Source organism: Rhipicephalus sanguineus, chromosome 10, assembly GCF_013339695.2.
Source record: "Rhipicephalus sanguineus isolate Rsan-2018 chromosome 10, BIME_Rsan_1.4, whole genome shotgun sequence".
Classification (NCBI taxonomy): Eukaryota; Metazoa; Arthropoda; class Arachnida; order Ixodida; family Ixodidae; genus Rhipicephalus; species Rhipicephalus sanguineus.
In genome coordinates, this window is record NC_051185.1 from 71,841,106 (window position 1) to 71,904,983 (window position 63,878).

Sequence of the window (63,878 nt, forward strand, 5' to 3'; positions counted from 1 at the left end):
AAGACGAGCAGTCGCAGATGCAGTGCGCGAGTGCAGTTAGTAGCTCGAGACTCGTACCGTCGTAGAGAGCTATCACCATGCGCGCAGACTGTGTGAGGCATTGCGGGAACAGTTCGCGGGAAACACGAATTACGGACTCTCGTTTTGAAAGTATTCACCATGTAATAGGCGCACGCTGTACACAGTCGTGAGGGTCGTTGATCACCGAGCTCCTCTCAGAATACGAGCTGCTGGAGCGTACTTTGTTGCGATGCCTCGAGGCGTTGCACAACCGTGCGCTAGAGGTCCTCTTAAGCTGTGGCGGAAGGTGTACCCGCAAACAACTGCGGCGTCCGCGATGTCGGATGGTAACGCGTCGACTATGTGTATGCACCTTGGTGTCTTCGAGGTTGTGCGCCAGAGCTCAAAACGACCTTTGCTTCATAAACCGAACTCGGGGATCCTTAGGCAAACAGTAAGGCAGGTGATGCTCCTCGGCCATGTCAGGAGGCGTGTATACTCGTGGAGTCGTCTCTGGCTGCCGGAGAAGTAGCTGCGTCTGGTATGGCTAGTGTTTGAGAATGCGTAAATGCCCTTGTCATCACTTGTGAGTTCACTTGATCAAAAGGCAGAAATATGCGTATTGACAGCCCGAAGGCAAAGTGTAAACTGACGTTTAACGGCAAGAGATGACCGGTCCGCCGAGTGGAAGTAGGGTCATCTGATTGAAGAGCCGGAGAATTGGTCCGTCGGGAAACGCCGAGAATGCACCTTAAGTTGTTAATTAATAAGGTATGTTGCCTCCTTTATGGAAACCTTTTTAGATTTTGATTCTAAACTGATTGCTTTGTGTTTGCCATAAGAAAGGCTGTTTAAAAAGACCATTCAATTATGTTAGACCAAAAAATTGAAATCTGATCACCATTTAATTACTGAAATTACCCAAAATATGACCATCACGCAAATGGTCATAAGTCATGATCTTGTGATACTAAACAAAAATGGCTTGGCATCAGTATAGCTATATATTCAGGCTGTGCAATGAACTAGAATGTTTGCACTATCTACAAAATTAGGTTTTTTATAGCCGAAAAACCAAAAATTTCATAATTTCAGGCGGTCACATTTCAGTCGAAGTCTTATAACATCAAAACTTGTGCATGGATTTCAATTGTCCTAGTTCGTTGCACAGGATAGTGTTCAAGAAATGAGCATGGCAAATTTCAAAGAAATTTATTGGTTTATTCTTAAGTTAGGACCTTTGGCGCAACAAAAAACAAATGAAAATGGAGTTTTGAGAAAATCAACAATAAAGTTTTCGAAACGTGCTATACACATCATTAGGTATTCGTGGAAGGCTAAAAACCGCCAGGCTCGTAGCTGGGTCCCTCCTTAGCTGCTACAAGTTCCCTGTGAGAACGTTTAGCGGCTAGTTCTTTTTTTTTTTTTTTTTGGGGGGGGTGGCTTGTTTTTGGTCGCCCGTTGACTGGCGTTTGGCGCTCCTCAAGCGTGCTCGGTCCCTGCTGAGGCAAGCTACTGTGGTGTAGTAGCCAGGGTCGATACCAGCCTGCGTTAAGATGCCTAGCGTGCCACTATTTCTATTGTTGAAGTGACACACACAGTCGTATAGGCCAAACAAAACAGCATGTGCAGGCCTACATAGACATCTTTCGGGACGCGCTGCCAGAGCGAACGAGTGCATGTTCGTGTTTTGCGTTTTTCCGTGAAGACATTTCTTCAAAAGTTCTTCTGAACACAGGTCTGCATACACCAACTTCACTTTGTTGAGTATGTCATTCGAAAAGCCTCCCCTGTGCTTGTAATGTCCTGGGCCTAAAGTTTTTACTCGGTTGTAGGCACGCCAGCTTTTCACTCCTAAAGGACACAGGCCGTGTCTAGGAGTTGCGTCATTTGAAATGCAATGAAACAGACTTGCTAGTGTGGCCTGCTTCTTTGCTTGGAGGTTGCCCACATTGGCCGTGATTACAATGCCATAATAGTTTTGCAATCGATCGATCATGACAACTGTCAACTTCCCTTTACCTCCTAGTCCATGAGTAGTCTTTTTCAATTCTCTCAGTCGGCATCCCACGCGCTTTTGAACGTGCACAATGCACTCACGTTTGCGCACAACAAACTAATCTAAACCTATCATTTGCATTTGAGTGTAATAATGAATTACTTTTGGGAATTGAAGTGTTGGTTTCGTTTTCACAGCGGGTCAGTTTCGATTTCAGGGAGGTCTGCCGGCAGTTGTAAAAAACAACGTAACTTTTGAACCAAACAAGATAAAGGCGTAATTTTTGCGGTAGCACAATTCTGAATGTCTCCATATTATTAAAATACTTAAAAATGAAACTCGACTTTTTTGAAAAAATCATCGTTTTTAAAGGAGGCAACATATTAAGGGAACGCCAGTCCACCACTGCAACGTGACATGCATTTGAATCCTGGGGAAAATAGAGGAAATTGCGATGGACGGTCGCTGCAGTTTAATATATAGCTACCGCTGTTTGACTTCTTCATTATATTTGCGGTGTTTTTACGTAATGGACATTTTCGAGCTATCATAAGTGGCATGCACGTATACAGGTGGTGCCTCTTGCTTACGGCCTACCAGTTACACAATCTCTAGCAAGAGACATTACCAGTGATTTAAAATATTGTAATAAATTACTGCATCATATTCACAAGTGGCATGCACGTATACAGGTGGTGCCTCTTGCTTACGGCCTACCAGTTACACAATCTCTAGCAAGAGACATTACCAGTGATTTAAAATATTGTAATAAATTACTGCATCATATTCACAACGTTAACAAAGGCCACCAGGCATCATATCTGTTTCTTTAGACGTTAGAGACCCTATGAGTTACTATATGTGCATTGCTTCATGTACCCATTATCTTGTTCGTTTGTTTGTTACACTATAATCTGTAATGCTGTAGCACTTTGCCGCGTAGAAGCTGCGAAATTAGGCGTGTTCATCTACAAAACATAGTCCTAAATACCTGATGTTTCTACAGCTGTCGTTCCATGGCTTGTTAATGTTTGTGTTTGACAACGGTTATAGGACAATGAGGAACTTGAAAATTATGTCTAAACATTGAAGTGGACACGTATCTGGATCTGCGACGTTTTCCGTATAATTGCAGAATATTTGCTTCCCAAGTAAAAACTTCAATCACTCGTTTACGTTTCTTTCAGCTACAAAATGCTGATTTCTCTTACGAACAAGCTTTTATGTTGCCGGTTCTACAATATGTTGAATGAAGTCGGCGGGAGATCAAGAAATGTTCTGCGACTGCTAGCACATCGCGGCATCTGACTGAGCAGGCCGCAGTGGAGCACTGCAATGCATTGTACTATCACAATGTGCTGCATTGTTTTGTTCCTAGAAACATGTCAAATGGTTTGATGTTAACGAATTTCACAGCGTAACTGTCAGCCTCTTGGAGAGAGAGAGAGAGAAAAAAAAAAGAAACTCGTGTGTTATTGAAGCGAAAAGTGCGTACATTGTCTGGCACCACGCGTACAACATACTGTACAGTATTCGTGTCACTTAAGAACAAACGCAAAACAAGCATTTAAATCACATATATGATAAAATGTGATAAGCAGGCGGCAGCCCCGCATGCGCTTTCCGGTAAAGATGCTGTGGCACATTACTGCTGCGGCGACGGCAGCTTGCGACGTGGGAATGACCTCACTAGTCTTTCATATATGAATGAACGAACCTTGAGCTCGCATTCTAACGACCTTACCCAACCAACATCTCTGTTTGGATTTGGCCTTGGCCACAAATGTAGCCGAAGTTGTCGCGGAACCCACCACGGCGCACCACAGCGGCCACAAAGCGATTGTAACTAGCATTACTCCAAGGCAATAAAGCATTGCACACCACCTTCAGCAGTTTTAGTGGTGATTTTCAACAGTTTGGCCGTACGCCAAATTTCGATGGGCCGGGACGGCGAGTCATTGTTTAAACGCGCTATTGTTAAAGAGCTCGTGTCGCAGAAAATGCGGTGTTGCTGTCGGAGTCGTTGTCCTGTGTTGAAAACAGAAGAAAACGGCCGCCGCATCTGGGGCATACGTATCATCATCATGGGATTAGGGTGTTCCATTAAAGGGGGAAGAGGACGGGCCGCCATGGCGTCGGTCTCATTTCTTTACATTTGGTGCCGTGAAACCCGGGACCACGACTACGGCTGGAACTGAGACCGCTAGGAGCACCCATGGACTGAAGTGACTGCAGGTGTCGTCTAGAGGTTCGCGAGACGGGAGCCCTCACGTCTAATTCGGCTCTGTACTGACACGCCCTTCACGACGACGGCCCGATGTTCGCAAGGCAAGACAGTCCATGGAGGTCAGCAACGTGTATGCAGGCGTCGTCTGGAGGCTCGCGAGACGGGAGCCCTCACGTCTATTTCGGCTCTGTACTGACTCGCCCTTCACGACGACGGCCCGATGTTCGCAAGGGAAGATAGTTCATGGAGGTCAGCAGCGTACATCTTGACAGCCCAGCCACGTGACTCCAGGCGTCGTCTGGAGGCTCGCGAGACGGGAGCCCTCACGTCTACTTCGGCTCCGTACTGACTCGCCCTTTACGACGACGACCTGAAGTTTCCAAGGTCTTGGACGTGCACATAGAGAGGAACATATCGAGAGCCCTGCACCCCGACCAGTCAACGGTATCTCCGCCCATCGCAAGATTTTCTCACCAATGAGAACTTCGAGACGTGCGAGGCCAGGGCGACGAATTTCTGTCCCGACACCCGTCCTATAGCCCAGCCTTCGAAGCAGCAGGAACATGAAGCGCAGGTGCAAACTACCATAACGAAGGCGGCTTCGATACTCAAGACCCTATAGGTGATTATTATTCTGAATCCTGATCACGCAAGATTGGCCCTTGAAACCACCTGCTGTGTACCTGCCTGCGTGATGAAAAGATTCTCGTGGCCAGAATGCCCAGTTCCTTTGGTAGCCCAGGAGGCTTTAAGACGAAAGGGGAAGTGAAAGCTGTACATCGCCAGCAGACGCATCGCAGCAAATGTTCTACCAAATGCAGCAACGTTAGTGACCACCTGAACATCTAACTACTGAACTCGATGCAAGCCAGTTGACGAAGTTTCGAAGTGCTGAGGGACAGTACTCGTCTTTCGATTCAGTGTGTTCATTTGGCGGCGGCGGGAATGTGTTGAAAACAGAAGAAAACGGCCGCCGCATCTGGGGCATACGTATCATCATCATGGGATTAGGGTGTTCCATTAAAGGGGGAAGAGGACGGGCCGCCATGGCGTCGGTCTCATTTCTTTACAGTCCTGGATCGAAAAATCGGAATTGTCCGTGACCGGAAAATTTCTGACGGATGCAAAGAATAAAAATCACTGTTCGAGCCGAAATTACGGCCAGCTATTCTGCGTGGCAGTCAAGTGTTTTTCTACAGAGTCGTGCCGGTGCTTGAAACTGCTTTGAACAAAGACCCTACTGAGGCATCACGTCGAGCGACGAGTCATGTTAACAGGCGTAATACCGCTTACTAGAAGCGTAGAATCGCACAAGACGTCACATGGTGTGAATCGCATTACGAGTGAGTGGTTTAAAGCTGCCCACCCATTACACAGGGTTTAGCAATAATTCATCACCATAAGCAGCAGCAGCCACAACATCAACGAAGTGTGCAGCTACATAGGAGCGCGTATTGCCTCAAAGACGCATAGTCGCTACATCGCTACATCGCAGTATGATATATAATGGCGTAATGGGCACTTCGCTACTGTACTTGCAGTAGGCACCATAGGACAGTTAGAACGGCAAATGTCACGCACACAGACGTTCCTTTCTTCACGGCACGGCTGAGGTATACGCGCAGAAGCGAAGCAAGGCAAGCGAAGGCGATGCAAACGGGGCCTGAAGCGTCATCGCAGTTCCACTTTTAAATGGTAAGCTTCAGCGCTTTCACATTTGTTTTGCTTTCGAACAGTATATATATGTTTCATCTTAATTTTGCGCTGTGTCTTCCATAAAGCAGCTGTGGAGAGGTTATTATTACTATAATACCCAACACCAAAAACTTTGCGAAGTTTCGTAGAAGTGAGAGAGAATGAAACTTTATTGTCTGACCAGGCGCACGTTCTCTTCGCCCAGAGGTGGGTGACTTCCTTATTTCAGGTAGCCATGGCTTGCAGCTGATGCCAGAGCCCTGTCCACCAGTCGGAGCTGGTCCTCAGGGTTTAGTGACGTCATCAACGCCTCCCACTGGTCTTCCGGATTTTCTTGGATGCTCTGTTCGTCTATGGGCGGGATACTTGGGTTGTTTCGGCATCCCCATACCATGTGGTAAAGGTTGTTAGCACTCTCCGGGCAGTAGGAACTGCGTAGAAGTGAAATCCGCAGGTTATCGCATGCGCTGGCCGAAATAGAGCTGTGACGTGCTCAGAGATCACGTAAGAGCGCACCTTTCCTTCCTTCTACAGACTTTATTGCTATAATGGACGCGAATGAGTTAACTTTAACGAATTAAAGCTTTTCAGTTTCTCTGTAATCGGATTAAGTACCTTTGTAATGGGTCGTCAGTTACACACAGCTGACGGCGGTTTTAGTAGGTGCTTGCGAAATAACCGCTGCGCGTGTTGAATGCAAGGGATCGCATAGACTCAGAAGTTTCGTTTCGGTTTTGACTGCAAGTGAGCGTGTAGTTAGCAAATGCATCAACCAGGGCGTTTAGGGATGTAAAATGCGAAAGTCAACTCACTTCCACACGGTCCACACCAATTAGAACTTTTCTTGTATAATTTTCAAGTACGGTGCTTTTCATGAATAAATAGCGCCAACAAATGTTAATCTGGTCGACCTATGGGAATGTAGCTGTGCGCACTGAGCATCGAATGGTGTAGGCGCTGCGTTACTTTCGATAAACTTGAGCCAGAAATGTCGATATTACTACTTTCGGGCCAGTTGATAATCCACAGCTATCCGGTGCGTTTAAATATTTTTTCCTTTTACAGTGTCCAGGCGCTGTGCGCTTACCAATATTACGTTGTCAAGCACCGAACAACGTGAAACCGGCCGTGATCAAGCGCCAGTACTTCATGTTCCGTGGATGAAATTTTGATGACCACCAGTATTTCTTTTCCCGTCACTGCGAAAACGGCTTACTATGTAATTCCAAAGAACACGTGCAGGTATTTAACACTTCTTTTCTACAACCTGTCTAGATTTTAACGCGCAAATGCTTGTCACGTGGGTTCTATAATTGTGTTTAAGTCAATACATCTCGAATCAAGTGTTGATCGAAGTCGCAGGGGGCTACGTATTGAGCATGCTAATGTGCATTTCTCCATAATTTGCGTCGTCCTGGTCATGTCGCCTTAAAATGATCAGTTGCAACTTCTTTCCGTAAACGAAAACCACTTACTCGACATGCTTGTAGAACTATAATCAATTGTATTAACTAGTTAACAAACGGATGAAATAAGCTGGCGCACGCTTTTGGTTCAACTAAAGCATCGTTTAGCGGCATATTTGTTGATGTAAATAGGCTGCATTCAAATGACTGTTCTCCTAGATTGGTATTGCAGCTCAACAGGCATAATTTGGGCATAAAAGAATTACTAAATAAAAAGCCTGAGCTATGTTTTGTTTCGTTATTTAGATATCTAGAGTGGGCATTCAAATGTTATGCATGTTACGCTTTCCACTAATAATCTTTCTAAATGAACTTTAATCATAATGAATAATTACGTGGCGACATATTCTGATGCGTCAAAATTCCTTCAGATGTGTCGTTTAATACAGACCATGTTTTGTCACCTGCGCGGTCTCGTTTGTGCTTTGTACGTTGTATTGCTCGATGTTTAACTACGATGATATATATATATATATATATATATATATATATATATATATATATATATACACACACATTAGCCCTCCCCATTGTGATTGTGGTCCTGGAGTGCCTTCTGAGCGTGGCTTATGAGGACTCCGTCCAACTTCTGTAGGGTAGGTGTCAAAACAGAACCTGTCGTATATATTTAGCATATATCCCAATACCGACAGTAACACACTATATAAATTGCGAAAAATATTTCCATGGCGAGATCTACTATTGCTAACGCATTTCAGCTGCCGCTTCTTTCTCTACATAGTATTATGTAGGAATAAGGGAAAACGAAAAGTTACAGCCATGATCAGTAAGTAACCGGAGCGGAGCATGGTGATGACGCGACGTAGAAGGAAATCCGCGACATCGTTTGCGCAACTGTTCGGCAGTGCTCGAGTGATCGCACAGCGCTTGGCGTACTCAGTAACCACCGCTACCGACTGATCACGAAGAGGTATGTTGGGAAAGGCCGTAGAAGGCCTTGTACAACGCGAAAGAAGTGTTCCGTGGAGATGTCAATCGATTGACGATGACCAGCCGATAATAGTGGCTGCCTTTTGAGTCACTGACATGATTCGCGAGCATCCACATAGCCACGCACGGAACTTGCAAGTTCTCGCCGAATGCAACGCCAACGAACACTTTTTCATTCGAGGGACACACCTGTGGATGCATTACGAAGTTCTTTGAGACTGCTTCGGCATGACTGGCGGCATTCCGAAGGCGAAAGTGGCGGCGGGATGTAGCATTTGGCTGTAGCATTTTGTTCCACGATCGTCCGAAAGGAAGAGTCAGGGGGCTGTTCATCACCGAGGTGCGCCAAGTCAGACACGGAAGAAATAATGTGCATGGTTTTTTCATTATCGTCGTCAAGGTCCTCGACTAAACAGCGGGACAACGAATGTGCATCCTGATGCAACGGACCAAATTTATAGACGAACAAATACAAATACACTTGTTGGAGACGCTCCAGGTTCAGACGCTCCGCGCAGAGTGGAATAAAGCGTTGGGAAAAATTCACCAGGACTAGGAGCTCTGGGTAGCTGGTGTAGAGTTGCTGGGAATTGTCCTTCACTGCCTGGATGTGACAGGGAAACGGACCCAGCACCGAGATGTGGTGGCCCAGGAACTGGAGCTCGAAAGACCCGAAGACGCATTTCTGAGGGTTGACATCAAGACAACGTTGCTGAAGGTGTTGAAAGAGTTCTCAGAGATGACAGTCGTGGTCTTATGTAGAGCGACTCACGACGAGGATGTCATCGATGTAGGCAGATACAGCAGGAAGGTTTGAGCTGTGTTTCGTAGCACAAAAAGGCCTGCGCACCTACTCAAACAGGCCGGAGGGTGTTGTTATCAAGGTCTTCTGGCTATCGGTCGGTTCCATGGGGATTAGGTGATACGCATTGACAAGGTCCACTTTGCTAACAGTTTTTCATCTTTGAAAGTGTTATGTAAAATGTTGGACGCATGGAAGGGGATAACTACCGTGGACCGTGTAAGCATTGAACCATCGGTAGTCGCCGCACGGACGCCAGTCACGCGGTAGTTTTTGGGCACCAGATGAAGTGGGGAGGCCCAAGTGCTGGACGAAGGGCGAATAATACCCAGCTGAAATATGTGGTTCAATTCCCGTTTAGGAACCGTTAGATGCTCACCGAAAAAAAAAACGGTGCGGCCGAGCTGCGACGGGTGGACCACAAATGACAATGTGGTGGATTACGCTGCGCTTGGGTGGCTGATTTAAATTGCAGAGCCTCGTTACCTCAGGGAGGTCTTCGAAGATTCCAGCATACGGGCATGATGGGATCAGTGTGCGGATGCCTGTGGAAGCAGCAGCCGACGGAACTAAGGTGATGGAGAGGCACGTCTTGCTGTCAATTAGGCGATGGGCGTCTAAGTTAGTCGGGAAGTCGGAGCGCTAGAGGTCCCGAGTTACGTCGACTGCGATTAAGACCAATGGGAACGTGCGCCTCATGCCAAGTCCAATAGTGAGAGACCGCAGACCATACGTGGCGATGGAGATAAGAGTTCCCCGCACGGAGCGTAGATTCACGGGACCTAGAAGCGCGGTCACCCTTCGAGAAGGGCAGTAAGCTACGACGAAGCGCAGGCCGGGAGATGTGATCCATGTCTGAGAAAAGGCGCCCTGGGTCTAAGGTGAAGTCACACGCCCCCATCAGTGATGGCGCGGCGCGTTTCCTGACGAGTTGCATGGATTCTCGCACAAGCAGGCCCGGCGCTCGAAACTGCTATGACACCAGCAAATAGGCGAGCTTCGAGCGCTGCACGGACATGAACCGTTTGTGCGAGACAAACCGCGGCAAGGACATGAGGAGGAGCTGCGATAATTATGAGAGAATCTTCGTAGTGCGTCGGTAAAAAGGGCTAGCTAGCCGATTGAGGACTCTAAATGAGACATGACGGAAGACGACTCGATTGTTGAAAAGAGTGCAGCGACCGAAGGAGAATTCGCGCCGTGGAATCGATCAGCTATAGGTGGGCAAAGCGATAAAGGATCAAGTCTATTGCGGCAGCCAAGGCAAGGCGGATTGACTGCGGTCCCGTAGAAGAGAACGTGGCTTGTGCCAAGGAGCCGCCGCATGCTGTTGAGAAGCAAGGAGGGGTGTCGGCCGCTAAGCTCCTCGAAGTTGAGCAGGTATTGGCGACGCGTGCTCTCAGACGCCGTGGTATGGTCTAGAATGTTCTGCTGGTCATAATACTGGTCATCGCTCAAAGGTGCAGCAATGACGTCCACCACCTCTTGAGTAACCTCAGGAGACAGGTCGCAATGTAAGTGGCGAAACCAAAAAAATCTCCGTGGTTATGTGGCGTGGATCGAAGATGGCTTCTATATGGGCGAACCACAGCTGCGGTTCTCGCGCAAGAACTTGGGCAGATGGAGATAGGGAGCTGCGAATTTCCTTGGGCGCGAAGTATAAGGTCTGGCGGAAGGTTGCCTAAAGGCGATAGGTTGCTGGAGTCGGTCATCTCCTAGGCGGGGTCACCACTGTCAGGCACCGCGAAGTCGCGGCGGACCTCCAGACAAGAGCACCGGCGTAGCAGGCTTCTAGAACTGACGTGCACTTGCGGGCTCTCGCCTCCAGCACGCGCCACCCTCTCGTATTTTGCAGCCGGCACCAAGGCACCGGCTGAGAGCGTCAACGTCGGCGCCCGCGCGTTGCGGAGTCGATGAGCTCTGCATTTTCTGCATCGTCCCCTTCTTCATAGCTGTGGCATGGTAGCTTGCTCGCGATAAGTAATAGCTGTTCTATATCAGTGTTCATTATTTATGTTGCTCTGCTCTTGACATGATTATAATATTCGCGTTGTACTTCACCTTTACGCATTACAGTACAAGTTGTAGAGTGACAAAACTTAGTCAGTGCGAGTAGCGAACTTTTTTTTTCTTTTTCAGGTGCGAGATGCTGCTTTCTTGGCAAAAGATATTCTCACATTTCTGATGCTGCAACATATCTGAAGTGGTTGCTAGAATGGTGCCGGGACTGAACGACCCTGCTGTATAGAGTGGTGCTTTGGATGTCGAAAACGGACGTTTTTCGTGCCGTTTTCAAAGCACTTATTGCTGAAACGCCGATGTTATATGGTGCAGCGCCATTTAAGTGTAGTCTATAGCTAGTGTCACACACGATTGTGGACCCTTTGTTCTAGGTCATCATTTGAGACGTGAGTAAGGACTCTATCCTTTGCTTCAAACTCCTGTTTCAATTTTAACGGTGCACTATCGCGCTATAACACTTCCATGAATGAAGGCAATTGCTGCCTAATACTTCATTCGCGTTATTCGCCAAGCTCGCTGATAACGCACTGGTTTCAGCGCGACAGCGCTAGGGACAGGAAGAGCAGAAACCCGTGTATCTTGTCCATTGTGCTCTTGCGATGAAATCACTGCGCAACCTCGAAAGACGCAACTGGCGGAATCGTATTTACTGTCATAGTACGATAAGTTTAATATAATTTAGTCCAGACACGAAGCTCGCATTGTGAAGAGAGAGAGAATAAACTTTATTGAAGAATTAGAGTACGCGGCTAATCCCGGGTGGAGCCCTCTTGTAGAGCCCCACTGGCCACGGCGGCTCGCCGGGCCTGGTCTAGGGTCACCAGTTGGCTCCCCAGTGCCAGCCCGGAAAGCCGTGCCTCCCAAGACCACGTTGTGAGTGTTTGTAGTGAGCGCACCAACCTAGATACTGCATTGGCTGGCCGCTCGGTACATTGGTAAGTGATGTGTGTAAGTGTGGCTGTGTGGTCACTACACCAGGGGCATACCCCTGTTGTGTATACCTGAAAATAAGACTCGCGGTGTTTTTCAAGACATGAGAGGGTACAAATGGCAACATACGTAAACAACGCAGAAAAGAAAACTGAGAATTGAGAATTGGTTATGGTAAACAAAACCTACAATACCGAATAGCTACATTGCTGATTTGCTTACGCGGTGTCATTGCTTCTGATCACCTACATTCTAGCACCACGATTTAGTCCATCCGGAAAGGTCGTGACATTGAGCTTGCATAATAAAGTATTTTGTGTTTGCTGCCTTACACATGTATATGCCATTTTTATTGTGCGATATAAATGCTTTCTGAGCAAGCCGGTGTTAACATAGTTGCGTAACGTTAAAAATATGAATTTGCTATGTAGCAATACTGTTTTATATTATTACGTTTATCGGCATGCATGCCAAACTGTAATTAGGAGCAGAGGCCTTTCGTTAAGCTATGGAGCATAGACTGCTCTCGCTTCTGTAAGCATTCTGAACAAATACATTTCTAGTCGAATAAATTGCTAATGGAAAATATCGTCATTCCAAGGCTTAATGTTTCAGTTGGTGCTAGTAGATTTCGTCTATTCTGTAAGTGTTAAGGACACTTTAGGATAACGTGTTTCTCACCACGTTTGACGGTATTATACCAAGTAACTACTAATCATGGTCTAAAGTCGTAAATTATTTTGGTTCCTGTGTACACTATACATACGCCAAGTGCTTGCGAGCCATGTTTCAGGAAGTACATGACTGTGAGAAGTGTAACTTGCGCCAATTCGCCGTCGATCGCCATTTCTAACAAGATAGACAGCCAGGGATTTGCAACCTTTCTTTTGTTGTTTCTTTAAGAGAAAGTATCTGTCACGTGAACACCAAAGCCGTGATTGAGTATTTGCACATCACGCATAATTGTGCGTGAAGCATGCTTGACCCCAAAGATGCTGCCATTCATTCACAACTATGCTTCTGTCGCGTTTTCGAATATTCAGTGCACATCGATGTAACAGAACGCTCAGGCTACTCGTACATATCGGCAACTGTACAAAGTGATGACGCTTCCGAAACTTGAAATCATCCTTTGTAGGCTCGTTGTGCACGTTTAAAACATCTGTTGAACTATCGGCGCTCTATTGTTCAGAGCTTCCTATTGATACTGGAGAAGACTTAAAAATTGCATAATTTGTGCCTAATGTTTTTAGTCCCATGAGAAAACTGCACTAAACCAAAAACTGTTTCAGTGTATTATTTAGCAGTGTAATGTATCTCATATGTTTTAGCAACTTTTGTTTTACCGAAGTTGAGCAATGTATCGTACCAAGGCGTATTTGTCTAGCGCGTTTTGCCAGGTAATGCCTGCTGCTGAAGCAGGTGAGTTTCTTTACGAATATTTTAGAGATCAATATTTTCGTTTTCTTTTAGATTATGTGCAAGTAATGCTGTTGGGAGATAATTAACGCAAATATAATAAGATAATTTGAAACAGGTTACAAAAGTAGTCATTTATCAGGACATCAATTTATGGACCACTACGCCGTCGCCGGGCATCAAACTTAACGATGTTTAAATCGAGTACCAGTGTGAGCAGGCTAGCTCAATTGTGCAGTCTACGCGGTTTTGTTTGGTTTCATTTGCCTTCACGCTTTTGTGCCGTGTCTACTGTTAAGATTGATCGAGAGCGAAGCTTAGCTTACCGTTTATACTGCGGCCAACATGTAGATACTCCTCGTAAAGCGTGCCAATGTAAGTGCGCGTTATTTATATATGATATGTACGGACTGTGTATTGTAACATACTGGCCAACATCAGTAACACCGGGTGACCACCGAGCTTGGACAGGATGTTCCTCAAAAGCACGGAAGACGGTTGCATGAAAAATCTTTCTTTAATGCGGTTGTCCTAAATGTCTAAATATCTTACGTATACTTATTCGGCAGGAGTCAAAAAGTGCAATAAAATAATTTTCGTTGTACACGTTTTCAGATAAAATGACGCTGACCTTCCCGACAATGTCACCTTTCTTGCACTACCGAAATTTTGTTCAAGCAAGTGAAAAATTTTGGGGTGCAAGGAAAGAAACATCTTATGTGACAGCAAGAGATTTTCTACTTAAAACCATTGCTCAAGTTTAGGTAAGTTTTCACATGGTCAGTTTTTTAATACGCAAGGTTGACAGCCGAGCAGGGCTGACAGAAGCAAATGTTTATTGCATCTGTAAAGATGTCGACACCGCATCTACCATAAGAGCGCACCTTGAGGCATTCCCAGAATGCATTTGATTTCGAAGAGAATTGCGTCTGTGTACGTGATGTGCTCCTAAGTACTGTTGCTTTGTAAATCTTACTTCATACCAAGAAGCTGTGGCGCGAGGGTAAGGCAGAAAGTTAAGGGGGTAGATGAGGTTCAGAAATTTGTGGAGTTAACGTGACCGCAGGAAGCACAGGACCGGGCTGATTGGCGAAACATGGGAGAGGCCTTTGCTCTGCAGTGGGCGTAGTCAGGCTGATGATGATGATGATGACTCTATGTTTAAAAAAATTCAGGGATTGAGGAAGGGGTTAGGGAGGGGAACTTCTCAATAGCCTAGAGGTCCTCGACTGCCTTGAGGAGAGCGGAAGTCTTTTATGCCTTGAGGTGAAACGCGATTGTCCATAAAATCCAGGGCTTCAAAACCGAGAATGTATTTCTAGGGCTTCAAGTCCCGGCCGTTTGCATCGAAGAGAAAGTGAAGCTGTTCTTTGTGCTCTTATTCTGTTCTGGTTTTTACTATAATGTCGTCAAGGTAGGCAAAAACGAACTTCATCCATGAGCCTTCGGAACGCTATCACCACGTTCTTGAATCAGAAATGCACGCAAAAAAAAAAAAACAAATGCCGAATCGGGTAGCAATTGGTGTCTTCCGAACGTCACTGACTTCTACGGGAGTGGCGGTCGTCAGATTGATCTTGCCGTAGATCACGGTTCCCGCGAGACGAGAGCCGAAGCTGCGTATGAGGTCAAGGGGGTGTTGATCCGGAGTAGTGACGGCATTGAAAACTTGGTAATCATCAAAAGACGGCCAGTCGCCATTGTCCTGCTTTTGCATCATATGGAGAGGTCAAGACAAAGTGCTAAAGGAAGGACCAGTAACGCCGAGATGAAGCATGTGTTCGAACTCACGGTGGGCAACTTTCAACCTCTTCATCGGGAGCTCCGTGGGTGGGCGGTGAAAGAAGATCCAGTGGTGGTAATATGATGCGTCACCTTGTTTTTCACGAGCGGGTCATCATATCGGGCCACCGTGTGTTGCAGACACTTGTGTATATTGTCCTACATCGAGTCCGGCCGAAATGTACGGCTGTCGTTTGAGGTGATGTTGCACTGCAGGCCAAGTACAGCGAGGGACGTGACCTTGTCTTGTACCCGTCGATCGCTAACACTCACATTCAGGTTGAAATGAATGATGAGATCTGTCCAAAGTATGACAAAACGGAAGTCGGCAATAGAGAACACACACCTGTTCTGGCGCTTGAGTCTGATAGTTAGTGTCATGGACCAGAGTCCATGAGACGCAATGACAGGGTGAAATGCGCAGAACGCGGGAGCCGGCAACTGACCGAGACATATCGTTGGAGACCGCGATTACCGTGCGTGTCGTCTGTGAGAGGCGTTACAGGAACAGTTCATGCAGAGGAGAAAGCTGGCTCTTCTTTTGAAGAGGGCACACCAAGTATTTGACGCATACGGTGCAGCATTTACAAAGGTAGCTGGTCACGGAGTTCCCCACGAAGTAGGAGCTGCTAGAGCCAACTTTGTTGCGATGCCGCGAGGCGATGTGGGACCATGAGTTCGAGGTCGTCGTATGCTGTGGCACAAAGGCGCACCGGCAAGCAAGTCGTCTACAGCATTGACGATGTCGGCGGGTAGCTGTCTGCGAAGAGGAGCGCAGGAGCTTAAACTGGCCTCTGCTTCCGTATAGGCGAAACTCCGGGACTCTTGGGCAAGAAGTTGGTTGGCTGAAGCTCCGCCGAAATGACATGAAACGTAATTGTGGCATTGCCTTTGTCAGCAGCGGTAGTAGCCGCGTCGGGCATGGCTAGTGTTCAACAAAGCGTAAACCCCTGGGTCACCACTTCCTGGGAGATCGAGCTCTCATAGATCCAAGGCAGAGAGTAGACTTAGGTTTATTGGCGAGCACAAGAGGCCAAGTGCGTGTGAGTAGGAAAAAGGCACTTGTGTCATAAATGCCGCTCAAGCGAATGGAAAGGGGCAGAAGTACAACACCCCGAAAGCGACGGAGAATGAAATAAGTGCAAGAACTCAGGCAGCCGCCTAAACATGCCGCATGGCCGCCGTGGCGACGGGAGCATGGTGGACCGGCTGGCATTCCGATGGGTGATAGCTACAAATTGTATATTGTCTTATCCATGTCGGTTATCACGGCGCTCGATGTGCCACATCTGTGCTCACTTCCTTACATTGCTACCGAAGCACATTGCTAATGCTTGAGATGCCGGGTATTTTATTGAGATAGCAGTTATATGGACATGTGCACTACCGGCGCATTTTGCCGTTGATGTCGGCGCCGCCGTAATGTTCTGTACAAAGCCCAAATTGATAACATCGCCTCGCGCGTCGTATGTTCTACATGCGAATGAAAGCGTGCAAGAACTGCCGACGATCGCGGCTCAAGCTCAGGGGAAGTGCGCCGGCGGTCTCAGTCGCATGAACGGCGCATGGAGGGGTCCCGTAGGGCGCACTGCGAGGCTTCAGAAGGATCTGCGTACTATGAACGGCTGCGCGTTGTCGCCCATTGTCGTGCGCGCAGTATCTTCTCAGGGATAAGCAGACGGCTCATACCTTTGTACGTGTTGCGTTCCTAAGTTTGAGTTTGACTAGCGGTCTTCGTCGCATGAAAGGCGCATGAAGGGGTCCCGGAGGGCGCACTGCGTGGCTTCAGAAGGATCTGCGTACTATGAACGGCTGGGCGTGGTCGCCCGCCGTCGTGCGCGCCGTATCTTCTCAGGGATCAGCAGACGCCTCATACCTTTGTACATCTTGCGTTCCTAAGTTTTCGTTGAAGCCATAGACAGCAAGCACGAAGGTTGCTTCGCCGCGTTCTCTTACGGCAGCGTTTTGTGAAGTTACTCCAGGCCGCATGCTGAAGGAGTGAGCTGCACTCTAACAAAAAAAGTCATTTGACTCCTTTCGGAAAGGCCTGACTTGCCACATATATGACTATTTTTAAAGAGGCAAGTCAACTATCTTTGGCGATCATTGTACTTTCTTCAGGGAGTCGTGTAACCCACAAGAGAGTTAACGTAACTCTTTAAAGAGAGTCATATACGTGGCTAGTCAGGACTTTCCGAAAGGAGTCACACATACTCTTCTTTTTCTTATTATAGTGTGCCACCATCACTTCGTACAACATTCAGATTTCTTGTTATATATTAGTCATTGCTTCGCCCTTGCGGCGAAACTGTGACTTTTTAAATGAATGATTAACATTATATGAATGTTGGAGACTTTGTGCAAAAGCGTGTAATTTCTCATATGTATGTAAATAACGTATGAACGCTAACTACAAAGAGCGAAGTGATGTATTACGGCAAATTTTTACATCTTATATTTGTAGGTCTTCAAAAAGTGGGCAAGGTAAAAGAAGATGGAAGATGCTCAGAAGAAGATAAAAAACTTTACCGATGCGAAAAGGTAGCTTGTATCTGTGACTTCTAGATTCATACTCTGAGGACAGTCTTCATTGCTTATTTTGTGTTATTGGCTAGAAGTGACAGATTGCATGTCTGCATGCTTTTCAAATCAACTGTTATCTGAAGTGTTCTTGGTAACAAAATAAACAATGCCGTTGTGGTGGGTGCACGAAGTACCGTTTATTACAATTTTATGTATAGTAAATTTTACTGGCCGAAACGGACACACGGATTTCAACGGGCTGCGGGGATACGATGAGAAATCGAGGAAAATTGGGAGCAATATGCGTTTGGATAGTGAGCGAACAGTTTCGGACATGACAGACGTCGAGGGCTGCGACACCTGCGGGAGTAATACCGTGAACGAAAGCCTCTCGCAGCGATTTCGTATCTCTTTCCCGGCATTTTTTTAGGAAATCCACATTCCATGCTTTTTCAGTTATAATCAAGTAAAACCTGACAATCTATTCAAATAAGCGATTACTTCACTTAAACCCTCATGGAAGTACTCCGTTGTAATTTTCCTATTAGTTTCTTTGCGATAGCAGTTATATGGACACTGGAGGCACATTGCTGCCGTCGCGTCAGATTTCATATAAAGTCCAAATCGATAACAGCGACAGCACGAAAACCGCTTCGCTAGCTAGAGCGGCCGTGTACCCATACCCCAGCGTTTCTTAGAGTTATGCCAGATCGGATTATAAAGCACTTAGCTGCTAACCTTACCTCGTATAAAATTCCAATTCGTTGCTATCGCACCCATCGTTTCGACCGTGACATTTTTTTGGAAATTCCTAAAGAACAGGCAACCTTGTCCATGTACTAAGAACGCTCAACGGCGTTTTTCTAGACTTTATAGATACTGTACTAATTAAGGAAATTATCAAAATATTTAATAAGAACATCAATAAGTTGCCTTAGTTTTACTTAGTTCACTTTTTCTATTTAAGAATGCCAACGGTCCTTTGTACACCTTTGTACTGTCTGAGATTCTTACAGAGATCAAGAGTGTTTTATGGACACGCTGAAAGACAGCAAGTTACTAAATGTTGCCTTTGCAAAAGTGGAAGTAATGAATTAATCATTTCTACTCTGTAGGAAAGATCGACGCGTACTGGATTATCTTGTTGCACTTATGTGGGCTTTATCAAAGTTTCGAGTGAGTGTTTGGCGATAAGCTTCCTATGTAGTATGGTATACTCTGATTTTTACTGCCTATGAACAAAAAAGAAAGAAAAGAAAGAAAGCAAGCAGCTTGACTTATTCGGCAAAGCAAGCGCTTCCCGAGAGTAAGAGAAGTGATATGGGAAAACTGGGGAGGTTGATGAAGCTTAAGCTGATTGGCTACCCTGCAGTGGGGAAGGTAAAATGGGACTGAAAAGGGAGCAGGAGGAAATGCTAATTAATTAATTAATAATATAATTGATGCATTTATTTACTTATTTATTCATTAAGGAGAAAGCCTTAGATGCCTCATCACACGCGAAAATTCACCGTTGGTGGAGTCGGCGTCCCGCATCGGCGGCATCTGCACGAGCGATGAAAAAAAAATCATCATCACAGAATGCGCCACCATATTACGTCATATGACGTCAAAATTTATGACGTCCCTATGACGTCACAGGACATCGTCGCTTGGTCAAAGTTGGGCCGATCACGGAGGCAGTGCAAAACGAGGTGAGGTGCAGAAAGCTTACAATGCCTCCGATCCTGGAGGCAGTGCAAAACCACGTTAGGTGAAGAATGCTTTCCAAAGGAGGCTGGGGAGGATCTATGCATCGACTGAGATAAAAAAGAAGATGGTTTTCGCCTTAAAGTGAATGCTTAAGGGACCCTCTGAGTTTATTTATTTATTTATTTATTTATTTATTTATTTATTTAATTATTTATTTACACAGTACCACTGTCTCGCATACGGGCATTGGGTTTGTCACTACTTTAGGTTTCCCCACCTATGACGGGCGCGCTGCACTATTCAGGCGAGGCTTGACACGCGATAGCGAGAATATAAGCGAAGAAGCGAAGACAGCAAGATAGAGGACCGTCCTCGTGCGGCGCTTGGGATTTATGGCTACCACTAGTGCATTATAATTTTTTACCCCCAGAGAGCCTAAGATGCGGTGGTTAGGCTAGGTCTAACTGTCCCCAGGTAGGAGCTCCCTCCTGTGTCGACCTAAGGGGTAGTACTTCTCAGGATGCTTTCAATAAAGTTCTTTGTGCCGTACCATACTCCCAGGGTGACGTTTGCAGTCATGATTGGGTCAGACGAGGTGTGTAATATGAAAGTAGAGTTGGCAGCCACACCCACAAGCATAGGCGTGCGCAAAGGAGTGGTGAGGTCTCACACAGCCTGCAAGTGGAGGAGCCCGAGTCCCTGTTAATGTAGTGTGTATAGCGCAGTGTGAGTGATGTGTGTTTGTACTTTCCCTACGATTGAGTACTTTCTAAAATGAGTGTACGATTCTGTGTTGACAAGTCTTGATGCTTCCCTGTGGAACTTCAGTATAGGTAGCCTTTCGTTCCGCTGCGTCTTCAGCTCTTTTCCGGGGTTGTGTCTTCGACAGGAGATGGGAGGTCCCGGATGTTCTGTGCGGGAGGGCTGGTGTGCTCATAAGTTTCCTCGCTTCCTTTGATGGCCTGGAGCTCATTGTATACGTACGTGTAGAAGGGAATAAGTATGCGTATATAGTTACGCTCAATATAAATTGCAACATGTTGTGCGTGCTGAAAGTGGCGCTAACATTGCAAATCGGCACCGACACGAAGTAAAAACTGTTTCAGTTACTGGTATTCTCTAAACCCATTCACCATTTGCCGGTGTCACCGTTCAGGCTTGGGGCCCCTTCAACCACGGTCACCGTGTTGCAACTCATACTGAGCGCGACTGTACTTCTGAAGCTTTGTGGTAAACGCAGGTTACCGTTTTGAATGTCTCTGCAAGTGCCGTGACTGTGTGTTCGAATTATACTTGTGTCAGGTGTGTGTGTAATTTCCGTTATGGCAAGCATCATCGCCAGTGATTCCGTGTCTTGAGGCGTTTGGACCCTCAAGTAATTTTCAGCAAAGGTTGAGTCCTCAACCACGTCCGTTGCTTCACTACTTTCGGCGTTATGACTTGTTTTTGTAGACCTGCATTGTATTTGTGCACATTAAACAGGCTTTTAACCACCGCTTGAAGAAATGAAGCGCATGAAGAAGAGCACGAAGGAAGAGTGAACACCATGGAGCACGAATCATTGGCGAATATTGAGTTTTTTTGGAATGCGTGAAGCACGAATGAACAAAGACATCACGAGCGCTAACTTCCAACTGGCCAGTGGCAATTCACGCTTGTGATGTCCAAACCTGTGTTTCTTGTTTCCATTTGCACTTCACTCAATCTAACAAAATCAACCAGTGCAAGCTCGCCAGCCTATCGCTTCCTGCTCTTCTGTGAGCCAATCGTCCAGTATTTCAGGTACGCGACGACTGCTTAGCAGTGAAGTGTCATGGTGTTGGCCCTTCGCTGGTAGAAATCAAGACGCTTAAAGAATGCAGCTAACAGTACCGTTATCACCTTCACCAGAGTTATCGTCTGGGTACCAGGATAAGCCATGTGCATCTCTGTGGAGTGCGGTCAGTTCTGTTGATAAGCGAATAAGAATTTTTTTTTTTCTGGAGCAGAACCCATCAACCGAGATGGTTGAGTGTACAGGCAGCCGATCGCGATATGGGCTCTGACTATACAGAAACAATCGCCACCTTCGCAAGATCGATGTCATCGACAACTATCCACTTGAACGGAGAGCTTAATGTCAATTTAAAAAAAAGCGCGCTTCTTAGAGGCTGTCGAGGGCACCATAACGTGTGGAAGGAGGTACAGGTCACCTTTTTGTGTTTAAGTGGTTACAGTCGAAGCAGTATTTCCAGATGTGCCTGGAGCAAGTTAGGGCGCAACTGGGGCAGTCCCCATCCCAGGAGATTGCGTCAATGAGAGAAGTAAGCAGACTCCGGGTGTCGTAAAAACAAAATAGTGACTTTTCGTATAGGTATACAAAGGTAGCTTGGGCTTTTTCTTTCTCCTTAGTTAATCTAGAAACAGCGCGAAGGACAAGGAAAAGAGAGACTACAAACACAGCACCGTGTTTGTCGCCTCCCGTCCTTGTCATTCACGCTGTTTCTGGATTCGTGTAGGTTTTTTTTTTTTTTTTTTGATAAAGAAAAGCGGGTAATACAACTGATGTTGCCTTAAGAGCATAGCAGAGTAGTATTGGAGAATCGTACGCTGTGAGGGGTATAAGGGAATAAGGGACTGCCACAGCGTTAAGCCGAGCGGTGTTTTGACGAGGCTCAGGGATGTCAACCGTTTTGTAGAGGCTTGTTGTAGGAAGACTCAGGAATGAACAAGATGATTGTGGTGAAGTGGAGACTGTTGTTAATAGAACCAGGCTAACCAGCGGAAGGGCAGTGCAGCCTAGCAGTGCGGGAATGTTCTTTCCATATAGCGTGTAAAAAGAAAAGAAAAAGCTTTGGATGTATTTCGTGAGAATGACAATGTGAAGTGCGAGGTGGCAAGCGTATACTGTTGAAAATGAGCCATGTAACAAACGAGCAAAGTGTTCTGGACAGTGAACTCGTAAACCATGTGAGCAGCGAGTGCGGTGACTTGGGAAGTGTGCGGCGTAATGTGAGGTGGTGTGTAGTGATAAGTGAATGCTTAAGTGATCAGTGAGCGCACAAGGCACGCAAGTCACTGGAGGAAACGGGCCAAGTTCTTCACAAGCAGGGCTGACGAAATGCAGAAGCAGTGTTTTGTTCAAAAACTCTTGAAAATGGCGTCGATGAACAAGCGTGTGGAGGGAAGGAAGTGCCGAGTGTGCTCGAAGCAGGAGCGCGCGCACGGCTCGAGGAGCGTTACCCGAGCTGTCAGGGAAGACGACGAAGGGACGAGCTGGTGTCGGCGTGGGCCCGGCCGTGAAAGGTTTCCTAGTGACAGGGATGCAAGACATCCGGGTTTGAGAGCTGTGACGCCGGTGTCCAAAGCTGTGGCTGTCGACCTCGCCAACGTTCGAGGAGGCAGCAACGCAGCCCCTTACAGCGAGTCCTGGAGCAGTTGACGAGGTCTTCCTGCTGGAACGAGCAGCCGTCAAAACTTTGACAGCCCCCGCAGAGCCACGTCAGCGCTGGGGCACTACGCCGGTCCAGGCAATCGATCGACACGTCGGTCCTGACTGGCCTGCACGCCACGTCGACACACAAGGACCTGAGCACGGGCGGCAAATGGCTCATCGGGCTGCGACGAGTACCATGACATTTTCCAGATCATCGGGGACAGAAACTACGGACAGGACGGGACGGATGCCGAGTCAAGGCAGTATTGCGAAGTAAGTCTTCAAAAGCAAAAAGAACCTTACGTAATACTCCAAACGGGCTCTTTAATGACACCTTCATCAAATCGCACCGGTGAGCACCAGCGCGCCCTGGTGCGCCGTTTCGTCCAATCATCATAGCCCCTGGGTGACCTGGTGCGATTTGTTGAAGATGACATAAAACAATAAAATTAAATAGAATAAAATGCCAATCAGACTACAAATATGATTCGGAGTTAGGGAAAGGCAAAAGAGGGTGGTTTTGTTAATAGGTCGGAGTTGTATGTTGTTAGTGTCAGTTTGTCTTATGGTGCTCGACTGCTGACCAAAAGTTCGCGGGATCGAATCCCGGCCGTGGGGGCCGCATTCCTCTGGAGGCGCAATGCTAGAGGCCCGTCTACATAGATTTAGGTGCACGTTAACGAACTACATGCGGTCGAAATTTCCGGAGCCTTCCGCTACGGTGTCCCTCATAACCACATCGGGGTTTTGGCACGTAAATCCCCAACAATTATTGTTGTTATTATTAGTGTCAGTTTGTGGGAAGTTACTCGCACTGCCTGCATGTACGTTATTTTTTATAAGCAGTGGTTTTCAGTTTCAGTAAATAGCCTGTGTTTCAGTAAATAGCCCCACCAAGATCGTTACAAGCTCTTTCTAAGCAAAATGCCGAGTTATGTCAATCGACTACACCATATTTTCGACTACACAATCGACTACACCATATGTTCTTGGAGAGTACGTTCTAGGTATAACACTTAAAGTGCCGTCGTGGTGAACGTTGTAGGGACGTGCACATTTGTTACGTGCCGAGGCACACACTGTCATCTTGGTAAGGCTGGTGTAAGGAGATACAGGCTTTAGGTTAAATGTCGGGGAGTATATAAAGAAGTAGGCACCGCGACAGCCTCAACATAACGTGCTCCGCAAGCACAAAGCACACCACATTAGGCTTACCATAGCCTACTAGAGCTACTAATTGGTTGCTAAATAATAGCCTGTTTTTGAATTTTTGCTAATTAACGTTATTACTTCGTGTACAGGCACCGTTAATTGTACGTCGTAGGGCAATGTATTTCAACTCAATCGCAGTTCGCTTTCGTCAGTTCTGACTTACTTAGCATAAGTGGCTAAGATATAAGTTTAATAAAGTCTAAAGTTTTCGAAACTTTCCCATTTTGCGAAGCTTTTATTTCGAGTCGTAAGTATGTTAGTTTTCATGAACATCGTGCTAATTGCGTTGAGTTGATCTTGTTGACGGGGAACTCAAGATAAAAATCTTTGCTGAGGCAGTTCCAGTGGTAGGAACGGCGTCCATAAATGGTGAAATTTTCCTATGCCACCAAGTTCGATAAAAAATGCACCATTGGCTTCAGTCAGGATGTAGACAGAGAGCGAGAAGGAAAGAAAGGCAGGGAGGTTAATCAGACGCGCGTCCGCTTTCCGGCAACAACTCTGCAGGAGGCTGCTACAGTTTCACCACTAACATGTTGGCTTCTGATTTGCATACCTCTTTGCATTGCTATTTCAGTCGAAAACATGAACTGCACTGGATTAGCGGTCAGCAGCAGGGATGTGTTCGCAGTGCATGGGAATGCATTCTGCACAGCTTTGTAAACCTGCACAATAATTCGCTATAATTCGGTAAGAACATCCGAATTGCAGGCGCGAAAAGGGGTTCTTTCAAGTGTATTATAATTACGCAGTTGTCGGGCTGTGGCTACTAATGTGGTACACATTTTTTCACAGATCCTCTCCGTGTCACATAAACGCCAATAGGCGTGCTCGCGAGGGGGGCAGGGCTAATCTCCGAAGTTGGAGGAGTGGGGGGGGGGGTGCAAAGTCTGCCTCATATACGTTCACTCACTTATGGCCACGCAGGTTTCTGACGGTTATGGCGGCCGAAGGCCCCTGAGGTTGTATTCAAAGATCCAAGATGAGAACAAACAGCGCTGTACACGGGACGGAGAAATAACGACAGACAAGAGCGAACCACTGCTTTATTGCTGGGATATGCAGTATACAGTGAAACCTCGGTGATACGAATCTGGCGGGACCACCAAAAATATTCGTATCATCTGAAATTCGTATCACCTGAAAACATGGAAAATTAGCATGCGACAAAAGAAAGCTGGCGTACATTTTCATTTATTGTTTTGCAGGGCCGCAGCAACGTCAGGAAGAACCCTGAACGATTATCAGTTAAGTTTTTAGATGTCATACCAGCACTCGTAATCATTTCAGCACTCGTAAATATACGGCCCGTACGCGCGCATTTAATTAATGAACCAGGTGCGTTGTGACCCACGACAGCAGTAGACCCTTCCAAATTTTACTATGCTTTTTTGCATGACACCGAAGTACTGCAGCGAAAGTAACAAGAGAAGCGCTTTGACGCGATGGATCAAGGCTACAAAATTACAGAACCACGGTCCTGTGTTATGATTTTGTCATGGCGGAGGTGTTGGGGATGTTTTTTCGGAGATTTACGGCCATGCCCGCACAAGTGCGACCTCAACGGTCGCGCATGTTGACGTCGTGAGGTCTGACTCCTTCGCCAATAAGACCGTCCTCGCCTTCTTGCGGCCCTCGTCCATCTTTCATAGGATGTCTGATGCACGAGGCAGGCATGTGTAAACACAGTACAGCGACAGCAGCCCGCGTCGACGCGTTAGAAAAAAAAACATGGCGCTAATGTGCTCTTTAACGCAAAGGTAAAAAGATTCTCGTGTACAATCTCGGAGGCCGTGACGCGTCTCTGAAGGTTTATACTGACCGTAAGAAAAGTGTTTTTCTTACACCGTGATTCTGACAATTTGGCGGTGCGGCGCGCATGCCTACACTTGTGTTCCCTCTCTCGCAGGTGCTTGGCGCGTCTTCCGCGACAGCGCGGACGGCACCTCTTCGTACCTGGGCGGTAGCGTACGTTCGTATCAAACGTCGCTGGGTGAAAGTCGGTTCGCAACAACCGTACTCCACTACATTGCAGGCCAATGGGCCTTGGCCGGGACCAACGAAAAATTCGTATCACCCCGAAATTCGTATGAGCTGTGATCGTATCACCGAGGTTTCACTGTATACTGAAGATTTGCGCAGTAGACCAACAGAAACACAGTATCTGTGCAGAGATAGACAAGAAGTCGTCACGTTACACGTGTCGGCCAAACAGGCTGTCACGTTTTTAACAAGTCACTGATAATTCACAGTTATGCAGGGGAATCGACGGCACACCAGCGTATAACTGTGACATGAGGGGGGGGGGAGATGAAACTTTGCCACCCCCCCCCCCCCTTGTCCATTGCCCATTGCCCTTGCCCACTGGGTAACCCTGTGCACGACTATGCAAACGCCTACGTGCGAATGCCGACTTGCGAGGGCCACCGGACGCCCAAGTCAAGGATTACAGTCGCTTGCAGATTTTACGCCAGAGTACACAGCTCCTGCACGCGTGTTCCTCATCAACACCGGCAGCATTACAATGCTGCCGATGTCGCCAAGAGCCCCGCTCAATTTGAGAAAACAGAATCGAAAATGTGCTCCCCTCCTTGTTGCTTAGACGAAGGTCCGTGCTGGGATGGGACAGGGGCTGATGACGCGGCTCCGTGGCGTTAGGTCTTGTGAGTTCATCGTTAGGGAAGCAGAATAAGGCATCCCGCAGGGGCGTCTTGAGCACTCAAGGCGATGGTGAGCGGCGTCACCACGGTCCCCGAGCCGCTTGCCCTCTGGGCATAAGCACTCGTCACTTGAGTGACAAGTGTGCAACCACAGCATAGAACCACAAAGCTCAAAAAAGGTCTTCGTCAAGAGCTGCGTATACACTGGCGTATATCACACGTACGAAGTGTAGTCGTTGGCTAAATGTAGTTTAATGTACACAGGGTGGAGGGGCGATTATTACATAAGTATTGCGCTTTCTGATGGTACATTAAATAAGTATGATGTGTTTACCGTGGGCGATTACCATTGAGCCATTCGCTCATCGCGATCACAGCGTTTCCTGACATTGTCCGAAAAAAAAGTAATAAGCTTTCAGCGCTGGGAGACAATAAGTACCGCGTGCATTTATCTCGTACTTTTTTTATTTATAAAGCTTGCCTTTAGGAAGAGCGTAAACGGACGTGAAAGATACGCGAGTAAATATGATTCGTGCGCTAAGTTTGGAAGCGAACGCTGAAATGGTCCATGACTGCAGCGATCGATTTTGTTGGTTTTCGTACCGTGTGCGCCTCGCGAAAACCTGTAGTTTACGCGTCGATTGGAGACACTACTAAAAAAAAAATCGCAGTTTCGCCGCAAGGGCGAAGCAATGAATGCGATAGCAAGAAACTAATGCTATACGAAGTGAGGCTCGCCAATGGATACTCTCAGTTTGAACAGCGCTCCTAGTTTACGCGTCGATTGGAGACACTACTAAAAAATGTACGGCCATGATCTCGATCTTAAAAAGGTGTTTAGTAGTTGAAAGTCCTAATGATGCGATCTACGGGACATAGATTTGGTACCGGTTCATTTTACCTCTCGCGTCAGTGGACGTGTTTATGATTCGTCTGAACTTGGAAGTCACGAGTAAAAGCTGTTTTTAATTGTTTTTCCGGGTCCTCGCTTGGAGGTTCTAATTAGGGATCCATGCGATGGTTACTATAATAATAATCTTTATACTACGTGATAATAAACTGTAATGCCGTTATATACCTACGGGTCAATTGCTACTAGATCGATATATATTGCGTCATAGTCGTAACGCCTTGAGGCACAAAAGTCTTGATTGCAATATGTGCTCGAGCACACTGCTCAACGGAAGTTCTTAAAGAGTGCTTTGTATTCATGTGAATGTGAAAACAGCTATGTCAAAAATTTATCCATGCTTTTCAGGCGGTCCTGTCTACAAACTCGTTACGTTGAACACGTTGAAGATAACATCACTGGCATTTTCAGCTGTACAGGCTGATTTTCACCTGTCTAGAAAAAACTGCTCAGTTCGTCACCACGGTGATGATTACATTCCCTTTTTTTGTGAATTGCGGAGTAGTTGTGTGACCGAAATGAAATCTGTGTTTAGCACGTTTCTCTTGTCTACAAACTAATTATGTTTAACAAGTTACAGCTAACCTCTTTCACATTTACAGCTACGCAGGATGCCTCTCATACGTTTAGAGAAATGCTCACTTCTAGAATGACGATCGCGACTCGTTAATTTGACCTATCGCGAGATGATATGAGTTGAAAGCGCGCGCGTTATATTACTTTAGAAACTCGTCAACACCCCTTAGGATTACACCTCATCATGCCATCATCACCTTTTGCTGAGTTTCCTTGTTTATGCAGTTTCTTATTGCTGAAAAAATCTGATTCTTTTTCTTCTTGCTTTACAGACCCTCGTCACTTTGTAAACGATATTTCGTGAAATTCCCCTCAATCGCAATCGTTACCCGGCTTAGACGGATGCTGCCTCTAAACGGACCTGAATAGACGAAGCTTTTGTTTTCTGTTTGCTGTGAACCTAACGCAGGTGTATGTCGTTCTTTGCCCAATTTATCGCTCGTTGTGCCGCATAGGGCGCTGTGATCGCCAATGCGGGAGTCCGCCTACATAGCTTGAGAAAATGTACAGCTATAATTTAGAGCTTACGACAAAGCCTACAACTGTGAGGGAAACGCACACGCACGCACGCACGCATGCACACACACACACACACACACACACACACACACACACACACACACACACACACACACACACACACACACACACACACACACACACACACACACACACGCGCGCGCGCGCGCGCGCGCGCACACACACACGCACACACGCGCACACACACGCACACACGCGCGCGCGCACACACACACACACACACACACACACACACACACACACACACACACACACACACACACACACAGCTATTTTCTTTCCCCACATTTACAATCAGAAGAGGCAAGGCCCTCCGAAATAAATGTGCGCCGATAAGTACATCTCTGGGCGTTTTGTATTTTTTGGTAAACACATAAAAATTGGAGGCCACACTAATACGTGACTAAGATGTCTGGTAGTGACCCTCGCACGTAGGCGTTCATGTGCCCTGGTGTATTCCTTGGGTTAACATTGCGTTTCGTCACGCTGCCCGGAGCAGATCCCAGAGGCCACGTAGAAAGAAGCGCGTGGTTTAGATTTGTTCTGTCAGGTGCCGCCACGATCCAAACTACTCACAAGAAGACCGCCTGCTCTTTCAGTGAACGCATTCAATAATTTTTCATTAATTGTGCTCATTGGCCACCACAAAAAAGAAAAAAATTAAGGCAGCTTTTCAGTACTGGTGCAGCCTGAAGGAAATGAGGAACTGGGCGGCCTACCTTGTTTCTCTTCAATTTCTCTTTCCATATTCTTCTCTTTCTCTCTGTTTTTATCCCTTTTTTGTCTCTGTTTATTTCTATTTCCCTCTTTCTCTTTCTCGCTCTTTCTATCTTTACTTCTCTTTCTCCCCTTTCTTTCTCTCTCTCTCTCTCTCCATTTCTCACTTCGTTCTTTCTACCTCTCTCGCTCTTTATATATTTCTTTCTCTGTTTCCTTCTTTGATTCTCTCTCTCTGTCTTGCTCTCTCTGTTTTTCTATCTCTTTTTTGTGTTGTACGTTTGTTTCCTTTCTATCTCTCTATTTCTCTCTTTCTATTTCTCTCTCTCTCTCTGTACTCATTCTCTCGCACATCAGCGTTATTGCATACCACGTGGGCCGGACAAATCGGCACACGTGTTCTTTGAGCGAGGCAGAAGGTGAAGAAGAGGACGAAGATAGCGCGTTCTGGTCAATTATGACAGTTTTCTGTTTGCTCTCCACGGACTGTCGGATTTTACGCCAATATTCCAGGCAGAATTAATGGCAATTATTCTGGCATTTATGCTGGCCGATTCTTTAACAGTTTTCGCTGGTTAGAAGCATATAGGCGTGTGCACGGTTCCCCATCAGAGGGGGGGGGGGAGGTTCGTCGCAGCGCCCCCCCCCCTACTAAGTCAATGTATGGGGCAGATTTTGCGCCCCCCACCCCTCTTAGGTGTCTAGAAGAGTCAATGTACGGGGTCGATTTTGCGCCCTCTCTCTTAGGTGATTAGGGAGGGGGGGGCAGCCGCCCACCCCCTGCCCTCCCTGTGCGCACGCCTACAGTAAACAGATCTTTCAATGCAACATCAGGGGTTCTTGGTCGTCATTATCGTAAAAAAACATGCGTAGTCATAGCACTGCGCAATAAAAAAATGACGTGAAAGGTTCCACTGAGTAAAGGTATGGAGCAGAATTGGCACCCCGTTTAAGACGATTAGGGGGGGGGGGCGCCCTCCCTGCCTCCCCTCCCCCACCCCTCCCTCCAGGGCACACTTATGGCTGTCGCTGCCCTGACGAAGACAAGTCCACTCGAAATACTGGCTCCAGCGGCATTTCCCGTTCAACAATTTTTCATCTCTTCAAGCCTCAACATTACCCTGAAGCTGTCCAGCAATGTTTAGTAAAACAGTGACGTATCTCGAAAAGCCATCTTTTCAAGCTTGTGCGACGAGTTCTCATTTGGCAAATCGTGTGACTGAGCAGCGAAGAACTCAGCCAAGTGCAGCATGGGATGGTGTGCCTTGTCTACGGAGGAAATGGTAATTTATTTAAACAAAATAGGAGTATATATTTCCGAAAACACTGCGTCAGTATAGCGCATTCACTGTGTCTTTTGGTGATATGAATCCGATTATTATTTATTATTGTTTTTTAACAGCGAAACTGTTAAAGCAGGCTGTAAGACGTCCGTTAACAAAATACCCTGGCTGCACTGTTGCTAAAAATAGCCAAGCTGCCGCCGAGTCGTCGCCATAGCAACCACCAAAGTGGTTGCTATGGCGATTCCCGTGGCTCATGGGCAGCGATTTCAACACATTCAGAGTGGCAAGCTTTGCGCGTAATATTCCGGATCCACCCGTCGCCGTCTTTCGGCTGCTGCTTCTTCGGCCAAGCAGGCTGGATCCAGTCGCCGCCGGCGTTGCGATTCCGGTGCAGCAGCACGACGAGCTGAAGACCAACCAGGTTTGCTGTGCCAAGCTTTGAGCAACCTAGTGCAAACTTCCAGCATTTTTTATTGTAAAAACAGGGCAAAAGGCTTTCTCAGGCGCCGGTTCTATGAAGATCGAGGACTGCATTACGGGTGGCAAATGAAGCTATAAGCACATTATCTGTTAAACGAAAAGAAGAATAATTTAACCTACCAGGATTATGGTAATCTCTATGGCACAAATGTAGACAGCACTTGTTAGGCAAAAGCAATTTATTTGGATTGCTAAGTTATGGTCACACATGGAGATGCTGATTATCGAATTTTACTCACGTTTCCTTTCTGCGTACTCCGAAACTGAGCGCGCTGGAAGCGCCGGTAGTCAATACAGTCCCGGATATTCATAGAAAGGACGCAAGCCGTGACGAAATTTACGTTATAAGTTTGATTGACAGCAACACAAAATTTTGTGCCGGCTATCCTGTACTGGTCGGCAGTGGCGTAGCCGGGGGGGGGGGTGCACACCGGGCCAGTGCCCCCCCTCCCTGAAATATTTTTCCGCCATGGTATACAGAGCACTAAATGACACTCGACCACACTTACCTGCCCGGACGCCACGTCGGATCAAGGGCGCGTGCCCCCCCCCCCCCCCCCGAAAAAAATTTCTGCCTACGCCACTGCTGGTCGGATAAAATGGTTCGTCAACTGACGGACGCATTAGAGCCAACTCGTTTGTCGACTATTGCGACAGCGGCGACGGAAAAACGTTGTGGATACAGGCACGGTGTAAAGATAAGAAGGAAAAGCTGTTCTAACGAGCACACTAGGAATTGACTGAACGATTGTATTTCCCTCTCCTCTCTGGTTTTTTGTGGCATATATTTCTACCTAAAGAACTGTCAGTTGGGCGAGTTGGTACTGCCATATTCATCATTCGCTGCACAGCACTAGACATGGACGAAGAAGAGACCGAAACAACACGTTGCGGTCCTGTTGTTTCGGTCTCCTCTTCATCCGTGCTCTAGTGTTGTGCAGTGAATGATGAATATATTTATACTGCGAATAAATCCAAGTTTCAGTCTGCGTGTGTTTGTGTCCTGCTCCTTCTGTGTCCCGTTCGTTTTCGCTGCCAAGTTTCCATAATGACTGAAGGAACCCAGGTGAAAATGTGTAACTGGGAATCCAGCTGGTTTCAACTTGTTCCACTTCAACTAGTTCAAGGAGAAATTCCCAGTTGGTAACTGGGACCCTGCAGTTGGAAATGCATTCCCAGTTGATGACTGGAACCAGTTGGGAATGCACTCGTACTTGGGAACGCATTCCCATTTGGGAACATATTCCCAGTTTCGAACAGGTCCCAGACGCCGTTGGTGCCCAAATGTACATGTACTCTAGCTAGCACAAGTAATCTTGAACGTGCAAATAATGATCATTCTAAGCACATAAAACATTCCAAATGATTCCATGTTAAGTGTAGAAGATGACCATGATTAATTAATATTACACACACAAACAAAAATATTACACAGTCCTAGGCATTTGCTGCTGTCGCGGACTTGAACAAGAACACTCATGCAAAGGTTTCCTCCGCTGGCTTGTATACAGTCCTGTATTTTCTCAGTCAATATACTGGTCAAGTTTCGTGCTGACGCTGACGAATATGCGCCATTCACCCGTGACCAATGGGAGAGCGTTGCTGCAAAATAAGAGGTAACATAAGTTGCATGTTTAACTGTGAGTCGAATTTATGACGCAAATTTAGCGCTAGAGGTATCCCCCGAATAGAAGACGCTTCCGCACATTCTTGCAAGATTATTGGTCTCGATGTGCGCTGAATAGAAGAACAACATTTGACAATTATATATATGCTAGAAATTAGAGGGCAGTGCGACATATTTTTTTAAAAGTTGGGTTGATATTTAACAAGTAGTGCTTCATTTCTACCGCAGAAACAATTACCATAAATCACCAGCGTCAAATGTGATTAATGGTCGTAACGTTTCTCTGGCGCACCTTTCACGCAGTGTCATAGGACGGTGAAGTACATATGTACTTGGCACGACACTTGTGTTGCTGCTTCCGCATAAAACGCAAGGATTTTACGTAAATGTTGCGTGCACCACACTGCGCATGCCCAGAACGCGTAAACGCAGCCGGAACTCTCATGCGCGTTCAACGTACGCGAGAGCTCCGGTGGATGAATGGATCCGTTAGTTAGATACGCGAGAATTCCGATAGATCCGAAGCGGACTGCTCTCCTACTTCGACAGGCGCCGCCATATTGCGCTGGGCCTTGCTTACGTCAGCGTGGAAACAGTGAAACGCTACATATATGGCTAACGCGTCCCGTTCGAAAAAGTGCAGGTTATCCTTTGGTTCCACTCACACAACTCTATGATCCACACAAAATCAGTAAAAAGAGTAGGGATGGGCGTATATTCGGGCGCTTCTAATATTCGAACGAATATATTACAGTATTATGTATATTTGAGCGCATATAACCCCCTGTAAAGGCGGTTCCACGGCAGCGTAAGAGTGCTATACCGTGAAACCACCCATTCAGAGGAAACCTGCACTGCCGCAAAGCCATACTTCAAGGTTAAATGTACATATCCGCCTCAATCATTGTTTTAGTTTAAAAACATGTTATACCGGCTTATATGCGCTAGGTGTAATTTTTAAAACGTAACGTATTGTACCATACGTTACCACACGTATTGTACCAGCTATAACCGGCATCCTACTGCTGTACAAATTTTGCTACTATTCAAAGTTCCTTCCACTTCACTTCGAACCAAAAAAGTGACATTCACACAAGTTCCAGTTTTTAAAGATATTGTGCAAGTTAGTTGAGTCATGACAAAAATGCTAATTTTTAAAAAATAATATGTGATATATACTATCAGCTGCTAACTGGAACAAGTTGCAACTGGAATCAACTGTGACCAGTTGCTTCCCAACTGAAACCATTTGATCCCAGTTGATACCAGTTGAAACCAGTTGGATTACCAGTTACTGATTTTCACCTGGGATTCGAACTATTCATTCGAAATTATTCGACCAAATCACTAATCGCTTCGAATTCGCTTCGAAGCACAAAAGCTTACTATTCGCCCATTCCTGAAAAAGAGGCATTGCCCTGTCTGCTGTGCGGAATGCAGATTATTTAATTAAGTAAAATCGAGACATTGATGGCCTCGGCATTCGAAAAAAAAAAAAATGTTACAGAATGGAACAACACAAGCAACTCTAGAAATTTTGGCGGCAGTAGCCCTTTGGCTCATTCAAAAGGCGACTGAAATCATTGTAAACATGCAGTATATTGCTGCAGTGAGCATTGATTATGTAAATTAACTTGAAAGTGTGATCATAAAAATGATTTCTTTTGACTACTTCCGTCTGAGGCTGGCAAATCTGAAGGTCAATGCCCAAAGAGTTGTTTGCGTCTCGGATGCCATGTTTGTTTGGATGTCATAATCGGACAAAAAGAAGGATCTTGGTTCGATCAAAAATTTTTGCGTTAAGCAGAACACACTAGCATTAAGCACGTATCATAATTCGAGAGCGAGTCGATGGCACAGAACAGCAACGACAACAACCACGCGAAGATTCGGTTTTTGAACAGCAGCAATCAACTTAAGCCAATCCAATCCAGTTAGAAGCTCTGTTTACGTTTTTTAGTATGCTCGCTCGCCCCCACGTTTACGACGTTTTACGTCGTCTCGTGGGCCTGGATAAAACGTGTTGACGTCTTTAATTAATCTGCGTTCAACCACGAGCCTCACATCTCAAGCCTCTCAGCATTCTCCCCACCAAATCGTAAGAATTTTCTACTTTCTACCGGTGCACTCTCGCGTTCCGTTTCATTCGCTTCTCGATTCTGCTAGCAGGGTGCGAGCCATTCATTCAAACTTGTGTGTTTGTTTCAGGTAGAGGATGCCGAAGCACGACCCGTTCAGCCCCAAGGGCATCGCGAACAGAATCAAGTCCAAGGGTCTTCAGAAACTGCGATGGTACTGCCAGATGTGTCAGAAACAATGCCGGGACGAGGTGCGTATTTCTCCGCTGGTCAAGGCATTCTGCGAGATCGTGTATTTGAAAACAAAATCTCATATGCGGGCCCGTTTTGTTTACGGCTGCCTTAAAACATGCTCAGAAGTCTCGGCCGAGCTTTGTACGATGCCGTTTACGTGTTTAACTAAGCGAACCTGCTGGCAAGAGAGATAGTTTCTGAAAGGGTATCACCGGCATGCTCCTCCCATTCACTCTTGGGACTACACGGACGTCAATCTCCCCGACACTCCAGTGAGGACCCTACACTCTAGCGAGGAAAAATAGAGGCAAGAGTCACTGTTTTGGCAGACTTGTTCAAATGAAGCATAAGTCGCAGAAATGTCTCGAGCTGTTCCACAAAGATTTCCAGGGTGTATTCTCATGGTATGAGCGCAGGGAGTGCTGTACTGTTGAGTTAAAGGACTGTCTCGAAACTCACAGCGTTTGACTGCGCACATATAAAGCAGTTTTTTCTTTTCATAACAGAGCCTTTCTAATACCACTGTATCACAAAGTTTTTCTGCGTGCATGTTCATGCGTGCAAGAATATCTCTTATGTATTGTTTTGTTATGACTTATTTCAGTGGCCGATGAAACACTGGGCTTTTGTTAACGGGGATTAACTGAGTTTAATAAGCGTTTGGGTACAAGAATAGGTGCGGCTACGTGGAGGTAGGAATGTAGAGTGGAGAGTTCAGAGGCGGGGGAGCAGCCCGCGATCCAGAGGGCCAGACGAAACTTGATACTTCGTGAGCTCAGAGTTCATAAAGCAGGAGGAGGAAATGAACACAGGAGGGGGAAGCTGAGAATCTCGAAGGAGCATGCGGGCTTGCTTAAGACACTGCACGCCATGGTTGCGCCATCTCTGGATCCTTCTTGTAATAGTATAGATGGCTTACACTGACGTTACTGAAAGCGCCCTGTTGGAGCACCAGCATGTGGGGACGCGACATTTCTGATGTCACATTAATGTTATCAAAACATCACACGCAGGTTCTCTCATTATTCACGCACAGGGACGTTGCCGCCACGTCGTTTTCACATAGACGCAACTTGTTTGTCATCAAAGTCGCCGTTGCAGAGTAACAGTTCCTTTCAGAAGCTGCGTCCATAACGTCACATGCAAGCCATCTATTGATGCCGTGATGGATTAAAAATTGCTGTGTTAAAATTACTCTGTTTGCACAAAATGATTTGACTGCATCATTCATATAAGCGGACTGCATCATCCATATTATATGCTATGTTTCTTCATTATGACTAATTAATTTGCTTTAAATGAAAGATATAGATCACTGAGGTTGACCCACCATGGTAGCTTATTGGCTGAGATGCTACATGGCTAAATGTGATGGCACAGGTTCAATTACGAACCTTCTTGTCCGCATTTCGGTGGAGGTGAAAAAAAAGACATAACAGAAAAACCCAACCGTGTGCTTAGATTTGTACGCGCTTCCAAGAACCCTAGGTGGTCAAAATCAACCCACAGCTCCCATGATAACGTGGTTTATAATTGTAACTTGGTTTAGGCATGTAAAGCTGGATTATTTCGTTAACTAATGGTTTTAACAGATCAGTGAGACAAAGCTGCATTGTGAATCTGCTGGCTTCTGCTTACACAGAATGGTTTCAAGTGTCACACGATGTCGGAGTCGCACCAGCGACAGCTCCTCCTGTTTGCGGAATGTCCGGGAAAATACCTGGGATCGTTCTCCAAGTGAGTGCCCTGCTAACTGTCTACATGCAATGACCAACTTCACCTCTTCTCAAGTCTAACAGTGGTCATTTGCTGAGACTTTTATGCTGGTTCCTAGAGACTCTAAACATTTAGGGCTTGCTAGTTTGCTGTTTGAAAGGCATCACACATTACTCGGCATCTTCATCTGCCTTGTTTGTCCATCTAGATTGAAATCATAGGCGCATTTCGCTAAATCAAGCTGCTGCAAGAGGGCTGCCGGTTAATTGAATTTTCGCGCATACCAGGGCGACAACCGTTCAAAGTGTTTACTTGCATGACTGACACGTAAAAAATGCGAAAATGTGAAATATAAATAAATAAGAAGGCAGAGAAATATGACCAAGGCCAGGATAACGAAACAGCTGTTCTATAATTTTTATTCCTGTTGATGCTTCACCAGCTTCCTTGGCAGTGCTTTGCCTATGTTGTCAATCAAATTGGACAATCATGAGTGGCAGATGATAGGAAAGGTATAGAATTGAGCAAAAGGAATAGTTACATTATACCAAATTCTCGGTTGCCAAGTTGACAGTGCTGCTCTTACAGGAGTCTACGCGGTATTTTTAAAAAAATTTATCAGTGCTGTAAGCCATGGAAGGCTCATACTGGAGTGTTCTACGTCATAATTTTGTGTTATGCAACATAATGTTTGACAGCATGATGTGCCTTTGTTAAAACTTACCAGAACAATTCCATCATTATGGAGGGCAAACGAGATCCTTGCTGCGTGAGCTGTACATATTTTGAGACATGCATCTCACTTATTTTTTCTCAGTGGCATGAAATTCTCTTACGATTGTATGCATTGTTGGTAAGCTACTGCCCAAAAAGTGCACTTTTGTTGGCATGACTATTTGCAGTGGTGCAAAAAGTGATTGGGGCACTACTGGGAGGATCGTGCTTGTTTGTTTGCAGTGTTCAATATGCATTGAAAGTGACGGTGAACATTTCGGATTGAAGCACAGTGCATTGCTATACTGTGGCACGGAATTGCTGAGGGGATGGTCTAACCGAACAATATAGCAAATAAGTCTGTATGCCAGGGTTCAATGTTTCCAGGTTTCGCATAGTTACATGCAGCGGTGTGATGTTTGCTTTAAGAGTATTGACATGAATGTTAAATATTTTCGGATTGTTGATGTGAATAAAAACTGGTGTAGGTAACCCTAAAACGTACAAGGTTATTTGTGGCCACAGGGGCACTGTGCTAACTTGTGGAGCCTTGAAAAAAGTTTACCTTGTGGAAATGGCCGTGCAACATGGTCAGTGTATTTTGCATGGCTTTGTAGAAAAGGTAATAAAGGCTTTCATAGTACTGAACCATCACAAAAACACAGCACTAATTTAAACATGGACAAAGAAACAGCATACGAGGACGGGCACTGCATTTTTATTGAAAACTCAGTAGTACTGAGTTTTGAATAAAAATATACGTGACTCTTCCTTTGAAGTTAGTCAACCTCCGCTGGAATTTCGCCTTACCGTTGTTTTAAAGGAGTATTGACACGAATTTTAAATATTTTTAGTTTGTTGCTCTAAATAAAAACACGGATGTTGAGTACCTTAAAAAAGGCGTTGTAGTGCTCAGGAATGCATTCATTATATTTTTAATACCGCTACCTTAAAAAAGCGGTTTCAGTATCGAGGGGTCGGTTTGGCAGTGACGTGTAAACACAAGTCTGACGTCACAGAAGACGGCAACTCACGACATACTAGCACCAGCCCTGCCATTTGCTGTCAGTTGCACGTACTTCACGTAAACAACGATGAGTGCATTGTTGTCCAGCGACTCCAACAGCAATTTCTGCGATTTAGGCTGCATGCAGGACGCAGAGTTCTCAAACCCATTGAACTGTGCTGACTCGTCGAAATAATGTCCATTGCAGTGGGGCTGGCTTGCAGATGCTGGGCGATGAAAACTTTAAAATCGCAGTAAAATATTTTATGCGTGTTATCTGGATCAGGTGTGTGAAGAGCGTTGATAGTGCATACCATGGAAATGACAAATGTCTATTTTGGGGTGCCTCAGAATCGTGTCAGTACTCCCTTAATGCCACATTTTTAGGCATTATGTTTTAGGCAACACCATTACAATTTTTTTATTTTACCACAACAGAATGGAGGCGACATAACGTCAGAGGTGTGGGAAAAATGCTCGGTTCAGAGTACCCGAGGTAGGTTGTAGTGCAGCTTTGTTGCATTGAAATCAACATACCTTGACAGCGTTGCTTTAGCTGATAAATACTCTTGGATCTCTTGCAGAATGAAATGGTCATTAATGCCTGAAGATAATGTTAGCAGTTAACCAAACTGCATGCAAAACTGTACACAGCATTTTTGCAGAGATCCACCAGTGGATCAGAGTTAGGGGTATACCTAGCTTATGCTGTCGATGAACCTCTCTTGAGTGACCACTTGCTGTCACTTCGTGCTCTCTTCAATCACGGACAACACTGTGCACAGATCTGGGCTTAAAAATGATCATTTCAGTTTCCTATAAAACTCACAAAGTGGTTTTTCTTTTCAGAGAATTCGCTGACAGTTTCCTGGAGCTACTCAAGAGACGATTCGGTGAGACCATGTCATGTGTTTCTCGAACAAATCACACTGATCTTCTTGTAGTCATTAATATAATTGAATTCATCTGCACAAGTCTTATTGAAGTCGTGGAATTTTTGCAAGCGTGCCTTTACAAGCAAAATGTCACAGCCTAGCCTGTTTTGGTGTCGAAGTGTTGTGCTGTCCGGATAACTTCTTAGTGCGATGTAATATGCTGCACAAAAACACGTGACACTCATTATCGCTAGCTATCAACGGAATTATATTGTGACATACCTCATCGTTGTCTTCATCATCAGCCTGTCATTTGTGTTCCTCTGAAGGGTGAAGGCTTGTCCCAATGGTTTTCAATTTACCCTGTCTTGTGAGCTCATTCCATTTTAGGCCTGCCGATTTCTTAATTTCATAAGCCCACCTAACCAGTCATTTTCCGTTCGATCGAACACTGCATAGTCCTCAGCTTATCGAGTTTTTTTGTCTGTTATCCTCCAAGTTTCTACCCCGTATGCTATAGTACTGGCAAAATGCAATGATTGCACGCTCTTCACTTTAGCGACAGTTGTAACTTGCTTGTCATAATTTGGGAATGCCTGCCACGTGCCTCCTAGCCCATCTTTATTCTTCGATGAATTTCTTTTTTTTTGTGGCTGTTCGTAGAAACGACAGTGTGCGCTTGTTTGCTACCGCCGTGCAGGTACCAAGCGAGTGCATGCCAACCAGGTGTACCAGGAGTACATCGCTGACAAGCAGCACCTGCACATGAATGCCACCCGGTGGCTCACCCTCACCTCGTTTGTCAAGTGGCTCGGCCGTGAGGGCCATTGCACTGTTGACGAGACTGAAAAAGGATGGTTCATCACGTGAGTGTTTCTTCTACGCATACAAAATTTAAGGTGAGGCCCATCTTAGAAGAAAGTATGTACTAGTATTTCCATTAGCTTAATTACAATGGCAAAAGGCCAGATTGATTTAGAATGCATGAAAGATTCGGTGTAATGTTGCGAGCAGCCAGAAGGGCAGCCACAACAAACACCATCCAGTATGCATCGTATATCATTCTTGCGTTGTACGCTGTAAGGCACATCACGAAATGCATTCCATTTCATAATACAGCTGAACCACTTTATAAGAGACATGCATTTTGCAGTTGTTCTTGTCCCTTGTATAGGGTGTTTCTTATAAGCCGGGTGTAGCACGTTTTCATTTTCCGATTGACCCTTATTTCTCTGTAGGCACACCAGGTGTCTCTTATACCCAATCGTCTGTTGCATCATTGCCTCTTATAAAGGGGTTCAGCTGTACAGAGTTTGTTTGAAAAGTAAGCTTAACGATTAACGATTATGTTGCGAAGCAATTATACCTTGTAGCTCCTGAGTGCCTGTTAGGATTGGTGGATGTAGAAGTAAGCTTACGCACACATGGCCGGTCAGTCATCTGCAACTATCTGGAGACTAAGGACAGGTTTTCCCATGAAACTTATTTTCGTTTCCTGTGGAAGCCGTAACGCAGCGTGTCTTAAAAAAAAACAAAACAGGAGAGACTGTCATTAAGTTTTGTGTGAAACTCGGCAATTCCACAGTGGAAACTACTTCTCAGATGAAGACGGCCTTTAAGTATTGTTGTTCGCCGCAACGTCAACTCTCCCATGAAAGGACACCATTTTTCAGAACAGTTCACAAAGTCGAAGAGGGTTGCACCAAGGCTCCTTCCCTGTTGGAGGGTTATGATGTGCAGTTTAAAGCCCATCTGATGCGCAGTGCAACAGCGACCCGCACGTGTGGCATGATAAAAATGCATAATTACGTGTCATACCTGAGCACCCTCAGACCTGTAGTTTTTGTGCTTAGACCAAGCACGTACGAGAGGAAACACAAGAATGAAGTACAAAAGGGCAAGAGAATATATGTGTATGGGGGGAAATGTGGAATGGGAAATGCAAAACTACATGAGTGTATATATGCATATCATCATTGTCAGCCTTATGCATATCGTCATTGTCATCAGAGGCCTTGGCCCTGCATCACTGCAGGGCCAAGGCCTCTCCCAGTGATTTTCTTTTTACCCTATCTTGTGATACCTGATGTACAGGAGACTCTTGATAATTCAAACACTGATAATCCGAACTTTTGGCTGATTCAAACAACTCTTAAAATTTTGTTTGGCCCGCTGTGTTTTCGATGTATTTTAAAGCTGCACAATTGAAGCTGCCTCATTTCACAAATGCAGTTGATTCAGCCTGTTTTTGCTTGTCCATGCCTGGAAATATCTGCTGCCTCTGTTGCTTCTAAGTAGTAAACAAAGCTGATTGCCTGCCTACAATACGGCCAAACTAGCCAGACTGCGTGCACCAACAATAGATATTGACCGAGGAAGAAAAAAAAAAAAAAACAAGACGCTCTGGCTTTAGTTTATTGCAAGCCGAGTGCTTCTTAAAGTCACTTTTGCCGCGGTACACCGCTGTCATGCAGGTAAGCATCCTAAGAATGGGACGTGTCTCTAGAAGACACTAGAAAGGCACTGTTAGAAATAACATGTCTAGCGAATGGGAAGTGGCTACAAGCTGTAACGGCACACAACACTTTGCATCCCTTATTTACACTCGCATGCATGCGTTGTGTAATGACAAGTAGCAGTATGATTGCTTATGTCTAAACACTTTACTGGTAATCATGCGGAGCTGTCTATGCTGTTGCTGCAGCACAGGGAAACAATACACATCACAACACTGTAGTCGGATACAACTTAGAAGTCCGCGGCATTTCCTCCGCGAAGGCAGATGCACACAAGCCTGCACCAGTGGGTGCATCCTCCAGGCTGACGTCATGAGCCGGATGGCCGGTGAACCCTGCCTTCGAGCGACATGGCTGAGTGCATGAGTAGGACTATTTCCTTAATCGCGGAGGCGATTGGTTGCCGCGCTGCGGCCAACTGGGCGGAGCCTCTACGGACTTCTTAAGTTGTATCCGACTATTAGTTGGTATGTTGCCCTGAGTCATATTTATGTGAACTTCTGATAACTGAAAGAAAATCCTGTGGTCGCCTCGAGCTTGAATTATTGAGAGTCTGTTGTACATATTCTGTCTTGAATACCATGCACATCCACACACGTCACCCTTTCCACAACACGTTTTCGAAGCAGCTACAACAGCAGCAGAAACCAGCCAAACCAACATCATGCTGCGCATTCATTGGACACTTTCATTTCAGGCATTTTTCTCTTTCAAATCTTTTGACATTTCAAGAGGGGCTGGCTTTGATCAGAGTTTTGGCCTTGATACGATTAAACACGTTGTGAGAGCCTACTGTATATAATTCATCTTGAATACCATACACATACACATGCACACATGTCACTCTTCCCACAACACATGTACGAAACAGCTACAACAGTGGCAAAATCTAGCCGAACAAGTATCATCCTGCGCATATCTTGTGTAATTTCAGTTCAGAGAGGGTGTGTTTGATTCCCTTTCAAATCCTTCAACATTTCACAAGGGGTTGCCCTTGAACTGAGGTTGGCCTTGATACTAGTGGACACATTATGAAAGGTTGCTTATGGAGGATGTGGTTTCCCTTTGCCTCTGTGTGCACTTGCATAATTCATGTTGTTCCTATTGTGTGCAGTTACATTGACCGGGATCCAGACACCATTCGAAGGCAGGAGTCGTTGGCCAAGAAAGAAAAGCTCGACCTAGATGACCAGGACCGGCTCGCCAAGTTCATCGACCGGCAGATCGAGCGTGACCGTGGGCGGAAAGGAGAAGAGGCAACAACCACAGATTTCACGGGACTGAAACGAGAAAACGAAGAGGAAAAAGGTCCTCACTACTTTTCATTTTGCTTTACTTCTTCACATGTACTGTATAATTTGTTTAAAGTGAACGGGCCTGACAATACAGCATAAATTACTTGCAACTTTAGTCACTGGGTTCAGTAATATGAATGAGAACTAACAGACTATAAGGCCAAGGAAAGTGCAGGAGATGTTAATTGTAATTATGATTTAACTATGAAGAAAGTAAAGTGGACGAAACAATAACTTGCCGCCAGCAGAGACCGAACTTGCAACCTTCAAACAATGCATTCCACACTCGCCGCCATGGCTATCACCGGCGCTGACTAACACTCCTAAATTTAAAATGCACATATATACCGTAAAAACCACAATATACCGTATTTACTCGAATCTAACGCGCACCTTTTTTTCGGTAAAACGAATCCAAAAATCGCATGTGCGTTAGAATCGAGTACCGAAAAAAAACTCGGTTATCATATTGCCATCGGCATTTCAAAATGGCCGCCTCCTACGCGCGGTGCGCCTCGGCTATGGTGGCTAGATGCCTCGGCTGTTTCTGCCATTGTTTCAGTTCGTACATGCACTGAGGAGCTTGCCATCCCGTTCTGCGTTCACATCAACGGCATGGAAATGCCGACTCCAAATACTCGACGAGTGCACCACGATGCCGCATTTAAAAGAAAAGTTATTACATGTGCAGAGACGGACGGAAATGGGGCCGCATTGCGGTCGTTCGGAGTTCCCGAAATGTGCGTGCGAGACTGTCGCAAACAGAAGCAGAATATTTTTTACAGCAAAGCTTCACGAAAAGGTTTCAGTGGACCAAAGCAGGGCCGGTTTCCCGAAATCGAAGAGCCTTTACAGCGACAAGGAGTGGTCCGACATCGACGAGGACTGATCCATTACGTGACTCGTATCGCCGCCGTAGTGGTGACAGCTTTAGCGGCAAGGCCCGCTGTTTGACTTTGTTTTATTTTGTGAAACGTTAGTTCTTTAAAACCCAAATACTTATTCTACGGAATGTGCGAAGGTTGACTCCTGCGGACTTTTTTTGTTTTTTTCTCTCGCGAAACATGGGTGCGCGTTACAATCGATGTCTTATTATATTTTTTTTTTGGTCGCGGAAAACGGGTGCGCGTTACAATCGAGGGCGCGGTAGAATCGAGTAAATACGGTAGGTTGGACCAGAATATAGGTTGAATCCCCCCACTTCTAACTACTGAAAATCGAAGAAAAAAAAAGTACATGGAACGGCCAAAGTGTTAGAAGGCGCCTTTACCATGAAACAAACGCAATTTCAAATACGTGCCGCTGTAACCAGAGCTGCCGGCATCGCAGGAAGCAACAAAGAAACAGTATCCGGCGAGATTAGAGCAGCTAGAATACTCGTGCAAAGATAAACTTTCATTTGTTGTTTGTGACTCACGGCTCGCGCTCGCATTCACGTGCGCTCGCATCCCAACACACCTTTCACACACTTCGGACTGGACTCCTTCGTGCCTTTGCGAATTCGACCACTGTTTTCTTGAACGCTATGGTGAACTGTCGTCAGCCACCGGTCGAGAACAAGAAAAAAAGCACCTCGGAGCCCAAATAGATTCACAAGACACCAACAAAGATGCAAAATGAGGCCGCCCACGGGACAAGGCTGGTAGTAAACAAAGCGACGCCGATGATTGCGATGATGATGTTGGCGCTTGACTTCAATTGCCCATAATGCCCACACTTCTGAAGTTTTTCTGCCAATGACTGGTATATAAAATGGGAGTCAACTTTTTAGGGCTGCTTTTGAAAAAAAATTTCTACCTATATACAGTCGCCGACCGATAAATCGGACACCGATAATTCGGACATGCTTGGTAATTCGGACAGTCGCGCGGCACCGCCTATGGTCCCATAGAAGTAATGTGTAAAGACGACCGATATTTCGGACAGCAGCCAGATCTACATTCGATAATCCGGACCCCGTCCGAGACTGTCACGCATGCCGAATCGCCAGCCATTATCTCCTCCGGCACCTGTATCATACAAAGTATGGCCTCAGAGATCGGAACAAAAACTAATTGCTGATCTATGAGGCTTTATTTCGATTGCTACTTCATGCCTCAGAGATTTGTAATTGGAAATGCCAATCTTGGAGGCACTGGTCAACTGTGGGAAATCGTATCGACATCGCGAACACCCTACATTCCGGTTCCTGTATCCCCGCGCTTCCGCACGCTGCTATCGCCGCCATTCTGTTGAATGTGTCTGCGGTAAAGCGTCCTGCGCACGTTCATTTTTATTTTGAGACTTGCTTTATTCTACTCTCTGCTGTCTCAAAAGATCTGAGTTAAATGGCGCCAACGGTGCCCTCACAGTATAGCGAACTAGAACCAACTTCCTAGTGGCGCATACGAGAGGGTTCAGGCGTTCCTCTTGGCGAAGAAAAATCCAGGTGGCGCCAGTGCAACTTTTTATAGTCGCACCGCTCCTTCTGCTATAGGCGCTTGTGCGCGTTTCTTGTGTGCATTTCTCCGCATTCCGCATCGTTGTAGTGGAGCCGTGCATTAATAGACAGTTTTTGTTGAGCGCGCGCTGCAAATATATGTGGACGCAGCCTGTCATTGGGAATGGCTGGCAGGCTGCTTCCGCAGAGCTGTTGCGGATGCCCAAATAAAACAGTTTCTTGAGGAACCACGCCGAAATACGCTTGTTAACCTCTGCAAAGCCTTTCCAACTACATGATCTCACGGCAGCGGACACATTAAGGTGCTTTGATGCGCGCTTTCTCCGCTTTCGGGTGAGGATGCACAACTGCGGTGTTTAAGAGGCGTCTGTAGTAAACTGGAACCGTTATAGTTTATTATCATAGTCTTATATTTTTCTTTATATTTCACTACAACTGCTTCTACTAAGGCGCAGCTACCATTTCAGATGCCAGCGATACACCAGCTCACTGCGTCTCACCATTTTTTCAACGGCGGCGCCGAGCTGTGCCGTTAGCACTGGACGCTCGTCAAAAAAAAAAAAAAGTAATAATAATAACTGCCGGGTGGCAACAAAAAGAGCAACGCATAGTGAGTCCACTATAGGCGAACACATCGGAGCGCTAGAAAGAAGTGCAGCCGCGATCCTTGCGGCGAGGAGACGCGTTCGGTTTCAGCCGCTGCATTGCAAGGCTCCTCCGTTCGCACCACTAGGATATATGCTCTAGTTCACTATACCTCACAGCCAGCGCCGAAGACCGCGCCGATGACAACGAAACGCGGCAGATAGTCAACTGCCGATTTTTCGGACGGCCGATTTTCCGGACATGCTCGAAAATTTGGACGCTTTCGCGGCACCGTCACCGGCCTCATAGACGTCAATGGACAAGAACGTCCGAAATTTTGGACGCTAAATCTCTTCGGCGTCTGATTTTTCGTACTTTCTGCCCAAATTGCAGGTCTGAAAGGCAATAATTGAAGTCCCCACCTCTGCCGCGTCTGTCGTCTCGTAGGTTCGAACCAGTGCTTTCGCGAGTCAACCTGTTTGCGACAGTAGCAGAGTCCGAAAGTCAGCTTTGTCGCAATGCCGAAGTGTTATGGGGTGAAGCGGGCCAGAAATTCAAAGGGGCCGTTATCACGGCGCCGTGTGGCGATGTCTTCACGGATGAGCAGTGGAAATGCACGGAGGCGTGATGGTGGCAGGCGGCAAACGCACCAGTACGGCTGAGTTGCTGACAAGCCTTACGATAAGCATCTTCAGTCAACTGCTCGGTAGTGCATGTGGCCTGGTGCAGTTGCATGCATAGTGCACGCATTTAATAGGCGACAACCCAAACGCCCTGCGCCGCCATTCATGCTGCCTCTTTGTGCGACCACTAAGTGCGCCGCACAGACCCGTTGCCTTCACGAACGAAACGAGCTCGTCATCGTACAGTGATCACATCAAGGCCGAGACAGATGGTACGATTTTCCATGCGATGCGACGTCCGACACCGCGGTGGGGAATCCAGAATGGTGACCTTTCATAGCATCGGACAGCCACCATTCCCTCTCCCCCACCGCCGCGTCGGCTGTTGCATCGCATGGAAAATCGTACCATCTGGCTCGCGCTTCACACTGGTGGAGATACAGGCGGACTTGGTTGCACGTAAGCGGAAGTGCGTGCAGCAACGCATTGACAACTTTTTTCGGCCACCGGGACCCTTTAGTGTCAATCAAGGATTTTTTTTCTTACACATTCGTTTTTTCGGACATTCGATAATTCAGACTTATTTACGTTACCCGTGGAGTCCGAATTATCGGTCGTCGACTGTATTCTAGTTTTTACATTACACAATGAAGTGGACGGGGGCATGACCACCACCATAAATCAATTGGTAGAGCATCGAACACATTTTTCGCAGTTTCTCATGACCTAACTGGAGCTGTGAGATGAAGAAAGCTTTCGCTTGTAGTTGCGTGCTAGCGTGTGGGTGAAGCCGAAAGGTGATGAGTGTTGCACGCCATGTCTTCTCCGTTGCAGTTGTTTTCAAGTTAGCTGCTTCCTCATCGAAACAGCAAGAAGAAGCAGCTCAAAAGTGAGTGAATTTGCTTTCCTACCATTTGCAACTGCGCTTTTCATGTGGGCATATTCATATTCTCAGCTAGTGCGGCTTGGAGCCAAGCAAAAAATAATTATTTGCAGCGTTTCTTCTGCTGTTACAATGGAAGCAAACTACAGGGGTAAATTTGTATTTGACGCATTAATAAGAGCACTTAACTTACAATTTGATTTGTAGGGATTTTCGGTCCTCTTTACAAGGCCATCCTGTACCGCGACCTAAAGAAAAAAAAAAATCTTGACAGCTGTCAGTGCAGCAAATGTCAACATCAATGCTTAACTCAGCAACATGTTGGCCCGTATTTTTTAAGGGCAGAACTGTGCATGAAAAACAAATAAGATAAGGCTTTGCTTTCACTGGTTCAATACGGAGTGAAACCGAAAGGGTAAAAAAAAATTGTTTGCAGTAGCCTGTGTTTAGTAAAGAAAGACTAGGGCAGTGTTTGGGACAATGCAATCTTGTACATGCAAGATGTGTGGTTATTCTTAATTCTCATTGGACAGAAAGAACGGGCACCTGAAAGGGGCAACTGGAGGTACGGGGTAATGCACCAGGCGAGACGTGTTGGGGTGCTGTGGTGCGGAGTTCTTGAGGGAAAGGGGCACTTCTTCGTGCAGGGAATCAAAGAAGGTGAATCCGCTGGAAGTGGCTGCCAAGGCCGCGGAAAAGCACAAGGCACCATCGTCATCTTCGTCGACCTGCGGCGATGGCGAGCCGAAGTCCAAGAAAGCGGCAAAGCTTTCGGCCCTGGACGAGATCATGCTCGAGCAGGAGAGAAAGCGGGAGCAGATCAATCGCCGGGCCTACTGGATCACTCGCGTGAGTGTTGCCGTGGGGCAGCATCTATCTACAGTAAAAGCTTGTTCACTCGAACACGGTTAACTTGAACTTAAAGGCATTCTGAACAGGAATAGGAAGAAATGACGAGAACATTGAAATTCTGCTAGAAAGACGCGACTGTTTTGACAAATGGAGATTATTTCACATAATTTTGAACTGGCTGTATTTTTGGATCATTGTCAGCGCGCTAGGAACTGCGCATCGACAGCCATGACATCAAGTGTTGCCACGGCAGAAGCGGCATGCACGCTTTCCTGTCCTGCTACTTCTCTTCCTCCACCCCTCCTACACACCACCCTCTCCCTTGCACAAAGGCGCTGACACGTGCCCCATCCGGGAGCATCGGCTGCTGCCGGGTCCATTCGTACAGGTTCTAGGAGCCGGAGTGCGAGCAGGGCGGGTTGAAAAGTGCGGGCTACAGCTGGCATGGTTGGCACAGCCCTTTCCGGAGACATTAAGTATAACCTCCTGTAGTTCACGGTGTGGCTGCTAGACTCGGTAGTTTGTGAAAAACAAATCAAATTCATTATTTTAAGCTAGTTTCTGTCTGAAATGATGATTGTGTCTTCCCATTTCAGCACCCAATCTTTCTGTTTAGCTGAAAACAGTGGCAAAAATTTTCTTCAATCTCCCTTTAAAGTTAATGCGAACTGACGTCCAAGTCCCGTTATAGTGCCGTGTACTTCAATGGGGAAAAACTCCCGATAATTCGAATGTGTTGTTATCTGCAACGGTTAATTCAAACTGGTTTACATTGCTCCTCGGAGAAGAAGTTGGCCCAGATTGATCGCAATGTGTTGCACAACCGAACCAAACCAAGTTTACTAGAACTTGTTTGGGGCAGCATTAAGGAACACACGGACAAAGACACATAGTAGACGCCACGGGCACTATTTACTAGAGATGTGAAAAAACAAAACAGAAAAACTAGCCAGTGTGCATGAGGCGAAGCCAGCGCTCTGCCACGCTCCAGCTGTTTCCGTGGTGCATGCACGCTGTGTGTCTTGCATGTGCCTGAAATAGCTGCTGCATTCATTCTAGCGCCCGCCCGCTGATTTGAAGTCTGCTTAATTCGAACAATTTTATGGTCCCTTTTGAGTTTGAATTAACGAGCTTTTACTGTAGCAGCACTCTCACTGTCTGTGCGTGTTTGCTGGTGTGGCAAAATAATTAATGCCCTTTTAAACAGACGTGCGTAGTTGTTCCGCTTTCAGGGGGAATTGCATTGCACCTTGTGTTGAAGGACTTGCGTGAGCTAGGAGGTGCCGCTGTAGTTAGAGGGTACACTTAAAACATGCTCACGTGGTCTGGTAGGACTGTTACAGAAGGGATGGAACATTTTCATTGATAGCATAGCATACCCGAATTAATGCCTGCATCAACACTTGTTTATTTCATGTTCACGTTTATAGCATACTAAATGAACAAGGATGGAAAAGAACGACGTGGACACTGTGCTGCGCTATGTGCAGTCCAATGCACCACTTCGGAAAATAAAACAAATGTTGGAAGTTAGCGCTGTGTCGGCGTTGTTCTTTTCGGTCCTTGTTCGTTTAGTGTGCTATAAAAGTGAACATGAATTACCAACATGCCTAACCATACGCGCTTGTTTATTTCCGACATGCCCATTTAAGCTCATTGTATGGCCATGAGCACTCAGACGAGTGCATGCACTCCTTGCTGTAGCACGCCCAGTCATGTAGTACAGATGCTGGATTATTGTGCCATGTCTGGTATTTTTCTTTGGAACTTATTTGGAGATTGATTTAATGCCATCTGCTTTATCGCAGGACATTGTTGTCAAAGTGATGGCCAAGAAGCTGGGCGACAAGTACTACAAGAAGAAGGGCGTCATCGAGGTGAGTGATGGCATGCTGACCAGGAACGTACTGTACATACAGTCGAACCCACTTGTAACGATCCCAGATATAATGATCTATTAGTTATAACGACCATATTTCGGTGCATTTACGATTTTCCTATGCTACTCATTGAAATTGCATCCACATATAGCGAACATTTTTCAAAGCCTCCTACTTTTAGAACGAACACTTCAGACACAGTCGCGGTAAAAATATGGCGCATATGAAGTGAAAAAAAAAGTGATAACAAGCCTTCTAAATCACGAGAGAGGCACGTGAGCTCCAGTTTATTCGTGAGGAAGATATTTTAGATCGGCGAGCACCGCACGCAGATTTCTGACTCTGCGAGCGAGGTCACTCAATTTCCAGACCTTTCTTCAGTGGGAGAATGACAGTGAGGAAAAAAAAAAAAAGAACGAAATAGCAGGCAGCATGAAGCCTTGCAGTCAGTTTTCACATGGCAAGGCTTTTCTGACGCCGTTCTCTGCAGCTACGACTGCCTACGATGAATCAAGTAATGTCTTGGAACGCAAGAAACCATAAATGCAATAAGCGACGACCGCGATAACATTTCGTCGCATAAAAGTTCACTGCGTCAATGCCACAGTGTGCCACGAAATGTCTTCGGTCTTTTCGGTAATGCCAGAGACCAGTCGATCAATGATTACGACTTATGCGCGATTGCAGCGTGCCTTCGTGGATAAGCATCAGCATAAAGCAAAGGCGATGTGCCGACCGGCGATGAACATGCCATGATGACTTGTCCCCGCCTACCTTATCACAGTCATCTGTCTGCTCAGCTGCGTGTGTGGCGTACATACATGCGAATTGACGGTGGCACAAGTGCACCATGCTGCCATTCGCAAGTTCGCTGCCGCTGCGTCGTGCGAGACCGCTTTAGTGCGCGTCGCTTTGTAGAGACGAAAGTATCATGCTGGTGTTGAGAGGCGCTGGCGCTGAGAAAGGTTGATGCACTGACAGATAGCACATACTACATGTTTCATTAGGTGACATCCAAGCGCGCCGCACCTCGTCATGCAGGACCGCCAGGGCATCATGGTGACGTAGAGTGTGCGTGGCTTGCAAAATGCTTATCTTCGCCGCGCTGAACTAACAGGCTACTCGCCACACCTGTGCACGGTCCAGAGAGAACCAGGCACGAAGAACGCACGAATGCGTTCATACAGCAAACGGCCTGGCAGTGATGGTGTGAGCCGAGTAGGCGACGCGCAGCGTGCAACTAGCCAGGGATGATTGGCTCCATGTGGCGGTTTCGCGCTTCAGTGAAATGGTGCCAGTTCTTTGCAAAGTGGCGCCGTTTCACGACACAAAAAGGCTTAACTTGTCGTCACTCGAGGGGTTGTTTGCACTTTTTAATAAAATGAGCAGAAAAAAACACAGCTTGGTTGCTAAATGCATGTTTCTAGGGGTGAGTCCACGTACAACGAAATACTGATATAACGACCACTTTTCGTGACACTTTCGAGTTTGTTATAAGCAGGTTTGACTGTGATCGCATAATGGACACACTCTCATAAGTAAGCGCACCTCGTGCATTGCTCCATAAAACTGCGATTTTCACTATCTCTTTCGTACTACCTTATTTTCCGGTGCATAAGACACCTCCTTTCTGATGTTTCTGCTCTTGCGTCTTATACAACATTGCGTCTTATATATGCAAAGAAATCATGCGATTTTACCCAACCAATATGTCCATATATTAATTGCTGGTGCGATAAACTGTGCGGGACAGCATTCATATAAAAATATTTAATCTTGTTATAACAATAAAGTGAACATGGTGTCAGATGTCAGCCACTTGCCATTCAAAGAGTGCGACGACCGCGGAAATTACGGCCCCTATAAAGGTCGGCAGCATCACGCGCACTGTTGTGAGCTGAGCCTTTCATCGCATTTACGGTGTCTGCGGAAAAAAAAAAGGATTGCAAAACAGTGAGTGCACCGGTTCTGAGCTTACTGCACTGCATTAAAAAATTACTGCCACAAATTATGCTAGAACAAAAATAGCGTATCCATCATTGCAAGTGTGTGCTGCTGGTTCACACATATGTGTATTCGATTAAATTAGTCAAATCCTTTCCAGGTGAAAGCAGTTGGTAGGTTGAGCATGAACTTCGTCTTTTGATGCAGCAAGCTTTGTGAAATAATCTACTCTTTTCTCTGTGTTCACAAAAGATATGGGTTGGCTCATTGTCCTCATTGGCCTCTTCTGCAATATTCTGCAAGGTGTCCTGGCCCTGCTATCGCTCGTGCATGTGCACACGTTCTCTCTTGACCCTTTGCAGTCCGAAACCTTTACCCATCTGCTGTCCATTCCAGTCTGAAACTAAAGAAATCGAAGTTGAAGTAAAAGTAGTCTACTTACTAATTTATAGATTTAACGAAATGAGAAAACGCAAGCGCAACTCAACCACGAAAGAACTTGTCGAGCAGTGTCTGACCACGAACCGCTGCGATCGTGTTGCGCTGTCGGGAGGGGCCTGACAACGGACCGCAAAGGGTTAATTTATCATTGAGACATTGTCCAATGTTCAACTGTTGTCTGTAATGCTTGAAGGTTTGTTTTAGTGGGAGTAAAAGACTGTGTAAAAGAAGACAGGCAAGATCACAAAAGGCACTGTTTTTGTCAAGTCTTTTACTTGTGCAAAAGAAAAGTGATTCAAGATGCATTACGAACAAGCTGGCAGTGTTACCCTAAGTAGGTGTCCATAGCTTGCCTGGGAATGCGTGGCCTGGAAGACAGTGAATCTGAAAACATTAGTCTGTTCTTACCATATTACTATTCTGATACTATTCTGTCATTAGGGCTACAATGGCCTAGAACGAGGTTTTTTGCCACACATACAAGATTACAAAAAATGGGGATGGGACGAGCAAAGGCAGAGGACCCTCTTTACCTCTGCTTGTTCTGTCGCCGTTTGCTAATCTTGTGTGTGCTGTAAAAACCTTCAAAACAAATCATTACCAACTCTCCCACACTACAACACTTACAAGCTACTTGCCTAGAATATGGCTCAGAAATGTTGGCTGCACCGTTGTCAAACCGGTTATCTGACATTGCCCACATCCATGCGTAGCAATTGGAATTGCGATTTTTAATCATTTCATCATTGGCTTTCTTGGCAATGCAGCCTCAACACTGGTTCTCTTTAAGGGCCCCTAAACAACCTCTGAAAATACAAAGAACGAGTGCGTTACTATCTCTGGTGTTTCCCGTCTTTTCGGTACAATTTGTGATGCCAGCAGTCTGTCCCGTATAAAGTACAAATCGATAATATCGTCCTGTGTGTCGCATGTTCTGCGTTCAAGTGAAAGCACGCGAGCGCTACAGATGAATGCCGCTCAAGCAGAAATGAAACAAGTTGGCTGTCTCTCTCGTGCAAAAGGTGCATGGAGATAGGATCTGAAGGGGGTGGCGGCACGGGTCCGGAATTGTGGAACAAGTGGAACAAATTCCCAGCAAAATAAATTAGAAATAAGACACCTTTACTGCAAATAAAAGCACTTTCAATGACTGTGTTGTTCCTGCGACAACTTGTGGGTTTAAATAGGTGACCGATTTTTTCCAGAGCTGCTTGCATTTATTTGCAGCATTACTACCTACTTCGTAAAATCATGTGGATGTTATGTGGTCCAACCAATTTATAAAAAATAAAATATAATTTGAAGAAATATAATTTGAATCAATGTGTAATGGTTACCAACATTTGTGGGGCTGTTCGAAATCTTGTTGAATTCTTTGGACATTTCTCGTTTGATGCCGCAGAACAGAAAATGTGTCAATTTTGAACAAAGTTGCAATAATTTCATGTTGTCACTTTGCTTGCATGCTGTGTTCAAGCGAAGCTTGTTTGTGACGTCTTACAGGGTTCAATATTCTGTTCTTAGATGGTTTTGATGCTGCAGACTTAGTTGAGAGCACTGGTTTTGCTGTGGCATACAGTGCTGTATAACTGAACAACACCTGTTGCTGTGGTGTGCTGCCATGTTGGAGCTATCATGAAAGCTTCAGTTGTGAAAGCCTTAGTGTGCTGGACGGACACTGTCCTTTTTTGACGTTCCACTTGTGATAGCTCGGCTGTGAAGAGGACTTTGTCGACATGTGATGAAATGATAAAGGTTCGCGTGTACCCTCTTGAGTTCTATACATTTGCAATCGGCTTTTTTCGCTAAGGTTAAGGTTTTTGAAATAATCAGATTTTTCAGAAAACCTGATTATTTCATCATTTTTTTAGCCCTTTATATGTAAAAAAAAGGGGACTGTTGCAGGACTATTTCTTGCTGGAAAAGCCGTATTTCTGTATCATGAACTTAACTGTCCGGTTAATTGACTTTGTTATACAAAGGTTTAAACTACATTTACTTTTAGTGCAAGTGCAGAGAAGATAGCGATTGGTTAGCGATCAGCACAAGCTTGTCTTTCCTTGCTCATTTCACTACAGCCTTTCAGAAGTGGTCGTCATTTGTTCTCGTATCATACTACTCTATTCACATTAGTGCTTCTGAATTACAAAGCCTAGTTTTGTTTCTTTCTACTGTGCTTTCCCAGGAAGTGCAAGACCGGTATGTGGCAACAGTTCGCATGCTGGACAGCAACGACAAGCTACGGCTGGACCAGAGTCACCTGGAAACAGTCATTCCCAACATTGGACGGCGTGTCAAGGTGAGACGCTGCAGCCGTTATCTGAAGTCTGGATGCACATATCTGGTGGGCTATATTTCGCGTCACTGCTATTGATCATTTCATGTTTCTTTGAAATAGCACTTGTAGAGACATTCTGGGCAAATTCTCATCATTTGCATTGCTATAAGATTCCATGTTGTCGTTGACTTTCTATACGGGCGTGCTCGTTCATTTGGACACTTTTACAGCACCACCATGCATCCCGTTCACATAACTTATAATAACTACAATTGATAGTTTGAAAGCCCTACAGCACGCCATTAGTTTTTTCAGGCCCTGGCAGCCTGATCATGTGCGACGTTGAATGCCATGGCAAGCTGACTGAGTGATGTTTACATACTGCTAGGTTGCCAGCAGCATAAAAATGCAGCTACTGTGGCTGGATGGCCGGAGTCAAAATCCACGTGGCAGTGATGATTGCCTCCAGCTTACAATTGCCGAATGAAATGAAATGAAATGAAACATTCGCCGGTCTCGAGTGCTATGCTTTCGTTGGCTGCACGTAATGGTTGCCATGTTCTGTATCCATTGACTGTATCCATAGTCCTGTATCCATTGACTGCCATGGCCAAACTGCAGGCAAAACGAAGCCACTGAGCTGAGAAATCAGTGCTCAGAATTTGCATTGTCAGTTGTTTCCCGATGTAAGCCTGATGAACTGCTGTGCTTGAGTCTGCTCTTCTGGTGTATGTTGGTTTGTTTGCTAGGTCTGATCAGCTACTACACAATCTCGTCCAGTCATCACATGGTATGAAATGGCTCTGATGCCACCCGTGTCTTCTGTGCCATTGAAAATAATGAGAAATGTGGCAGTTAACGGACTTATAATGGCGGAGAAAGCAGATTTTATTTGTCAGATGGGAAGTTCACCAGCCTTGTTAGTACCATCTTGCCCTGCGCCGAGCTGGATGACAAGGAGATCGGTTGTCATATTCTCGAGCCGTCACAAAGGGGTAGCGACTCCTGCATGTGCTGTGACGTGCTGCCCTCGCCACAGCGATTCACTGTAGACTTGGCACATGCTCTAACGATGCACTTGTCAATATGTAGCAACAGTCAGACACTGGCCGATATGCAGGCTGAGCTGGTTGCGCATAAGCATGCATGTGTACTGTCACGAATCGAGAAGTTTTTATCAAAGAAAGGTTATAATGTCTTCAATGTTGAAACAGTACTGGCACAACACTGGCATAGCATGTCCACCGAAAAATTGCATCCTGAAGCATTGGACAAAGCAACTCCTCAACTGGTAATGGAGGCCCCGAAGTCCTGGACATCCAATGTCCAGCTTGTCATTATCAGAAGTCATCGCACAGAAGCATTGGTCAGTAAATTTGATGCATTCATTACAGAGAATAATTACTCTATTCAGGTTTTGTTATGGTCATCTTTGACTATACGTAGTGTAACTAACTTGCCGTGTGCCCTTATTTCTTTATTTTGATGTGATCGCGTTTCACCCACAAAAAACTGTTAGCACCACTTGGCAATGTTTGGGAAGCTTCGTGATTATTTCAGATTGTTTCATTAAGATTACTTGCATGGTGCAACATGCAGGGGTGGAAGTGCTGCGCCATTTGCGCCACGCTGCGCCAATCTGCTTCTGCTGCGCCAATCTGCTCCAAAACGCATTATTGCACCAAGATTGCTCCCAGGCGGCCTTTGGTGCCTTCATGTGCCACTGTAATCCTCGGCGTGGCACGCCCGAGCGAGCTCATATCAACCTGGCACGCTCTCCGTGACATTCGTTGCGGTGCGAAAAAGCTAGCGAACGGTAAAGGGCAGGAGACAGTTAGCTGCTGGAAAGTAGCTGCTCAGTCACTTTTCCGTTGTCACACAGGCGGTGACAGAATTTCGAGAAGATTTCAGTTCTCTCGTCTTCACATTTGTACATTTCAGCTGGTGTTTCGGTAATATGAACTTAAAAGAAATTCTTGGAAGTGTAGTTGGGTTTAGCTACGCAGTGCATTGCTTATCTCTATTTTCCTCTGCGTTCTCACCTCGGCTGTGGGGCTTTAAGAACGGGAGCATTAGGTTTTTAACTTTAATTAAGTTATTTTTGTCGAGTCTCATTGTGTTTAGAATAAAGGTAACCTTTATTAGCTTAGATCTTGTCTTTCTTCAGTTGTTGTTCATGTCAGCTGCAAAACATGAACGTTTTTCATTCGTGTGAGGTCTACCGTAAAATTCAAAGCACCCCCCCACCCCCCGCCCCCAACAAGCCAAAATACCTGCAAAGTGGAGGGAAGCAGGGGGCGGATTCCCGGAACGGCACGTAAATTCAAGATGGCGGCGAAACATTTTGCTCCGAAAAAAAAAAAAAAAAAAAAGATGCATGCGGACTTCCTCACGAGTCCTCCCGCTTCCCTTTGCGGCACGACTCATAACAACTGCCCTCAAGCACAACAAATGCAATGGCCACGCGATCAAAGCGTGGGAAGCATGACATGGAAGCACCTCCGATGATGTGCCAATGCAGCAACGCTAAGCAACAAACACCGGTCTCGAAGGCCTTACATTAGCTGACTACATCGTGATAGTTACGATCTTGGAATACAGATCTCGAAGGCCATGCTTTTGCTCACGGGACCCTGAAAATCGTCATGGGTGTTTTGTGCTAAGTGTGGGGTGCGATCATTATTCGGGAGAACAAAGAATCAAATTTTTACAAGAAATTGATTTCACCCGCAGGTGCTTAGAGATTGGGCTGCTAAGCAGGATTGGATGGGATTCAAGGAGGCTACTGTTGCATTGACGCTTCATAATTGGGTACGAAGAAAAGGCGGGGGGGGGGGGCTGCGCTTTCCAGGAACAGCGTGAAAATGTGAAATTAGCAGTGAAATTTGAAACGGCACTTGCTCGAAATTTTACGGTAGTTGAGTGTAGCTATCCAAAGCATGGCTTATCTCTTGTTTTATCTTAGTTACTGCTGCGCAAGCTGTGATGCTTTAATCATGGAAACATATTAATTTGTGGCAAGTATGGTTGGTTCATCAATATTCGATGTTTAGTAAAAACCATTTGGATTTTTTGTGTTTACGAGAAATATTAATTTCAATTAACAATGATGTTTTGCCCTAGAAATGTGCTCCAAAACTAAATTGCATTGCTCCAAAACTCCCCTTTTACCGCTCCAAAGCTGCTCCAAAACAGCATTATCACTGCTCCGTGAGCTGCTCCAAAAGACTGAAGCCCGCTTCCACCCCTGAACTTGTCAAGTTTATTCGAGAGCTTACATGGCACCAGCGATAACGCTGCAAGGGTTGATCACCGATGCATAAAAGACGACGCATTCTGCTGATGATCAGATTAGCGACGACCGATGCCCACGCTTGCGGTTATCATTGTGCAGTGAGTGTTGCTTGTCCCTTAAAGCACTTCATCTAGTACTGGTTGCATTTGTTTCTTCACCATCACTACCTGACAATATGCGGCAATTCTCTCTTGCACACTGTGAAAGTATACATTCAGTTGGATATTGCAGGTCGTCAATGGTGCCTACCGGGGCCAAGAAGCTACTCTGCTTGAAGTGGACCAGGCGGGCTTCTGTGCAAAACTCCGGCTTGATGCTGGACTTATCAGCGGTCGCATACTCGAAAGAGTTCCATACGAAGACTTCTCCAAGCTTCACATGCCGTCGTGACATCTGTGAAAGAAAGAATGCGTGTTTGTTTCTTCAGAGAAGTTTTCAAAATTCCTGTTGTGTACATTCATTTCTGCTGTCACCTTTCATATTACTTTCCAGTGCAGTGAACTTTGGTTGTGTTAGCTGTTGGTTATGTGGGAGTGGCAAGGACAGGGGCTTGATGTTTGCTATTGAAGTATTAGTCAATGAAAGTGGCTCTAATTCCTTCGATCACCAGCCTTCATTTTATTCTTATAAGGTGAATAAACAAAGAAATAATTTGAAATCTAGAAAATATTGTGATGCGCTCTGCCATGTGTCATGTGACATTCAATGGAAGTGTATATATTGGGGACGTATCCTTAATGGCACCTGCGAAGGAACAAAAGTAGACGATGCATTTGTTTAGGTGTAGTATGGCTTCCTTCTGTTTTTCCCCAGATGCCGCTGAGGATATGCCCCACTTTACAAATCTTAGAACTTCATCAAATGTTGCATAATAATATTAAGAGTAAAGTCTTATATGTGTTTTCACAGTCGTGCACCCGCTGTGGTGGCCTAGTGGTTATGGTGCTTTATTTGCTGACACGAATGGAGGCAAAATGCTCTAAATACCAGTGTGCTGAGATTTAGGTGCACGTTAGAGAACCCAGGTGGTTGAAATTTCTGAAGCCTTCCACTAAGGCGTCTCATAATCATATCGTAGTTTCCGGACATAGAAACCCAAGAATTATTATCTCACAGTCAGTGTACAAGATTCATGTACGCTTCAACTCATGAAAGTCTTTACCAAGTCTAGCACCATGGAAGTTTGTATCAAAACCATATAACACTTGTGGAGACTATCCACCGTAGGAAATAATGTGTGCCTATTACTCTACGGAGATTGACTTTAGCTATGTTAGTTGATCACAAATGAGTAATGTGTTGAGGCGTTTATTGGACGGTAGTCGGCGACGATATGCAATGGCGACAGTGAAGGCACAAACACGGACTCAGAGCGCGAGCGCGAAGAGCCAAAGGCGACGACCCACTGGAAGGCTATAGAGAGCGCAACCCATTACTCATTAAAGGCTTCGCTACAATTTCCCCGGGTACGAAAAGGGAGCCGTCCGGTGACCTAACAGCTCGTCACTATGAGTGGGTCATAGTAGGCCTTGAGGCGCTCCACGTTGACGATGTCGCGCCCTCGACGGCGCATGTCCGAAGATGGTTCGATGGGTTCGATCACGTAGTTGACCGGGGATGTGCGCTCGACGACCCAGTAGGGGCCTTCGTATTTCGGCAGTAGTTTTGTAGAGAGGCCAGTTGCAGTGGTAGGGACCGAGAGCCATACGAGCGCTCCAGGGAGGAACGTGGACTCAGAAGTGGTGGTTCCACCGCGAATGCTCTTCTGCCGCTCTTGTTCCTGCGTTGTAAACGTCTTGGCAAGCTCGCGACACTCTTCCGCAAGCCTGGCTGTGTCAGATATCGGCGCACACTCAGTTGAATCCGGCTTGTATGGGAGTATCGTGTCGATGGTGTGCGACGGGTGCCTTCCGTACAATAGGAAGAAGGGTGAAAAACCAGTTGTGCTTTGAGGGGCGGTATTATAGGCGTAGGTGACGAAGGGCAGAATGGCATCCCAATTTGTGTGATCGGCGGCGACGTACATTGAGAGCATGTCGCCCGAGCGTGCGGTTAAAGCGTTCGGTGAGCCCATTCGTCTGCGGGTGGTAAGCAGTAGTTTTGCGGTGAACAGCACGGCACTCTTTCAGAATGGCTTCGACGACTTCCGACAAGAAGACACGGCCACGATCGCTGAGAAGCTCCTGGGGTGGACCGTGACGCAGCATGAATCGGTGTAGCAGGAAGGAGGCAACATCGCGCGCTGTAGCCGCTGGGAGAGCGGCGGTTTCGGCGTATCGCGTAAGGTGGTCAACAGCGACGATGGCCCAGCGGTTACCAGCCGATGTCAGAGGAAGTGGTCCGTACAAGTCGATGCCCACGCGCCCGAACGGACGGTTCGGGCAAGGTAACGGTTGTAGACCGGCGGGTGACACGTGCGTTGAAGGTTTTCGGCGTTGGCAATCGAGGCAGGAGCGAACGAACTTCTGCACGTAGCGGTACATCCCTCGCCAGAAGTATCGTCGTCGAATGCGGTGGTAAGTTTTGGACACCCAAGAGTGCGCGCATTGTGGATCAGAGTGGAAAGACTCGCATATTTCAGAACGCAGACTGCGGGGTATCACAAGTAGCCACTGGCGGCCGTCGGCGTTGTAATTGCGTCGGTGCAGTAGGTCGGCACGAATGGTGAAATGGTGGGCTTGACGACGCAACGCGCGAGTGGTTGGTGTTGCCGACGGATCAGTGAGCAAGTCTATCAGCGAGGCGATCCATTTATCCTTGCGTTGTTCGGTAGCGATGGTGTGAACGTCGATGGAAGAAACAACATTGTTAGGTACCGAGCAAGGGGCATCGTCGTCAGGCAAGGGGGAGCGCGAGAGGGCGTCGGCGTCAGCATGCTGGCGTCCGTTGCGGTACAGCACGCGAATATCGTAGTCCTGTAGGCGAAGTGCCCAGCGGGCGAGGCGGCCTGAGGGATCCTTCAATGACGACAACCAGCATAGTGCATGATGGTCGGTGATGACATCAAATGGGCGGCCATATAAATAGGGTTGGAACTTTGTAAGGGCCCATATGATCGCCAGGCATTCCTTTTCGGTGACGGTGTAATTGGTCTCGGCTTTAGTAAGCGTTCGACTTGCATATGCCACGACATATTCAGGGAATCCTGGTTTGCGCTGCGCAAGGACAGCGCCAAGGCCAACACCGCTGGCGTCTGTGTGTACCTCTGTAGGGGCCGTAGGGTCGTAGTGGCGTAGTATGGGAGGCGACGTCAACAAACGACGGAGCTTTGCGAAAGCGTCGTCGCACTCCGACGACCACGAATGGAGGGGCCCGTTACTTCCGAGGAGCTTCGTCAGCGGTGATATGATAGTCGCAAAGTTTCGAATGAAGCGCCGAAAGTAGGAACACAGTCCTACGAAATGCGCAGTTCTTTGAGGGACGTAGGTTTCGGGAACTCGGTCACGGCCCGAAGTTTGGCTGGATCGGGGAGAATTCCGTCCTTGGACACGACGTAGCCGAGTATTGTCAGCTGCCGTGCTGCAAATCGGCACTTCTTTAAATTTAGTTGCAGACCAGCGTCGCTCAAACGCGTCAACACATGCCGGAGGCGTTGAAGATGCGTGGAGAAGTCTGCAGCGAAAACAACGACGTCGTCGAGGTAGCACAAGCACGTGTGCCATTTCAGGTTGCGCTCACACGCTCGTACATCGCAAGCCAGTCCTCAACATCGGTCCCATCCGCGCCGGTGAAGATAGGAGGGCCGCGGATGCGGGGGACACCGGAGCATGCGGTCGTTGTGGAAGGAGACGTTTGCTGAGCAGCGTCTTGAGGCATGGTAGTTGGTAGGGTACGGGATCTCAGCTCCAGGGGCATCGAATAGGAGCACAGCACTCTCCACCAATTTGTTGAGGCGTTTATTGGACGGTAGTCGGCGACGATATGCAATGGTGACAGTCAAGGCACAAACACGGACTCAGAGCGCGAGCGCGAAGAGCCAAAGGCGACGACCCACTGGAAGGCTATAGAGAGCGCAACCCATTACTCAGTAAAGGCTTCGCTACAAATGTAATCATAATAAGCACTTTTTAAGCACCTCACTTGTACAGTGGAACCCCTATTTAATATCATTGAATCTAACCAAGTAAATATAAAATGTTTGATTACTGTTACAATGTAACAAATATAGTTGGAACTCTAAGGACCATGCTGGAATCATTTTGTTGAATCGGGAAGGAAATTTTTTGGTTCTACTAAATCTAAAACTGTAACGTAGCGACAACCAGAAGCTACCGCGGCATTGTATTTGTAGCTTACCCACGTGAAAAGTCCGCCCGGACATGGAGCCTTTTGTGTTCTGGTGGTGCAGGCCAGATAGATGGTCGCGTGAAGCTATGACAAGCTGCCGATGAGCAAAGACGGGGTGAACGACTGCATTGATTGTGCGAGCAGGCCGATCAAGAAGGTTGCGAGGAGGTAATCAGTGTGATGTCTTGTATAAAATGAAATAAAGAAAATAACCACTGCAGTCTTCCTATTGGAGCAATTACAGGGACAAAACTTACAGGACCCCTTGTATATTCGCATAGGCGTGCGCACAGGGGTTGCAGGGGGGCGGCCGCCCCCCTAATCACTGAGAGGGGGGCGCAAAATCTGCCCCATACATTGACTTAGTAGGGTGGGGGGCCGCTGCGATGAACCTTTGCCCCCCCCCCCCCCACCCCTCCATGATGCGGAACCCTGCGCACGCCTATGTGCATTTGCCTAAGACGACTCGAAGACGAAAGCCATGTTCTTTTCTATTTCAGACGATGTACTGATCCTCCCCCGCCCCCCTCCGAAAGGTTTCTACATCTAACGTTTTGCACTGCCTGCAGAATCGGAGGCACTTGCAAGCTTTCTGCAACTTTCCTGTTTTGCACTGCCTTTGTGATCGGCCCACCGATCACGAAGGCTGTGCGAAGGCTGTGCAAAATTTTGTGGCGTCACGCAATGACGTCACAAAATTTGGCGATCTCTCACAAGTTTGACGTGATGATTTTTTGCATCACTCGTGTTAATGCCGCCGACGGTCAATTTTCGCTTTTGATGAGGCATCTGAGGCTTTCGCCTTAGCAAAACAACTGCCAGCCCTAGCGCCATGTGGAACGTAAGAGTGCGGACTATTGAGCCCGTTGTTCCGTGCACAGTGTGCATGGGCGCGGCCTGCAGCCTCGTCGGTATAAAACTAGGTTCGTGACTAGGGCGGCTAGATGTTTTAACACGATAGCCTTAAGGCCTGAACATACGTACGCGTTGCAGCGCGTCAGCGCG

At 46.3% G+C, this 63,878-nt stretch overlaps 1 protein-coding gene across 2 annotated transcripts; it reads left to right on the forward strand.

The window, feature by feature from the left end:
• Positions 1-34,862: 34,862 nt before the first annotated feature.
• Positions 34,863-59,878, forward strand: LOC119372124 (DNA/RNA-binding protein KIN17). 2 transcript variants are annotated; one of them, XR_005179431.2, is made up of 12 exons: positions 34,863-35,029; positions 35,140-35,260; positions 36,886-36,980; positions 39,529-39,572; positions 40,255-40,420; positions 43,185-43,378; positions 47,848-47,902; positions 48,544-48,745; positions 50,557-50,625; positions 55,199-55,312; positions 56,506-56,657; positions 58,818-58,952. XR_005179431.2 is itself a non-coding variant. In XM_037642587.2 (11 exons), exons 2-11 carry the CDS (start codon positions 35,147-35,149, stop codon positions 58,974-58,976), a joined length of 1,212 nt encoding a protein of 403 aa, XP_037498515.1. In that variant the 5' UTR covers positions 34,864-35,029; positions 35,140-35,146; the 3' UTR covers positions 58,977-59,878. The 2 variants fall into 2 exon arrangements, 1 of the variants encoding a protein (XP_037498515.1); XM_037642587.2 differs by lacking the exon at positions 56,506-56,657 and having other exon boundaries at positions 34,864-35,029; positions 58,818-59,878.
• The last annotated feature ends 4,000 nt before the right edge of the window (positions 59,879-63,878 follow it).

Bases quoted from the DNA above. Each gene is read 5' to 3' on its own strand.
- LOC119372124 (XM_037642587.2), top strand. From the start codon at position 35,147: ATGCCGAAGCACGACCCGTTCAGCCCCAAGGGCATCGCGAACAGAATC. The intron at 35,261-36,885 runs GTGCGTATTTCT...CTGCTTACACAG, and splicing joins AGAAACAATGCCGGGACGAG to AATGGTTTCAAGTGTCACAC. The intron at 43,379-47,847 runs GTCCTCACTACT...TCTCCGTTGCAG, and splicing joins AGAAAACGAAGAGGAAAAAG to TTGTTTTCAAGTTAGCTGCT.